Here is a 72,089-nt window from a genome sequence, read left to right as displayed (position 1 = left end):
CCACAGATGAAAAAATTATGTCACCATTCTCCTTGGGAATCTTCCCTGGATTCCCAGGGTATTCAGAATCAGTTCTCCACTCTGTGGTGTGCCCATCAAAGTTCTCTATGACAGGGCCCCACTTTCCTGTGATAGACAAATCCTCTTCCCAGGCCCTCCAGGTGTCAAACACTCAGGACATCCTGGATAGTCACTCTCTTGTCAATGCAGCATGGGCTTCCACATTCCAGGCCTTTGCTCAGGCTTGTCCTTCTCTTTTGCTTAGTCCTGCTCACCCTTCAAGACTCAGCTTTGGCATCACCATCTGGGAAGTTCCCTCTACTTCCTTTCCAACCAAGTGACCTGCTTCTCTTCTGAATGCACTTGTGGAAATAGTTATAATAGTGAGTGGTGTTCCCGCAGAGACTGCGGGAGGCGGAGGGGGGAGCTTCGAAGCTGCGGAGGACTGCACAGCAACGGGTGCGGAGGGCAAAGCGGGGAGATTCCCGCACAGAGGATCGGTGCCGACCGGCACTCACCAGCCCGAGAGGCTTGTCTGCTCACCCGCTGGGGCGGGTGGGGCTGCGAGCTGAGGCCGGAGCGCAGGGAGAGGACTGGGGTTGGCGGCTTGAACATAGCCTGAAGGGGTTAGTGCACCACAGCTAGCCGGGAGGGAGTCCGGGGAAAAGCCTGCACCTGCCGAAGAGGCAGGAGACTTTTCCTTCCCTCTTTGTTTCCTGGGGCGTGAGGAGAGGGGTTTAAGAACGCTGCTTAAAGGAACTCCAGAGACGGGCGCGAGCCGCGGCTAAAAGCGCGAACCCCAGAGACGGGCGCGAGCCGCAGCTGAAAGCGCGGACCCCAGAGACGGGCGCGAGCCGCGGCTGAAAGCGCGGAATCCAGAGACGGGCGCGAGCCGCGGCTGAAAGCGCGGAATCCAGAGACGGGCGCGAGCCGCGGCTGAAAGCGCGGAATCCAGAGACGGGCGCGAGCCGCGGCTGAAAGCGCGGAATCCAGAGACGGGCGCGAGCCGCGGCTGAAAGCGCGGAATCCAGAGACGGGCGCAAGCCGCGGCTAAAAGCGCGGACCCCAGAGGCGGGCGGGAGACGTTAAGGCTGCTGCTGCCGCCACCGAGGGGCCTGTGTGCGAGCACAGGTCACTCTCCACACCCCTCTTCCGCGGAGCCTGTGCAGCCCGCCACTGCCAGGTTCCCGGGATCCAGGGACAACTTCCCCGGGACAGCGCACAGCGCGCCTCAGGCTGGTGCAAAGTCACGCCGGCCTTTGCCACCGCAGGCCCGCCCCGCACTCTGTGCCCCTCCGTCCCCGCCGGCCTGAGTGCGCCAGAGCCCCCAATCAGCGGCTCTTTTAACCCCATCCTGTCTGAGCAAAAAACAGACGCCCTCCAGCGATCTACACGCAGTGGCAGGGCCAAATCCAAAGCTTAGCCCTGGGAGCTGTGAGAACAAAGAAGAGAGGGAAATCTCTCCCAGCAGCCTCAGAAGCAGCAGATTAAAGCTCCACAATCAACTTGATATACCCTGCATCTATGGAATACCTGAATAGACAACCAATCATCCCAAATTAAGGAAGTGGACTTTAGGAGGAAGATCTATGATTTTTTCCCCTTTCCTCTTTTTGTGAATGTGTATGTGTATGCTTCTGTGTGAGATCTTGTCTGTATAGTCTTGCTTCCACCATTTGTCCTAGGGTTCTATCCGTCCATGTTTTTTTTTTAATTTTTTTTTCTTAATAATTAATTTTAATAACAATATTATACTTTACCTTCGTTCTTTCTTTCTTTCTTTCTTTCCGTCCTTTCTTCCCTCCTTTAGACAACGAATCATCCCAAATTGAGGAGGTGGTCTCTGACAGCAAGATTTAGGATTTTTCCCCATTTACCTCTTTTAGTGAGGGTGTATGTGTATGCTTCTGTGTAAGATTTTGTCTGTATAGCTTTGCTGCCAACATTTGTCCTAAGGTTCTTTCCGTCCCTTTTTTTTTCTAAATAATAATTTTTTAATTCAATAACTTTATTATACTTTATTTTATTTTTACTGTATCTTCTTTCTGTCTTTTTTCCTTCTTTCCCTCCTTCCTTCCTTCCTCCCTCCCTCCCTCCCTCCTTTCTTTCCTTCTTGCCTTCTTTCCTTCTTTGCTTCTTTCTTTCTTTCTTCCTTCCTTCCTACCCTCCTTTCCTTCTTTCTTTCCTCATACTTCTACTAATTCCCTCTACTTTTTCTCCCTTTTATCCTGAGCCGTGTGGATGAAAAGCTTTTGGTGCTCCAGCCAGGAGGCAGGGCTCTGCCTCTGAGGTAGGAGAGCCAACTTCAGGACACTGATCAACAAGAGACCTCCCAGCTCCACATAATATCAAACGGCGAAAATCTCCCAGAGACCTCCATCTTAACACCAGCACCCAGCTTCACTCAACGACCAGCAAGCCACAGTGCTGGAAAACCTATGCCAAACAACTAGCAAAACAGGAACACAACCTCACCCATTAGCAGAGAGGCTGCCTAAAATCATAATAAGGCCACAGACACCCCCAAACACACCACCAGACGTGAACCTGCCCACTAGAGAGACAAGATCCAGCCTCATCCACCACAACACAGGCACTAGTCCCCTCCACCAGGAAGCCTACACAACCCACTGAACCAACCTTAGCCACTGGAGACAGACATCAAAAACAGGAGGAACTACGAACCTGCAGCCTGCAAAAAGGAGACCCCAAACACAGTAAGATAAGCAAAATGAGAAGACAGAAAAACACACAGCAGATAAAGGAGCAAGATAAAAATGCACCAGACCTAACAAATGAAGAGGAAATAGGCAGTCTACCTGAAAGAGAATTCAGAATAATGATAGTAAGGTTGATCCGAAATCTTGGAGATAGAATGGACAATAGATTGGACAAAATGCAAGAATCAGTTAACAAGGACCTAGAAGAACTAAAGATGAAACAAGCAACGATGAACAACACAATAAATGAAATTAAAAGTACTCTAGATGGGATCAATAGCAGAATAACTGAGGCAGAAGAACGGATAAGTGACCTGGAAGATAAAATAGTGGAAATAACTACTGCAGAGCAGAATAAAGAAAAAAGAATGAAAAGAACTGAGGACAGTCTCAGAGACCTCTGGGACAACATTAAACGCACCAACATTCGAATTATAGGGGTTCCAGAAGAAGAAGAGAAAAAGAAAGGGACTGAGAAAATATTTGAAGAGATTATAGTTGAAAACTTCCCTAACATGGGAAAGGAAATAGTTAATCAAGTCCAGGAAGCACAGAGAGTCCCATACAGGATAAATACAAGGAGAAATACGCCAAGACACATATTAATCAAACTGTCAAAAATTAAATACAAAGAAAGCATATTAAAAGCAGCAAGGGAAAAACAACAAATAACACATAAGGGAATCCCCATAAGGTTAACAGCTGATCTCTCAGCAGAAACCCTACAAGCCAGAAGGGAGTGGCAGGACATACTGAAAGTGATGAAGGAGAAAAACATGCAGCCAAGACTACTCTACCCAGCAAGGATCTCATTCAGATTTGATGGAGAAATTAAATCCTTTACAGACAAGCAAAAGCTGAGAGAGTTCAGCACCACCAAACCAGCTTTACAACAAATGCTAAAGGATCTTTTTTAGGCAAGAAACACAAGAGAAGGAAAAGACCTATAATAACGAACCCAAAACAATTTAGAAAATGGGAATAGGAACATACATATCGATAATTACCTTAAATGTAAATGGACTAAATGCTCCCACCAAAAGACACAGATTAGCTGAATGGATACAAAAACAAGACCCTTATATATGCTGTCTACAAGAGACCCACTTCAGACCTAGAGACACATACAGACTGAAAGTAAGGGGATGGAAAAAGATATTCCATGCAAATGGAAACCAAAAGAAAGCTGGAGTAGCAATTCTCATATCAGACAAAATAGACTTTAAAATAAGGACTATTAAAAGAGACAAAGAAGGACACTACATAATGATCAAGGGATCGATCCAAGAAGAAGATATAACAATTGTAAATATTTATGCACCCAACATAAGAGCACCTCAATACATAAGGCAAATACTAACAGCCATAAAAGGGGAAATCGACAGTAACACATTCATAGTAGGGGACTTAAACACCCCACTTTCACCCATGGACAGATCATCCAAAATGAAAATAAATAAGGAAACACAAGCTTTAAATGATACATTAAACAAGATGGACTTAATTGATATTTATAGGACACTCCATCCAAAAACAACAGAATACACATTTTTCTCAAGTGCTCATGGAACATTCTCCAGGATAGATCATATCTTAGGTCACAAATCAAGCCTTGGTAAATTTAAGAAAATTGAAATTGTATCAAGTATCTTTTCTGACCACAACGCTATGAGACTAGATATCAATTACAGGAAAAGATCTGTAAAAAATACAAACACATGGAGGCTAAACAATACACTACTTAATAATGAAGATATCACTGAAGAAATCAAAGAGGAAATCAAAAAATACCTAGAAACAAATGACAATGGAGACACAACGACCCAAAACCTGTGGGATGCAGCAAAAGCAGTTCTAAGGGGGAATTTTATAGCAATACAAGCCCACCTTAAGAAGCAGGAAACATCTCGAATAAACAACCTAACCTTGCACCTCAAGCAATTAGAGAAAGAAGAACAAAAAAACCCCAAAGCTAGCAGAAGGAAAGAAATCATAAAAATCAGATCAGAAATAAATGAAAAAGAAATGAAGGAAACAATAGCAAAGATCAATAAAACTAAAAGCTGGTTCTTTGAGAAGATAAACAAAATAGATAAACCACTAGCCAGACTCATCAAGAAAAAAAGGGAGAAGACTCAAATCAATAGAATTAGAAATGAAAAAGGAGAGGTAACAACTGACACAGAGATAAAAGAGATCATGAGAGATTACTACAAGCAACTCTATGCCAATAAAATGGACAATCTGGAAGAAATGGACAAATTCTTAGAAATGCACAACCTGCCAAGACTGAATCAGGAAGAAATAGAAAATATGAACAGACCAATCACAAGCACTGAAATTGAAACTGTGATTAAAAACCTTCCAACAAAGAAAAGCCCAGGACCAGATGGCTTTACAGGCGAATTCTATCAAACATTTAGAGAAGAGCTAACACCTATCCTTCTCAAACTCTTCCAAAATATAGCAGAGGGAGGACCACTCCCAAATTCCTTCTACGAGGCCACCATCACCTTGATAACAAAACCAGACAAGGATGTCACAAAGAAAGAAAACTACAGGCCAATATCACTGATGAACATAGATGCAAAAATCCTCAACAAAATACTAGCAAACAGAATCCAACAGCACATTAAAAAGATCATACACCATGATCAAGTGGGGTTTATTCCAGGAATGCAAGGATTCTTCAATATACGCAAATCTATCAATGTGATAAACCATATTAACAAATTGAAGGAGAAAAACCATATGATCATCTCAATAGATGCAGAGAAAGCTTTTGACAAAATTCAACACCCATTTATGATAAAAACCCTGCAGAAAGTAGGCATAGAGGGAACTTTCCTCAACATAATAAAGGCCATATATGACAAGCCCACAGCAAACATCATCCTCAATGGTGAAAAACTGAAAGCATTTCCACTAAGATCAGGAACAAGACAAGGTTGCCCACTCTCACCACTATTATTCAACATTGTTTTGGAAGTTTTAGTCACAGCAATCAGAGAAGAAAAGGAAATAAAAGAAATCCAAATCAGAAAAGAAGAAGTAAAGCTGTCACTGTTTGCAGATGACATGATCCTATACATAGAGAACCCTAAAGATGCTACCAGAAAACTACTAGAGCTAATCAATGAAGTTGGTAAAGTGGCAGGATACAAAATTAATGCACAGAAATCTCTGGCATTCCTATATACTAATGATGAAAAATCTGAAAGTGAAATCAAGAAAACACTCCCATTTACCATTGCAACAAAAAGAATAAAATATCTAGGAATAAACCTACCTAAGGAGACAAAAGACCTGTATGCAGAAAATTATAAGACACTGATGAAAGAAATTAAAGATGATACAAATAGATGGAGAGATATACCATGTTCTTGGATTGGAAGAATCAACATTGTGAAAATGACTCTACTACCGAAAGCAATCTATAGATTCAATGCAATCCCTATCAAACTACCACTGGCATTTTTCACAGAACTAGAACAAAAAATTTCACAATTTGTATGGAAACACAAAAGACCCCGAATAGCCAAAGCAATCTTGAGAACGAAAGAAGGAACTGGAGGAATCAGGCTCCCTGACTTCAGACTATACTACAAAGCTACAGTTATCAAGACGGTATGCTACTGGCACAAAAACAGAAAGATAGATCAATGGAACAGGATAGAAAGCCCAGAGATAAACCCATGCACATATGGACACCTTATCTTTAATAAAGGTGGCAGTAATGTACAATGGAGAAAGGACAGCCTCTTCAATAAGTGGTGCTGGGAAAACTGGACAGGTACATGTAAAAGTATGAGATTAGATCACTCCCTAACACCATACACAAAAATAAGCTCAAAATGGATTAAAGACCTAAATGTAAGGCCAGAAACTATTAAACTCTTAGAGGAAAACATAGGCAGAACACTCTATGACATAAATCACAGCAAGATCCTTTCTGACCCACCTCCTAGAGTAATGGAAATAAAAACAAAAATAAACAAATGGGACCTAATGAAACTTCAAAGCTTTTGCACAGCAAAGGAAACCATAAACAGGACCAAAAGACAACCCTCAGAATGGGAGAAAATATTTGCAAATGAAGCAACTGACAAAGGATTAATCTCCAAAATTTACAAGCAGCTCATGCAGCTCAATAACAAGAAAACAAACAACCCAATCCAAAAATGGGCAGAAGACCTAAATAGACATTTCTCCAAAGAAGATATACAGACTGCCAACAAACACATGAAAGAATGCTCAACATCATTAATCATTAGAGAAATGCAAATCAAAACTACAATGAGATATCATCTCACACCAGTCAGAATGGCCATCATCAAAAGATCTAGAAACAATAAATGCTGGAGAGGGTGTGGAGAAAAGGGAACACTCTTGCACTGCTGGTGGGAATGTGAATTGGTTCAGCCACTATGGAGAACAGTATGGAGGTTCCTTAAAAAACTACAAATAGAACTACCATATGACCCAGCAATCCCACTACTGGGCATATACCCTGAGAAAACCAAAATTCAAAAAGAGTCATGTACCAAAATGTTCATTGCAGCTCTATTTACAATAGCCCGGAGATGGAAACAACCTAAGTGCCCGTCATCGGATGAATGGATAAAGAAGATGTGGCACATATATACAATGGAATATTACTCAGCCATAAAAAGAAACGAAATTGAGCTATTTGTAATGAGGTGGATAGACCTAGAGTCTGTCATACAGAGTGAAGTAAGTCAGAAAGAAAAAGACAAATACCGTATGCTAACACATATATATGGAATTTAAGAAAAAAAATGTCATGAAGAACCTAGGGGTAAAGCAGGAATAAAGACGCAGACCTCCTAGAGAACGGACTTGAGGTTATGGGGAGGGGGAAGGGTGAGCTTTGACAGGGCGAGAGAGAGTCATGGGCATATACACACTAACAAACATAGTAAGGTAGATAGCTAGTGGGAAGCAGCCGCATGGCACAGGGATATTGGCTCGGTGCTTTGTGACAGCCTGGAGGGGTGGGATAGGGAGGGTGGGAGGGAGGGAGACGCAACAGGGAAGACATATGGGAACATATGTTTATGTATGACTGATTCACTTTGTTATAAAGCAGAAACTAACACACCATTGTAAAGCAATTATACCCCAATAAAGATGTTAAAAAAAAAAAAAAACAAAAAAAACAAAAAAAAAACAAAACATAGAATTACCATATGGCCCAGCAATCCCACTACTGAGCATATACCCAGAGAAAACCATAATTCAAAAAGACACATGCACCCAAATGTTCATTGCAGCACTATTTACAATAGCCAGGGCATGGAAGCAACCTAAATGCCCATCGACAATCAAATGGGTAAAGAAGATGTGGCACATATATACAATGGAATATTACTCAGCCATAAAAAGGAACAAAATTGGGTAATTTGTAGAGACGTGGATGGATCTAGAGACTGTCATACAGAGTGAAGTAAGGCAGAAAGAGAAAAACAAATATCGTATATTAATGTATATATGTGGAATCTAGAAAAATGGTACTGGTGAACCGGTTTGCAAGGCAGAAATAGAGACACAGATGTAGAGAACAAACGTATAGACACCAAGGGAGGAAAGTGGGGTGCGGGCGGTGGTGGGATGAATTGGGAGATTGGGATTGACATATATAAACTAATATGTATAAAATAGATAACTAATAAGAACCTCCTGTATAAAAAATAAGAATAATATAAAATATTAAAAAAATAAAAGCAATGGGATGAAATTAGAGATCAATAACAGAAAGAAAACGGGAAATTTCAGAAATCTGTGGAAGCTAAACAACACACTTTTAAGCATCCAATGGATCAATAAAGAAATCACAAGGGAAATTAGGAAATACTTAGCGACAAATGAAAAAGAAAACATAACATACAAAAGCTTATGGAGGACTTCCCTAGTGGTGCAGTGGTTAAGAATCTGCCTGCCAATGCAGGGGACATGGGTTCAATCCCTGGTCCAGGACCATCCCGCATGCCATGGACCAACTAATCCCATGCACCACAACTACTGAGTCTGCGCTCTAGAGCCCATGAGCCACAAATACTGAGCCCACGCACCACAACTACTGAAGCCCATGCACCCTAGAGCCCGCATACCACAACTACTGAGCCCGCGTGCTACAACTACTGAAGCCTGGTGCCTGGAGCCCCTGCCCTGCAACAAGAGAAGCCACCACAATGAGAAGCCTGTGCACTGCAACAAAGAGTAGCCCTTGCTTGCCACAACTAGAGAAAGCCTGTGCACAGCAACGAAGACCCAACACAGCCCAAAAATAAGTAAAATTAAGAAAAAGAAAAGCTTATGTGACACTGTGAAAGCAATGCTAAGGGATAATTATAGCTATAAACACATTAAAAAACAAGAAAGATCTCAAGTCAACATCTAACTTTACAACTTAAGGAACCTGTAAAAGAGGAAAAAATTAAATCCAAAGCTAGCAGAAGGAAAGAAATAATAAAGATTAGAGATAAAATGAAATAGAGAATAGAAAAGTGATAGAAAAGCAACAAAACCCAAAGCTGATTCTTGAAAAGATCAACAAAATGGATAAACATTTAGCTAGATGGACTAAGAAAGAAACAGAGAATTCAAATTATTAAAATCAAAAATGAAAGTGTACATTACTACTGATTCTACAGAAATAAAAAGAATTAAAAGAGAGTACTCTGAGCAATTGTATGCCAACAAATTGGATAACCTAAATGAAATGGACAAATTCCTAGAAAAACAAAGCCTACCAAGACTAAACCATGAAGAAATAGAAAATCTGAAGAGACCAATAATTAGTAAAAAGATTGAATCGGTAATCAAAAATCTCCCAAGAAAGGAAATCTCTGGGCCTAATAGCTTTCCCAATGAATTCTACCAAACATTTAAAGAAAAACTAACATCATTCCTTCTCAAGCTTTTCAAAAAAAAATTGAAGAGTAGGGAATGTTCCCTAATTCATTCTATGAGGCCAGCCTTATGCTGATCCCAAAGCCAGACAGACACTACAAGAAAAAAAAATCCATCACAGACCAAAATCCCTTATGAACATTGATGCAAAAATAGTCAACAAACCAAATTAACAGCATATTAGGATTATACAACATGATCAAGTGGGATTTATTTCTGGAATGCATGGTTGGCTCAACATGAAAACTGAACAATGTAATACACCAACTTAACAAAATGAAAGGTCGAAAAGCCAAATGGTCATTTCAATTGATGGAGAAAAAGCATTTGACAAAATTCAACACTCTTTCATGATTAAAAAAAAATCAACAACTAGGAATTGAAAGAAACTACCTCAACATAGTAAGATTGATGTATGAAAAACCCACAGAAAATACCATACTCAGTGGTAAAAGACTGAAAACTTCCTCTAAGATCAGACACAAGGCAAGGATGCCCACCTTTGCTACTTCTATTCAACATAATCGTGGAAGTCCTGACCAGAGCAATTAGGCAAGAAAAAGAAATAAAAGGCATATAAATTGGAAAAGAAGAAGTAAAATGATCTCTGTTCACAGATAATATGCTCTTATATGTAGAAAACCCTACATTCCATAGAGACGCCCCCCCAAAAAAACCCTGTTAGAACTAATATACAAATTCAGCAAAGTAGCAAGACATAAGGTCAGCACACAAAAATCAGTTGCATTTGTATGCACTAACAATGGACAACCCAAAAGGGAAATTTAAAAACCAATTGCATTTATATCAAAAGGAATAAAAATATTTAGGAATTAACTTAACCAAGGAAGTTAAAAGACTTGTACAATGAAAACTACAAAACATTTCTGAAAGAAAATAAAGACAGAAATAAATGGAAAAATAACCCATGTTCATAGATTAGAAAACATAGTTAAGATGTCAAAACTGATCTAGATTCAATGCAATCCTTATCAAAATCCCAATTTTTTTTCACACAAAAAAATCCTAAAATTCATATAGAATCTCAAGGGACCTTGAATAGCCAAAACAATCTTGAAAAAGAAGAACAAAACTGGACGACTCACATTTCCTGATTTCAGTCTTACTACAAAGGTACAGTAATCAAAACAATATGGTACTGGCATAAAAACAAACATATAAGCCAATGGAATAGAACAGAATCCAGAAATAAACCCTTGTATATATGATCAAATGATTTTTGAGAAGGCTATCAAGACCATTCAGTGGGGGAAAAACAGCCATTTCAACAAATGGTGCTGGGAAAACTGAATATCCACATGGGAAAGAATGAAGTTGGATCCTTACCTAACACCATATTAAAAAAAAAACTCAAAATGGATCCATGACCTAAATGTAAGATCTAAAACTCTAAGAACATAGGGCAAACACTTCACAACATTAGATTCAGCAATGGTTTCTTGGGTATGACACCAAAAGCATAGGCAACAACAACAACCAAAAAAATTTGACAAATTGAACTTCATGAAAATTTAAAATTTTTGTGCATCAGAAGACACTATCAGGGCTTCCTTGGTGGTGCAGTGGTTAAGCATCCACCTCCCAAAGCAGGGGACATGGGTTCAAGCCCTGGTCCAGGAAGATCCCACATGCCATGGAGCAACTAAGCCCGTGTGCCACAACTACTGAGCCTGCGCTCTAGAGCCTGCAAGCCACAACTACTGAGCCCACGTGCCACAATTACTGAAGCCCGCACCTAGAGCCCAGGCTCTGCAACAAGAGAAGCCACCACAATGAGAAGCCTGTGCACCGCAACAAAGAGTAGCCCCGGCTTGCCACAACTAGAGAAAGCCCACGCACAGCAACGAAGACCCAATACAGCCAAAAATAAATTAATTAATTTTTAAAAAGACACTATCAATAGAGTAAAAAAGGCAACACACAAAGGGGTGAAAATAATTGCAAATTTTATATCTGATAAGGGATTAATATCCAGAATATATAGAGAACTCCTAAAACTCAACAACAAAACAACCCAATTAAAAAGTGGGCATGGGACTTCCCTGGCAGTCCAGTGGTTAAGACTTTGTGCTTCCAATGCAGGGGTCACAGGTTCAATCCCTGGTCAGGGAACTAAGATCCCGTAAGCTGCACAGTGCGGCCAAAAAAAAAAAAAGTGGACAGAGGACCTGAATAGACATTTTCCAAGGAAGACACACAGATGGACAACAGGCACATGAAAATACACTCAACATCACTAATTGTTAGAGAAATACAAATCCAAACTACATGTAATACCGCTTCACACTCATTAGCAGAGCTACTATCAAAAAACAGAAAATAACTAGTGTTGGCAAGGATGTGGAAAAATTGGAACCCTTGTGCACTGTTAGTGGGAATGTAAAATGTACAGTCACTATGGAAAAAAGTGTTAACAGTTTCTCAAAAAATTAACAGTAGAACTACCATATGATCCAGCAATTCCACTTCTGGATATATATTCAAAAGAATTGAAAGCAGGGTCTTAAAGAGATATTTGTCCTCCCATGTTTATAGCAGCTCTTAGAAAGAGCAATAACTCCGTTCTGCTCCTACCGGTACCAGGAAAGTGGTCTTTTCAAGTCTGCCACTGAACTGGGGAGTTGGGGGTGGGAGTAGGGAAAGTTAAAATGCCACAGAACTTGCTGTTCGTACTGAGATTCAGTATATGTTCTTGACTAAATGCTTCCCAGGTAACTGAAAAACTTTGGTTAATTTCCAGAGTTGTGAAAAAGTTGATTTTGACAATATTGTGCCAGTTTTTTCATTGCTTTTATGGAAGGGTGAAATTCCAGGGGTCCTTACTCCTCCATCTTTGCTAATAGTGCTCCCTTTTATCCTTTTTTACATCTTTAGGACCTGCAGTGATTTCACCTCTGTCATTCTTAATCTTAGTGACTAGTGTCTTCTCTCTTTTTTTCCTGATCATTCTGGTTAGAGGTTTCACAATTTTATTGATCTTCTCAAAGAACTAGCTTCTGGTTTCATTGATTTCCTCTATTGATTTTCTGGTATCTATTTCATTGATTTCTGCTCTGATCTTTATTATTTCCCTTCTTCTAATTACTTTAGATTTAATTTGCTCGTACAGCTTTTGTTTCTTAAGAAGGAAGCTGAGAATACTGCTTTAAGAGCATTCTTAATTTCTAATATAAATGCTTAGTGCTATAAATGTACCTCTAAATATTTCTTTAGCTGAATCCCCCAATTTTTATATGCTGTGTTTTCATTTTCATTTAGGTCAAAATATCTTATAATTTCAAGTTTTATTTCTTCTTTCATCTACAGATTATTTAGAAGTATGTAATTTAGTTTCAAAACATTTGGGGATGTTCCAGGGATCTTTCTGGTTTTGATGTCTGATTTAATTCAGTTCTGGTCCCAGGCCATACTTTGTATGATATGAATACTTTTAAATGTATTTGATTGGTTCCATGACCCTGAATATGGTCTATCTTGGTAAATGGGTTACATGTGCTCTTGTAAAGGAAGTGTAGTCTGCCGATGTGCTCTATAAATGTCAATGAGGGCAAGTTGGTTGATAGTGTTATCCAAGTCTTCTATATCCTTACTTCTTCTCTTCTGTTTACTTATTCTAGTGATTATTGAGAGAAGGGTGTTGAAATATTGGACTGTAATTGTGGATTGATTTATTTCTCCTTGCAGTTCTATCAGGTTTTTCTTGACATTTTTTGAAGCTCTGTTATTAGGTCCCTAAACATTCAGGATTGTTATGTCCTTTTGACGAATTAACCCCTTTATTACTACAGAATGAACCTGTCGAGAGAAAAACTGTGACTCTGAGAGTACTTAAAGATTTTACTCAACGGATGTGCATCAGTTAGAAACTTAAGAACGATAAACTTCCCAAGCTGAGGCAGGATTAATTTATATAGGGCAAGAAGGGCATATGACTGTGGTCTGTCCCAGGCTGCAATTTTTCTTATCTGTAACTGCTGAAAATTTGTGGTTCGAACTGTTGAGAGAGTGTTCCAGTTTTCCATGCCTTCTTCTCAGGATCAGAGGTGCAATCTCATGCCTGCAGCTTTCAGAACAGTTTTTTTGAAACCTGTTTCTGTCATTCTTAAAGTTTTTCAAAGTTCAGGAGAAGAGGAGATTGAAAAAAGGAGGAGGGAAGAGAGAAGGGGAGATCAAGATGGCAGAGGAAGAGGATGCAGAGCTCACCTATACCCACAAACACATGAAAAATACATCAACGTGTGGAACAATTCTCACTGAAAACAAACTGGAGACTGGCAAAATGGCTGTAAAAATGATCCACACAGAATCAGCTAGGAAGGGAAGAGAAGCAATCAGGTCAAGACCTGCACCCCTGAGAGGGGGCACAGAAGATGAAGGGGACTGCACAGGCTCAGAGGTCCTCCCTGGGGAGTGAGAAGTTCAAGCCACATATTGAGCACCCAGCCTTGGGGTCTGACACGGGGAAGACAAGAAACTGGAGCTGGTTTGAAAACCAGTGAGACTAATAGGAGGGCTGTAAGAAACCTACACACCACTCATGAAGAGCATGCACATGCTTGCTTACGCCCCAGAACAAGGGTGGGGAAGCATATTGAAACTACCCAGGACTCTGGCTGGTTTCCCATGACCAACCCAGCATGTGACCCAGCCTGAGCTAAGCATCTGCTCTGGCTCCACTTGCTCCATGGTGCAGCTCTGCATTAGGGTGAGGGCTACCATGGCAGAGGGGAGTGCGCAGTTGTGAGGGACCGAGCTGGCTCAGACCCAGCATGGCATCTAAACAAGGTGAAGGCAGCCATTGCTGGCACTTGCAGGAATGGTCCAGAACAGTGACTGGTGCTGGTACTGCTAAAGCCTGTGCCCTGACCCACACCAAGCACCTGCTCCAGCTCCTCTTCCTCCAGTACTGCTCCCCTTTGGGACAAGGGTGCCCGTGCTGGGAGACGGGAGAGCACACACTTAGAGGGAATGGAGCCAGCTCAGACCAGACTCTTAGGACTTATGCTCCAGCAACTTAGGACCCACCCCCACCCGTACCCCCACCCCCACCCCCAACAGGGTGGTGTTGGCCACTGAGCAGAGGAGAAGCCCTAGACCACATCTGGCCCTGGCTCTAGCCCCTCCATTTCCAGCCCCACCTTCTACCAATGTGATAGCTACCAGCACACTCTGGGGGAAGATGTGATTCATGCTCACTTCAGATCCAGCTCTCCCATCAAAGCCACTGGGCACCTGAAGAGAGTATTGTGATGCTCCCACACAAGGACCTTCCTTCAAGATTGGTATAGGTAACTATTTCACCTAATTTCATAGAGACAGAGGAAGTTAAGCAAAATGAGAAGGCAGAGGGATTTTTTCAGATGAAAGAACAAGAGAAAACCCCTGAAAAAACAACTAATGAAACAGAAATTATTTATTATTATTAAAGAGTTCAAAGCATTAGCAATAAAATGCTAACTGAATTAAGGAAACAGATATATGAACACAGTGAGAATTTTAACAAGGAACAAGAAAATATTAAAAAGAAACAGGCAGAACTGAAGAATAAAATAACTGAAATGACAAATACACTAGGAGGAATTAACAGCAGACTAGGTGATACAGAAGAACACATAACTGATCTGGAAGATAGAAAAATGGAAACCACCCAATTAGAACAGCAGACAGAAAGACAAATGAAAAAGAAAACGAAAGCAACATACGAGATCTACGGCATAATATAAAACATGCCAACATCCGCATTATAGGGCTTCCAGAAGGAGAAAAGAGAGGAAAGGGAATTGAAATGTATTTGAAGAAATTATGGTTGAAAACTTCTGAAACCTAAAGAAAGAAACAGATATCCAGGTACAGGAAGCACAGAGGGTCCCAAGCAAGATGAACCCATACAGACTCACACCAAGATGTATCATAATTAAAATGGAAAAAGTTAAAGATAAAGAGAGGACTCTAAAGGCGGCAAAGAAACATGGAGTCAGTTACAAGGGAACCCCCATAAGGCTCTCAGCTGATTTCTCTTCAGAAACTTTGCAGGCCAGAGGGAGTGGCATGATATATTCAAAGTCCTGAAAGGGAAAAACCTGCAACTTAGGATACCCTACCCAGCAAGATTACCATTTAGAATAGAAAGAAAGATAAAGAATTTCTCAGACAAGCAAAAGCTAAAGGAATTCAGCAATATTAACCTCCCTAAAAGAAATATTGAAGGGTTTTCTCTAAAAAGAAAAGAAGCAAGAATCTATTGGAAAGGCAGATATATAAAAGGATTGATGATCACTTAAATAAGCCAGTACATAGATTAAAAAACAATCAAAAAAAATTTTGTAAAAGCAATTGTAACTACAATTAACAGCAAAAGGATAAGCATGAACATGTAAAATAGAACATCAAAATCACAAAATGTGGGGGAGGGAAGTAAAAAATGTACATCTTTTAGAATGTGTGTGAACTTAAATGATTATCAGTTTATAGCAAGTAGATACAATTATGGGTCAACATATATGAATCCCACGGTAACCACAAATCAAAAATCAACAATAGATACACAAAAAAACAAAAAGAAAGGAACTCAGGCATACTACAAAAGAAAATCATCAAACCACAAAAAGAAAAAGAAATGAACAAAAAACTACAAAAAAATGAGAAAACAAGGAATTAAATGGTAATAAATACATACCTATCAATAATTACTTTAAATCTCAATGGACTAAATACTCCAAACAAAACAGGGTGGCTGACTGGATAAAAAAACAAGACCCTTCAACATGCTGCCTACAAGAGACTTCAGGGTGAGAAAACACACACAGAATGAAAGTGAGGGGATGGAAAAAGTTATTTTGTGCAAATGGAAATGACAAGAAAGCAGGGCTAGCAATACTCGTATCAAAATACACTTTAAAACAAAGGCTATAATGAAAGACAAAGAAGGGCATTATATAATGATAAAGGGATCAATAGAAGAAGAGGATACTACACTCGTTAACATATATGTGCCCAATACAGGAGCACCTAAATATGTAAAGCAAATACTGACAGACATAAAGGAAGAAATTGACAATAGTACAATAAGAGTAGGAGACTTTAACGCCCCACTGACATCAACGGGCAGATCACTGAGACAGAAAATCAATAAAGCAATAGAGGTCCTAAATGACACAATAGACCAGTTGGACTTAATTGATATCTACAGGGCACTACGTGCAAAGAAAGCAGAATACACATTCTTTTCAGGTGCAAATGGAACGCTCTCCAGGATAGATCACATACTAAGTCACAAAACAAGCCTCAACAAATTTACGAGGATAGAAATTATTTCAAGTATCTTTTCTGACCACAAAGGCACAAAGCTAGAAAATAACTACAGAAAGAAAAAGGGGGAAAGAACAAACACGTGGAGACTAAACAACATGCTATTAAAAAAAAAGTCAACAATGAAATCAAAGAGGAAATCAGAAAATACCTCAAGACAAATGAAAATGAAAACACAATTTTCCAAAATCTGTGGGATGCAGCAAAATCAGTTCATAGCAGTACAGACCATTCTCGAGAAATAAGAAAAATCTCAACTAAACAACCTAGCTTACCACATGAAAGAATTAGAAAAAGAAGAACAAACAAAGCCCAAAGTCAGAAGTAGGAAGGAAATAATAAAGATCAGAGAGGAAGTAAAAAAAATAGAGATAAAAAAACCAAAAAGGTAAATGAAACCAAAAGCTGGGTTTTCAAAAGGATAATGAAACTGATAAACTTTTAGCCAGGCTCACAAAGAAGAAAAGAGAGAGGACCCAAATAAACAAAATAAGAAATGAAAGAAGAGAGATAATAATGATATCACAGAGATTAAAAAAATCATAAGAGAGGGCTTCCCTGGTGGCGCAGCGGTTGAGAGTCCGCCTGCCGATGCAGGGGACACAGGTTCATGCCCCGGTCCGGGAAGATCCCACATGCCATGGAGCAGCTGGGCCCGTGAGCCATGGCCGCTGAGCCTGCGCGTCCGGAGCCTGTGCTCCACAACGGGAGAGGCGACAACAGTGAGAGGCCCACGTACTGCAAAAAAAAAAAAAAAAAAAAAAATCATAAGAGAATACTGTGAACAGTTATATGCCAACAAATTGGACAACCTAGAAGAAATGGACAAATTTCTAGAAACATACAGCCTGCCAAGACAGAGTCAAGCAGAAACACAGTTTGAACAGACTGATCACTAGAAGTGAAATTGAATCTGTAATTAAAAAATATAAAACTTCCAGGAGGACCTTCAAGATGGCAGGGGAGTAGGACATGGAGATCACCTTCCTCCCCACAAATACATCTAAAATACATCTACACATGGAACAACTCCTACAGAACACCTACTGAACGCTGGCAGAAGACCTCAGACTTACAAAAAGGCAAGAAAATCACCACGTGGCTGGGTAGGGCAAAAGAAAAAAAGAAAAAAACAGAGACAAAAGAGTAGGGACAGGACTTGCCCCTCTGGGAGGGAGCCGTGAAGGAGGAAAAGTTTCCACACACTAGGAAGCCCATTCACTGGCGGAGATGCGGGGTGGCGGTGCGGAAGCTTCGGAGCCATGGAAGACAGCGCAGCAACAGGGTTGCGGAGGGCAAAGCAGAGAGAATCCCGCACAGAGGATTGGTGCCAACCACCACTCCCCAGCCTGAGATGCTTGTCTGTTCAGGGCAGGTGGGGGCTGGGCACTGAGGCTCAGGCTTCGGAGGTCAGACCCCAGGGAGAGGACTGGGGTTGGCTGCGTGAACACAGCCTGAAGGGGGCTAGTGCACCACAACTGAGGGAGTCTGGGAAAAAGCCTAGGCCTTCCTGAGAGGCAAGAGACCATTGTTGCAGGGTGCTCAAGGAGAGGGGCAATCCCACCATAGGAGCTTCTACCTACATGCACTCACAGACGGCAGGGCATCACCCATGCGAGCCGCAGCTGCTACCTAGGATCCCAGAGGCGGGCGCGACGGCTGCCGCTGCTGCTGCCGAGGGTCCCGGGAGCAAGTGCAGGTCACTGCCCACACCTTCCTGGGAGCCTGTGCTGCCCACCACTGCCAAGGGTCCCATTATCTGGGGCCAACTTCCCTGGGAGAATGCATGGCATGCCTCAGGCTGTAGCAACTTCCTGCTGGCCTCTGCCACTGCAGGCACTCCCCCCACACCCCAACTGTGACAGCTGTATCCCTCCCTCTCCCCGGCCTGAGTGAGCAAGTGAGCCCTAATCAGCCTCTGCTTTCACCCCTCTTGGCTGGGCAGGAACAGATGCCTGAGGGTGGCTGACAGGCAGAGGAAGGGCCAAAACCAAAGGTGAACTCCAGGGGCTGTGCGACCAAGGAAGAGAAAGGGAAATCTCTCCGTGCAGCCACAGGAGCAGCGGATTAAACCCCTGCAATTGGCTTGGTAAAACCTGAATCTGTGAAATATCTGAAGAGAAAACGAGTGTTCCCACAATCGAGGCTGTGGACTTTGGGGGCAACTGTGGACTTTGGAGACAAGTACATGCAGGAGTAAGGCCAGATCAGAGTCTGAGCTGGCCCCACAGTGCCACAGCAGGTCCAGAGACCTACCTAGAAGTGTTGGAGGACCATTGTTTGGGGGTGCGCAAGGAGAGGGGATTCAGAGCACCGCCTAAACGAGCTCCAGAGACGAGCGTGAGCCGCAGCTATCAGTGCGGACATGAGAGATGGGCATGAGACGCTAAGGCTGCTGCTGCAGCCACCAAGAAGCCTGTGTGCAAGCACAGGTCACTATCCACACCTCCTCTCCGGGAGCTTGTGCAGCCCGCCACTGCCAGGGTCCCGGGACCCAGGGACAACTCCCCCGGGAAAACGCACAGCGCACCTCAGGCTGTTGCAATGTCACGCCGGCCTCTGCCACCACAGGTTTGCCCCGCTTTCTGTACCCCTCCCTCCCCCTGGCCCGAGTGAGCCAGAGCCCCCTAATCAGCTGCTACTTTAACCCCATCCTGTCTGAGCGAAGAACAGACACCCTCAGGCGACCTACACGCAGACGTGGGGCCAAATCCAAAGCCGAACCCCAGGAGCCGTGCAAAAAATAAGAGAAAGGGAAATTTCTCCCAGCAGCCTCAGGAGCAGTGGATTAAATCTTCACAATCAACTTGCATCTCTGGAATACCTGAATAGACAACGAATCATGCCAAAATTGAGGCAGTGGACTTTGGGAACAACTGTAGACTTGGAGTTTGCTTTCTGCATCTAATTTGTTTCTGGTTTTATGTTTATCTTAGTTTAGTATTTAGAGTTTATTATCATTGGTAGATATCTTTATTGATTTCGTTACTCTTCCTTTATATATATATTTTTTCCTTTTTCTCCTTTTGTGAGTGTGTATGTGTATCCTTTGTGTGATTTTGTTTGTATAGCTTTCCTTTTACCATTTGTCCTAGGGTCCTGTCTGTCCGGTTTTTTTTGCTTTTGGTTTTTTTTTTTAGTATAGTTTTAGGGCTTGATATCACTGGTGGAGTTGTTCTTTTGGTTCGGCTGCTCTCTTCTTTCTTTTTTTAAAAATTTTTAATATTTTTTTTATTTTAATAACTTTATTTTTTCTTTCTTTTCTCCTTCCTTCCTTCCTTTCTCTCTTTCTTTCTTTCTTTCCTTCTTTCTCTCTCTCTCTCTCTCTCTCTCTCTCTCTTCCTCCCTCCCACCCTCCTTCCCTGCCTCCCTCCCTCTCTCTCTCTCTCTCTCTCTTTCTTTCTTTCTTTCTTTCTTTCTCCCTTTAATTCTGAGCCGTGTGGCTGACAGGGTCTTGGTGCTCCAGCCAAGTGTCAGGCCTGTGCCTCTGAGGTGGGAAAGCCGACATCAGGACATTGGACCACCAGAGACCTCCCAGCTCCACGTAATATCAAACAGTGAAAGCTCTCCCAGAGATCTCCATCTCAAAGCTAAGAGCCAGCTCCATTCAACAACCAGCCAGCTACAGTGCTGGACACCCTACAACTAGCAAGGCAGGAACACAACTCCACCCATTAGCAGAGAGGCTGCCTAAAATCATAATAAGGCCCCAGACACCGCAAAACACCACCGGACACGGTTCTGCCCACCAGAAAGACAAGATCCAGCCTCATCCACAAGAACACAGGCACCAGTCCCCCCCACCAGGAAGCTCGCACAACCCACTGAACCAACCTTAGCCACTGGGGGCAGACATCAAAAACAACAAGAACTACGAACCTGCAGCCTGCAAAAAGGAGACACCAAACACAGTAAGTTAAGCAAAATGAGAAGACAGAGAAACACACAGCAGATGAAGGAGCAAGGTAAAAACCCACCAGACCAAACAAATGATGAGGAAATAGGCAGTCTTCCTGAAAAAGAATTCAGAGTAATGATAGTAAAGATGATCCAAAATCTTGGAAATAGAATGGAGAAAATACAAGAAACGTTTAACAAGGACCTAGAAGAATTAAAGCGCAAAGAAACAATGATGAACAACACAATAAATGAAATACAAAATTCTCTAGAAGGAATCAATAGCAGAATAACTGAGGCAGAAGAACGGATAAGTGACCTGGAAGATAAAATAGTGGAAATAACTACCACAGAGCAGAATAAAGAAACAAGAATGAAAAGAATTGAGCTCCCAGCCCCGCCCACCCCGGCGGGTGAGCAGACAAGCCTCTCGGGCTGATGTTGAACTATCCTTGTGTCTCTGGAATAAACCCCACTTGATCATGACTTTTTTTTTTAACATCTTTATTGGGGTATGATTTCTTTACAATGGTGTGGATCATGACTTCTTTAGAACTACAAGCTCCTGAACTGCTTTCGTCCACTGATCTTCTTTCTAAGTTACAAGAGAAGACAGCTTTACCAAATCTTTTATTTCAAAACATTGAACTTCTGTTTTCCACCTTCCAAGGGTTTCCAGAAAGGAAGCAAAACCACAGACTTGTCAACTGTCAGAGAGTTTAGATACTTCAAGTTCTGAAAGTGAAGCAGAGAGTGAACCAGAACAAGTTTCTGGTTACAACAGACTACTTGCCACATTAAAGGATGTTTCCAAGGAAGATGAGGAGGAGGAAGAGGAAGAAGAAGACAGTGTTATAGATGAGACAGAAATGAATCTTGAAGATGGCAATAGTGACATCAGTGTGGAGGAAGAGACGGCAGTAGCGTCTACTGACATGCAGAAGAATGCGGCCTTACCTGCTGACCCTAAGGGAAAAGATGGGCACGGGCCACCTGGCACATCAGAGGAATCCCCAGAGGAGTTTACAGATGCAAAACATGAGTCACTCTTCAGCCTAGAAACCAACTTTCTCGAAGAGGAAAGAGAAGGCAACTGTTCTCTGAAAGCATTACAAGATCCATTTGCACAACATGTAAACAAAGAACTGAAAGAAAAAGAAATCCAGGCTGTTGCCACAAATCCCAAAACTACCCACCAGCTAAAATGGCCCAGCCTGGGCCAGCTTGTCTTTTCATCCAGGTTTCAACAGTTGGAAACCGGAAACCTTTAAACCCCCAAAGGACATTGACTTAAAGTCACTTCATCTCCAGAAGCCTCTGGATTCACCTGGATCAAGACCAACAGCCAGTTCCTCTCTGGTCCCCCAAATTCAAGTAGCCCCTTCACACCCCTCCAGAAAGAGCTCTTCTTAATTATGAATTCTTACCGGGAACTGTTCTAACCATAAAGGACTGCCCTGAAGAATGGGGAAGAGATCCGCCACGTGTACTGCCTGCATGTGATAAATCACGTCCTCAAAGCCAATGCCCAGGTGCTTACCAACAACAGCAGGTGCCGAAGCCAGAAACTTGGGGTGGGTGATGATGATGACTTCAGGGACCAAGGGCTAACGAGGCCCAAGGTGCTGATAGTGGTGCCATTCCGGGAAGCTGCTTTGCGGGTGGTACAGCTCTTCATCAGTCTTCTTGAGGGCGACAGCAAGAAGAAAATAATTGTAGGCAACAAAAAGAGGTTTAATGGAGAGTATGGCTCAGATCCCGAGGAGAGACCACCCAACCTGAAGAGGCCTGAGGATTATGAAGCTGTATTTGTCGGCAACATCGATGACCACTTCAGGACTGGAGTGGCAATACTGCAGAGAAGCATCCGACTTTATGCCCCCTTCTATTCGTCAGACATCCTCATTGCCTCCCCTCTGGGCTTGAGGACCATCATTGGTGGAGAAGGAGAGAAGAAGAGAGATTTTGACTTTCTGTCTTCTATTGAGCTTCTCATCATTGATCAAGCTGACATTTACCTGATGCAGAACTGGGAGCATGTCTTGCATTTGATGAACCACATGGACCTACTGCCCTTGGACTCACATGGGGTGGACTTTTCTCGAGTGCGCATGTGGAGCCTCAATAATTGGTCCAAGTACTATCGTCAGACGCTGCTGTCTGGGGCCCTGCAGGATGCCCAGATCAACTCTGTGTTCATCAAATACTGCGTCCATGGGCAAGGCCAGGTGGCTGTGAGGAACGTCCCAATGACAGGCTGCATCAGTCATGTCCTGGTGCAGCTCCCACGTGTCTTCCAGAGGATGGAAGCTGAAAACCTAGCTTCAGTGATTGATGCCAGGTTTAACTTTTTCGTCAACAAGATTTTGCCTCAGTATCGTGATGCAGTCATGTCTCACACGCTTATCTATGTCCCCTCCTACTTGGACTTTGTGCGTCTCCGAAATTACTTCAAGAAGGAGGAACTGAACTTCACTCATATCTGCGAGTGTGCCCAGAAGTCTGGTGTCTCCAGGGCCAGACACTTCTTCCTTCAAGGAGAGAAGCAGTTCCTGCTCCTCACAGAGCGCTTCCATTTCTACAAAAGATACACAATAAAAGGCATCAGGAACCTGATTTTCTATGAACTGCCAACATATCCCCACTTCTACAGTGAAGTCTGTAACATGCTGCAAGCCACCACCAGAGGAGAGGAAGCTGCCTGGACCTGCACTGTCCTCTACTCCAAGTACGATGCCCAGAGGTTGGCTGCTGTGGTCGGGGTCGAGCGGGCTGCACAGATGCTGCAGTCCAAGAAGAACGTCCACCTCTTCATTACTGGAGAGAGATGAGAATTGGTTGGACAGGAAATGGTGTTTGGTGTGATATGTCATGCTTGGTTCTGTGTCACTTGGACCTGATTCTGATCACTTACACAAAGAAGGGCTGCAACAAGGAAGGAGCACCAGGCAGGTTCTTATCAGATACTTCTTTCTTTTCAGATCATATATACCTGAAAAGTTCAGTGTAAACCAGATTTTGGTAAAACCCATCTTTCAGAGGTCAGGGGAGAGCTCATGGGACTCTGAGAAGTTGATAGAAGGAATCTTCTACTTGTGAATTTTTTTGGACGCCATAAATTCTTTTGTTGTGACTTCACCTCTAATTTATTACACTTGGTAAATTCTTAAAGAAAAAAAAGAACGAAAAGAATTGACTCAATCTACACTACCAACTCTGCAGGGGTAGTGTGAAAGCAGCATAGACAATATGTAAACAAATGAGTGTGGCTGTGTTTCAATAAAACTTTATTTATAAAAACTGGTGGTGGGCCAGATTTGGCCTATGGGTTCTAGTTTGCTGATCCCTGATATAAAGAACTCTTAAAAATTGAGAAACATGGGCCTAAAAACCTCATTTTAAAAATGTGGGAGCAACCTAAATGTCCATTGACAGATGAATGGATAAAGAAGATGTGGTACATATATACAATGGAATACTACTCAGCCATCAAAAAGAATGAGATAATGCCATTTTCAGCAACAGGGATGCAACTAGAGATTATCATACTAAGTGCAGTAAGTCAGAAAGAGAAAGACAAACACCATATGATATCACTTATATATGAAATCTAAAACATGACACAAATGCATCTACGAAAGAGAAACAGACTCACAGATGTAGAAAACAGACTAGTGGTTTCCAAGGGGGATGGAGGGTGGGGGAGGGATGGAGTGGGACGCTGGGGTTAGCATATGCAAGCTATTATATATGGAATGGATAAACAAGGGAAAAAATATTTTAAAAGAATATGTATAACTGAATCACTGCTGTACAGCAGAAATTAACACAACGTTGTGAATCAACTATACTTTAATAAAAAACAAATTTAAAAAATGGGAAGACATGAACAGGTAATTCACAAAAAGAAAAAGAGACGTACGATGGCCACCAAATATATTTTTAAAGCTCAAACTTACTTACAATTAGCAAAATGCACATTAAAATAACACCAAGATGCCATGTCTCATCTATCAGACTGGTAAAAATTAAAAGTGTGACAATATGTTATGTTGGTGAGGCTGTGGGGAAAAAAGCACTCTAGTATATTTCTGTTGGGAACACAAACTGCTTCAATCCTTCTGGTGAGGAATTGGGTAATATCTAACTAGACTACATTTGTTCTTACCTCTTGAGTCAGCAATCCTACATCTAGAAATCCACCTTAAAGATCTCCAACAAAAGGAAGACTATGAATGGATATGGAATGATTTCATACTGTTAAGTGAAGAAAGTGAAGCTTTAAAGAGTGTCTAGAAAGAAGGGGATATAAGAAGACATACATGTCCTTGCAAAAGAAATACAGGAGGATACACTTGAAACTAAAGAGCTCACTTACCTACAGGGGATAGGTGGGAAAGGGACAGGATAGCAGGGACAAGGAGATAAGTGACGCTTCTCTGAATATACCTTTTTGTGTAGCTTTGATTCATGAAACCATACTGTTTCACATCCTCCAAAAAATTAAAATTAACTACAATGTGGGGTGAACCCTAAATGACATATAAGCTAACAAATGAACATACCTATATTAAAAATGAATAGTATAATGGCACTGAAGAGGATGGGAAAGGAAAGAAATTAGCCTAAGTATTTCAGTTATCAGTAGAGGGCATAGAAAGACACTGGAGGAGGAAGTGACTTCTCTTCCTAGCTCTGGTGTGCTGCTCTCACCAAGTTCCTGCAGCACCCATGGCTTCTGCAGTGCATCCCTAGGTGGACAGTAGCACCCAGCGGCCATAAGCATGTGGCACATCCCATAAACGTCTTCCCCCGTCATCCCAGAGGGCAGACTTCCATCAAGCCCTGCCAACCAGCTCAGCAAACTTCTCTGCCATCCAATGGGTCTTGGTCGTGCCCTTTCCAATTAGATCAAATTCTAAGCCGGGGTGGAGAGATGGGGAGTGGCCTCTTTCTCAGGTGCTTTATCTCAGCACTAGGGATAAAGGCTACTCCCTATATTTGCTATTCTTTGCAGTGCTCTTTACCTCTTAGTAGCCAATCTCCCATTCCTCCAATTCCCTGTTATAGTTAATTACTTATATTAAACATGCTCTCTTCAAACTCCTGTGTGATTTCTGTCTCTTGATTGGGCTCTAAGAATATACTAGGTAACACTGGAGTGTTCTGCCTAGTCAGTGAGCACATTTAGTGCCCAGATCCTGTTTCTCAATACCATTCTCCAATAAAAGGAGTTAGGGCTTCTTGGAGAAGTGCTTGAGTCCAGGGCTGGAGCAGGGAAACTACAAGATGAACCTGAAACATCTTGTGGTGCCAAAAAGTAAGCACGTACTCAAAAAAGGCAGGGCATGTCAAAAAGATACAGAAGCCAACCCAGAGGAGCTCCTAATGGCCAAAGCTAGAGATCTGAGCAACAAAACATAAACAATAGTATTGGATTATAACCCATGAAATAAAAATGAATATCCATAAGTCCATACTGATATAAATACATGATTGAATAAATTAATAAATGGGAGAGATGAGACAGATAACTTGGAGAATTTCAAATAATGTGTGTAGATATTTCCCCATCCAGGAGGTAGTGGTTAACATCCTCTCCCCATCCCTGGGTGTGCTTAGTGACTTGCTTCCTAAGAGTGGAGTATAGAAAGGGGGTGGGGAGTAACTTTATAGTGGAGAAAGCTGGCAAACCTCTGCCAAGGGAGTGATCAAGGTTAACATTATTGGGGATAAGTCAGGTTGATAGCATGTACCCCTGATATGAAGTGATGAGAATGGTACTTCACTTCTGTGGTATTCTTCCCAAAATCTCAAACCCTAGTCTGGTAATGAGAAAAATGTCAGATAAGACCAACTGAAGAATGTTCTATCAATCACTTGACCAGTACTCCTAGAAACTGTCAAGGTCATCACAACAAGGAAAGTTTGAGAAACTCACAGTCTAGGGGAAGCCAAAGAGACATGATGAATAAATGTAATGTGGTGTCCTGGATGAGATCCTGCAACAGAAAAAAAAAGCATTAGTTTAAAACCAAAGAAATGCAAATAAAGTGTGTAGTTTAGTTAACAGTAATGTACCAATGTTGGTTCCTTAGTTGTGACAAACATACCATAGCAATGTAGGATGTTAACGATAGAGAAAACTATCTTTGAGACTTTTCTATAAATCGAAAGCTATTGTAGATTTTTTAAAGTTTATTTAAACAATAAAAAAAAGGACACAGGAGCCAACGTGAAGGAGCTCCCAATGGCCACAGCTGGGACAATGTGAGCAACACAATAAATAATGCTAGTTCAGTAGCTCCCCCCTTATCCATGGGGGATATGTTCCAAGATCCCCAATGGATGCCTGAAACCACATATTGTACCAAACCTCATACATACTATTTTTCCCTATACACATACATACCTATGATAAAGTTTAATTTATAAGTTAGGCACAGTAGAGAATAGCCAAACTGCCAGCATCACTACTCCTGCACTTTGGGGCCATTATTAAGTAAAATAGTGGTTACTTGAACACAATCACTGCTATATTGCAACAAACGGGTGGGATACACTGGATGAAGGGATGATTCACAGCCCCAGGCAGGATGAAGCGGGATGGCGGGAGATTTAATCACACCACTCAGAATGGCACACAATTTTAAAACTTATAAATTGTTGGTTTCTGGAATTTTCCATTTAATATTTTTGGACCACATTTGACCATGGGTAACTGAAACTGTGGAAAACTAAACTGCAGATAAGGAGGGGCTACTGTATTGGAGGATAACCCAGAGAATAAAATAAATATCCATGAGTCCATACTGATATAAATTAAAAAGTGAATAAAAAGACAATAAATAAGTGAGAGGGGAGGGACAGCTCTTTCTTAGAGAATAATCCCAATTAATAAATGTAGAAGGAATGAAGGAAATACAAAACCACTATTGGGCAAACACCACGGTAATAATTGTTGTAGGCAAGATCCACTGATAAATGCTAAAATTAGTGGGCAAAAGATTGAATAGAAACAGAATATTCGCATAGTCTCAAAGTATCTTCCCCAAGGTATTTATTAAGTACAATGCGAAAAATAGAAACTTTACAATGGAGAAACCAGCAGATATTACCTTAACCAAATGATCAAGTTTAACATCGACATCACGTACCTCCTCAAGAAGTGCACTGAGGACATTTCTGTGGCATTCTTGCTAAAATGCAAAACCACAATCTAATCATGAGAAAATAACAGACACACCTAAGTTGAGAGACATTCTACAAAATACCTGAACTGTACTTTTCAAAAGTGTCAAGGTCATTAAAGACAAGGATAGACGGAGGAACAGTCAAAGGTTGGAGAAGATCTTGAAACAAAAAGAACACTAGTGGGAAAAATGGTGAAATTTGAATTAGGTCTATAGCTTATTTAACAGTATTGTGCTGGGGGAAAGCAGCTCTGGTGGGGATCAACTGAGCATGTGCACAGAGCCAGTGAGGACTGAAGGGCCTGTGCGGGACATCAGGGGGTAGCGTCTCCCTAACTGGGGCCGGTGGTCACCCCGACCCAGACCTCGCTCGCAGACACCCTGCAGGGAGCTGCCTCCCCCTCCTCTAGGCTGTGGGGCTGACCCTCCCATCTCACCTTTCTTCCATCGGCTGCACCACATTTTCCACTGAAACAGGAAGGGCTCTGGATGTGGGACACCAGCCACGTGGTGCTCATGCAGCAGGAAGATGGTGACCTGTTTCAGGGACGCCAAGTCTGGAACTTGCCTCTGCCCTGAGGCCCTGGTGATCAATATCAGGTACCTCATTTAATTTTCACTGCAACCTTGTCAGCTACCTGACAATGATCATCATTTGGACCATTTGACAGTAGAAGCAGCGGAAGCACAGTGAGGTGAAGTCGGTTGCCCAAGGTCACACTGCTAGCAAGTAGAAGGACCAGGAAATACTTAAGCCAAGTTCAGCTGACTCCAAAGTGCCCATACTCAGTCACTCTGAGATTCTTTTTTTTTTTTTTTTTTGGCCGTGCCTCACGGCATGTGGGATCTTCCCCAACCAGGGATCAACCCCATGCCCCCTACATTGGGAGCACGGAGTCTTAACCACTGGACCACCAGGGAAGTCCCTGTCACTCTGCGATTCTGAACCCCATGCAGGGTTGGCTCCCAATAAACAATATTCCTATTTTCCATTGTCTTCAAAGTGCTCAGGCTGAGGGGAGACAACATCTTGTGTGCATAAACTGAGCTTCTGCATGTTTCAGTGCACATCCAGGGCAACCTACCTGGTCCTCCCTCTTCTGACAGAGATGAAAACTCAAACTCACCCTCCCCACCCACTTCTTAGACACTGAAAACCAGGTGTGCACCAGGTCCTCCAGTGATTGACGAACTCAGGAAAGTTGATCTCTGGCCACGTGAGGTCCCAAATCCCTGGGACCATGCCCCTGATTCCTCTGGCTGCCCATCATTTACTGACCAGCAGAAGCCACCTATGGTTGGACTACAGGGACTGCCAGAGGATACTTCAAAGTCCCCCGGTCACTGGCATGGCCCATGCTCCTCATATCATTAATCCATGATGACCACAGGAACCTTGAATAATAATGCCCAACACGGGCACACCAGTGCCACACCCCCAGCAGGCTTCCAATCATCCGTCTTCCCAGACTGCCAGTTACTGACCCGCATAGTTTCCAAAACTGACTTATGGAGCAGCTAAACACTGACCATTCCTGAAAGATGTTATGGCTTTCATTCCAGAAGTCCCTCACAAAGCCACTGACCCTCCAGTCCCTAATTGCCTGGCTCTACATCCCCATAAACTTAGTGGCCTAACAAAACACACATTTATTATCTCATAGTTTATATGAGTCTGGAATCTGGGCACAGCTTAGCTTGGTCCTCTGTTTTAGGGTCTCTCATGAGGCTGCATTCAAGGTCTCAGCTAGGCTTGGGGCCTCATCTGATGGCTCAACTGGGGAAGGATCCACTTCCAAGTTCACTTATATGGTTGTTTACAGGATTCAGTTCATGTGGGCTGTTGGACTGAGAGCCTCAGTTTCATACCGACTGTTGGTGAAAGGCCACCCTCAGTTCCCTGCTATACGGGCCTCCCCAACATGGCAAGTTGGTTCACTAAATCCAACAAGGGGGACAGCCTGTTAGCAAGACAGAAGCTACAATCTCTTGTAATCTAATCACGAAGGTGGCATCTCCTCAGTGTTAAAGGTATGCTATTGATTAGAAGCAAGTTACTCAAATGGAGGGAATTACACAAGGCCGTGAATACCAGGAGGCAAGGATCATTGGGAGCCATTTTAGAAGCTGCTTCCCATAGACCATGGAGAAATAAACAGCTTCAGACATTAAATAATATGAACCCTATTCTACCAATTTACTCTATTTGAGGAAAACACTACAGGAAGTATTCTAAATAAATGAATACTAAATCAGAAGATAGATCTCAAAATAACAGAGCAAGACAATGGTTAGCAATGACTGTTGTGGTAAAATACACACCCTCAAGCACACATTCATATAGCTATAGTTAAATTATGACAAATAAAGTGACTGGGGACTTTGAATAAAAATGTTAAGTAAGCTTTCTTGAAGCAGAATTGACTTAACCTAAGAAAAATACAGTCTTCATAAAAGCAGTTTAAATGTTTCTAGAAAAATCCGGAAATAATACTGTTCACCTTGCTGAGGCAAATATGGAGGATAGAGTATCTTTCTCTACCAAGAAAGGTTAATTATATTCTGATCAAATAATAGAAAAAACATAAATCATGCCTGTTAGAGAGGACCAAATATATAACTGGACAATTAGTAAACATAAAAATTACCAAACTAATGAGGTATGGGGGGGGACAAAACTGAACAGAAATGTCATAAAGGTGTTAGGAAGAAGAAGAGAATGAAAGTTATATTTAGGAAGTAGTAAAACTGATAATAAGGATAATATAATACAAAAAAATAAGGTTATCATCATTATACAAATTTAAATGGACTGAATCTCAAGACACAAATGTGGGATTAGAGCAAAAAATACTCTCATATGCAGTTAAAAGAAGTATATCTTAAACAAAGAGACAAATGCAAAATAAAGGTTTAGCCAAAGACACACCAGATTAGTGGCAGCAAAATAAAAGCAGCAGTGATGATGTACTTACCAAAGTAAATTCAAGGTCAAAAGGACTCAACAAGCAAAACAAAGAAAACACATAGTGGCATTGTGAAAAATGGCCAAAGATACATACTTTAGGATCCCCCCACCCACCTGCCAAAAACAGAACTATAAGGAGAAATTTGTTTTAAAATATAACATTTATTCTATCTTTTGATAATATAACAGATGGAGTAGACAAAAAGACAAAAAATCAGAGTAAAGAAATGTTAATCCTCAAACTAGATTGAAAAGTCCTAATGAGTAATCTGTACCTAACCGAGAATATAGTTTCTTCTCTTATATCCATGAAAGTTTTACAAAATTCAATTGAGTAATCTGGCCCACAGAGAAAATCTTGAGTAATGTTTACAAGTTCAGATTCAACAGGCTACATTCTCTGATCACAGTAAAACCATAATTACAAAGAAAGAAAGAAAAGATAACCAAACTACTTTAACCAGTTAGAAACTAAGAAACGTTCCTCAATAGCTAGGATCAAAGTGAGAAATCACTTCTGAAGTTGCACCTTTCACACCAGAGTTTATGAGACACAGCTACATTTAGAAAAAAGTGTAGAGTCTCAAATCCTTTACTATTAAAAAAAAGACTGGGAAACCAAAAAATAACCGTTAGGAATTTGACTCAAGAAGGTAGAAAAAGAACAAAATGAAGCAAACACATAGAAAAATGAAACACAAAACAAAAAAATCAAGGTGGCAGTTAATAAAAGCTTAAGTACATAAAGCTTAAGTATATAGTAAAAGCTTAAGTACATAAATATAAATTTAGGGAGTATAAATAAAACAAAAAGGTAAGCCTTTCTAATAATTGACTATATGGCTCAGCTCCTGGAAAATCTGATGAAGTTTAAAAGAAAAAAATACAATACTAGTAATAAAAAAGGAGATATTGCACCAGATACGTAGTGCATTAGAGAACTAATATACTAGTTATCGTGGAATATGAGATATAAGTCTAGAGCAACATACTTAAACATTTAGGTGAAATATGTGAGTCCCCGGGTAAAAATGTAACAGTGAAAATTAATGAAAATATCCCTAAGGGGCCCGTGAATATAAAAAGAATAGGAAGAGTAGTTCAAGTCCATCATTTGAGACATACCAGTACCCACAGGCAGCACTGCTTGACACACCTCTACTGGCACAGGAGGCCTGGCTGGGGCTGGCAAAGGCAGATGTGGCAGAGGTCCCAGCCCTCTTCCGGCAACCCTATAGGCTTGAAATGGGCAGAGCCAGCTGGAAAGGGCAGACCCAAGGCAGGGTAGTGGGAGGAGGAGGACAGGACAGGATGGGCAGGTTTGTGGGGGAGACAGATAGACCAGGACTGGACTGGCAGGGGCCAAGGCTGACAGAAAAGGCCGGGACCTCGTGGTATGGTAAAGGGTGGAACAAGGTGAGTGGGGGCAGGGACATAATTGCTATGACACCCTGAACTCTCCTCAGTGTCCCAAAGTGGAATCACCAAGGAGGACTATCCCACACTCACCTATTCCCTCCATTGCAACGTTTCCCCAGCACCTCTGGCCTGGGGAATATTAACAATTATACAGAAGTTGGTCAAGGGACACTGATCAGGTGCCAACTACATATTTGATGGACTGGGATGGGGGACTTAGGAGAACAAGAGTCACTGGCATTCCCTTCATAAGATCACATCTCCGTTGACAGAAGAGGATGCACCGAGCACAGTGGGCATCACAGGCACCCCCAAATGTGCACTGTAGCCCACCCCCCAAGTAAAGCTGCACTGTCACCCACCACCACTGGAGGTTCGGAATTGGGTTTGTGGCCAGAGAGAACGGCTTAGGGGCCACCAGAGGATATTAAAATCTCTTGTTCTAAAGTTTTTAAACAAAACTCTGGATGGTGGGAGATGAGGGCAGGGCAGATCTCCTGGCCCAGATTCAGGAAAGAAAGAGATGGAGGATACAGGAACGGACAGAAAGAGGGGGATTTTGAGGACCACCCCACCTCAAGGAGGCGTAGACCGAGACAGGAGACTAAATGGGGAACAGAGAAGCGCAGAGAAACTCTGAGATGCCCTGAGAAAGATGTTAGAGGAACAGGTGTGTGAGGAATTCGTAGAGTGTCTCCCTTGCACAGGGTGTTGAGTACAGGACCTCAGCTGAGCAGAGCTCAGCTGTCTACTCTGGAGCGTAGGTCAGTGGTGAGCGGGTCATGCTGGGTTGTCTGATGAAGCATCAGGGCCAGCAGCCCTGCCCGATTCTTCATGGCTGTGCGCACCTTGTGCTCCTGCTCAACCAGCTCTTCCAGCTTGAGCAACTGTGGGGGGCAAGCATGAGAAGGGCCTTCTAGGATTCCATCCCGCTTCTCAGCCCCTAAGGGGCGTACCATGTAACGTACCATGTAATGTACCACATAACGTACCATGCGCACGCGCTCTAGGTCCACCTCGGCACGTCTCAGCTTCTCCCAGCAGTAGTGGTGATTGCACAAGCGTTTGGGGAGGCAACAGAAATTACCGGTGGGCTCAAAGACGTTTTTCACCAGTGGGCAACCGCACACTTCTTCATCCGGTACCTGTGGGGAAGAATGAAAGATGATGAGGTACGTGAAGGGTGGCAAATGGAGGGTGATCAGGCAGGCAGGATGCAAGGAAGAGGGGAATAGAGGGCAGGCAGGCAGGAAGGAGAGCAATGGGGAGTGGTGACCTAGCGGGGGGAAGAGAGGAATTCAGTGATTAGGTAAAGAAGAGGGGGCCAAAGGGGGATGATCAATCATGGAGAATGGAGGAAGAAGTTAAGCAGGGATGTAGGAATGGAGGTGATCAGGCAGGAAGGACGGAAGAACAGAAAGAGATCAAACAGGAAGGAGAGGAAGGATGGAGGGGGGGTCTGACAGGGAGAAGTAGATGAATGAGGGTTGGTAAAGCATGGGGGAGGTGAGGAATAAGGCTGGGAGGGTGAAAGGGATGGGGGCTGATCAAACAGGGAAGAAGAAGGGATTTAGGACATGACAAGCAGTGAGAAGGCGATTGGGGAAGTGAGGCAGGGAGAGTAAGAATGGAAGGAAGTCAGCAAGTGAGAAGAGAGGAATTGAGGGTAACCATGCAGGGAGGGAGGGGGGATTGTGGGGTGGTCAGGCAGGGGCTAGGAAAAGAAGGGAGATGAGCAAGCAAGGAGAAGGGAAGAATGGGGAATGGTTATGCAGTGAGGAGCAGAGGAACGGAGGCTGGTCAGGCAGAGGGAGAGAGAAATGTTGGGGTGCGGGGTCAGGCAAGGAGATTATGAATAAATAAACAGGCAGGGAGAAAAGTAAAACTAGAAAGTGATTGGGCAGTGAGGGGGGGTGTAGGGGAGGTCAGGAAAGGAGGAGGGGATACATAGGGATTGGTCAGGAGGCATGAAGGCAGTCGGGCAGAAGGAAGAAGGAATAGGAGGCAATCAAGCACTGGAGGACGAGAGCAAGGTGGTCAGGTAGGGAGAAGGGGAGGAATGGAGGGCGATGAGGTAGAGAAAGAAAAGTCTCACCTTGGGGTCCTTCGAGTGCTCAGGGCATAACACCTGGAGTCGCTTACAGTACCTCTTACTCCGTGGGTCGTAAACATCACAGAAGAGCCTTGTGGCTCTGGGGAGAGGTGAAAGTGAGGTGCTAAGGGTCAGGAGGAGGCTGGTCCCACCCTGAACCCTGCCCACACTTTGTCCCCAACCCCACCTATACCCTGCCGCTAATCTGCCCACCTCTGTCTCTGAGCCTACCCACATCCTGCCCTTGATCTTGCCCACCCTGCTCCTGACCTTGTCCACATCATGCCTTTGACCCTGAGCAGCACTCACACTCACCCCTCAATGCGAGTGGGGTACATGGACGTGAAGGGCGATTTGCGCTCATACTGGGGAAAAAAGAGTACAAATGGGAGGAACTATAGACACACACTGCGTAACCTCCCATGAAAAAGCCCCAAACAACACATTTGCTCCCTGTGGACCCTACGCTCCTGTCTGCTCAGCCGATGTCCCCCCCTCACCAGTGGCTGATGCCCAAATCTTGGCCCCTTTACTTAGGATGGAAGAAAAGCACAAATGGGTAGAGCCATGGATGTGTGTTGTATTCTCTTCTACAACAAATACCCGGCACCAAACCTGCCCCCCTCCTCATGGACCCCACCCAGCCCAAAACACCCTTGCCCCATCTTCCCCCAGCCAATGCTCCAACCTTGGCGAAGCAGCGCTCCATGTGGCGCAGGGCAGCCTGCGTATTGATGGGTTGCCCGCAGGAGACACAGAAGATCTGCAGGTTGACGCTGTTCCTGCCATGCTTGTCACTCTGCATAGGACAGTAGAAGGGCCAGTAAAGCAGTGCAGGGTGGGGACGGCAGGGCAAGATATCAGGCACCTTTCTGCTCCACCCCACCCATTCCCACTCACCTCTTCATCTTTGCACACAGCCTGCTGCTTGCCACGCTGAATGATGGCCTCAAGTTCATGGAAATGGCACTCTAAGTCCTTCAGGCGGGTGTGGGTGTCCTGCTGCTCACGGTGGATGCGCTCGAGCATTTTCTTGCCATGCTCCTCAGCAATGCAAGGGCTCTTCTGCCACTGCTGGATGCGCTTGGGCAGGATCGCATAGATGCGGCTGGAAGGGGAGACAGCAAGAATGGAATGCGTATGTGGGGGCATCAAAATAAGAAGAAATGGATGAGTGGCCGAATGGTGGATGTTTAGGATAATGAATGGTAGATGAGTGAATGTTGGTGAATGCGTGCTTGGATGGTGGATGGTTGGGTGCATGGCTAGACAGCTGGGTGGGTAAGTGACTGTTGAGGGTGAATGAGTGGGTTGGTGGATGGAATGTGGATGGGTGGTTCAGCGGGTCGGTGGATGTAAGGGTGGATGGATAGGTGGGTGAGTGGACGAATGGTGGAGGATGCATAGGTAGCGGGGTAGATGGACTTACAGCTGGCATAGATCATGCCCTACTTTATTCCCTGTTGCTTAACCTCCAGGTGCACTCACGCAGCTGCCAGCTTCATGCCACAGTCGTCCGAGCAGTACTTGGAGCCTGGCCGGGTGGGGTGCACACAGTCAGGCCCCAGGCACTGTCGCAGTGAGGCTGGGTGCTCGGCACCTGACTGCTCTGGGTCTTCTGACTTTTCCATGAGCTTCTGCTGCTTCTCCTTCTGTGAGACAAGAGTGGTCAAAGCAGGGGCAGGGGAATCAGTGTCAGCCCCCTAACCCTGTACTACTACCTTGCATTCTGCCCCCAACCTCTGCCTCCATGCCCCCCATTCCACCATTTCTGTCACCTTCCACTCCACTGTTTTCTTCAAATTCTTCCTTTTCTTCGTATCCATTGCCTGCTTCTGCAGTGCAGAATCTAGGAATGGGAAGTCCTCAGTGTCATTCATCCAGGGCTGTAGGCGAGAAAAATGCTGACAGGTCTCCCCAATTTGTTTCTTAAATGATCTCTGGACACTCCGTGCCGCCTCTCTCTTCATTGCTGAGCCTCCCTGCCTTCAATGTCCTTACCCTTCCACGCAGGGGCCCTGCCATACACTCATCAGGCTTTGGTTGTCAAGAATCTCGTATATAAAAGTCCTGGTATAAGCTTCAGTACTGAGGCAGGTCCTTTTCAGACAACAGCTGGTGTATGGCCTCCTTTCCTGCCGATGGCATTGCCCCCACCTGGTACTTCTGGGACAGCTCAGACTTCTGTAGTTGAGGCAGGTGTGATCGAGTGAGCAGTTGTCAGGGGGACTATGGCAAAGTCTCTGAGAGTATCACAGTTAAGAACTGACGGGCAGACCCTCGCACCAGCTCCATTCCCCCAACCACCCTGTGTCCTAGATTCACCAGAGACCAGGGATTATAAGTAGCGCTCCTGTGCTGATGGAAGGAGGGCTCTGGGTCAGCACTAAGTGGGTGGGGATGGGCTCACCCTGCCCCAACACTCCTGGCCTCACCCTCTGGCCACTGTGGCTGGGGCCCACAGCACCTGCCTGGATGCACTAGGTCTTGCCTGCCTGGGAATGACTGGCACCACCTGGCCCTGCTTGCCCACCTTATCCAGACACACTTGGCTAGTCCATCTGGCTGCATCTTGCCCAGTCGAATTCATAAGGCCCTGCATATCCACCCAGAAAAGCTAGACTCCACCTCCTTACACTTAGAGGGCTCAGCCTGCCTTGTCCACCCTCCAGGACACACCTGCTACCCTGCTTGCCCTACACCATGGTCCCAGACAAGCCTCCTCTGCCCAGCCGGCCCAGCCCCTCAGACATGCTCCGCCCACCTTTCTGTCCCGCCCAGTCTGCCTAGTCTCTCCAGGCTCCACATGCCTGACTCTGCCTTCTTGGACACACTCTGTCTTGCCTTAAGGCTCCCAGCCCTGTGGGTCCCATGCGCTGCCAGGCCCTGCCCGCCTCCCAGACTCTCAGCCTCATATACCCCTCCCCACTTCCTGTACATACTCTGCTCTGCCTTACCTCTCACATGCTGAGCCATGCCAAGCCCTGCCCCTCCCCCACTTGCACGTGCCACGCTGTGCGCTGTCAGCCCTGACTCACTCACCTAGAAGAATTTGACAATCTTTATTCTGAAAACTACTCCTACCGGAACCCAGTAACGCCTACTAAAATATATAAATATACAAATGGTTTTAAACGTTTGCGTGCATTTGCACACACACGCAAATCATTACTCTCAAAGATTAAAAGAGCAAGCACACACACAAAGAATACACACGTTTTGGTTAAGACAGTTATCAACCAGAGAACACATACTAGTTTCGAGCTACAGATGCAATATTAATAAAAACTCACCCTGGCCTTAGTCTTAAAGGAAGTCTGAACACTTTCCAATGAATAAGCATCACACGGGGCACAGAGAAGTCGCGTTAGAAACAAAAGCCTTAACTTTTGAAAATTGAAAAGGCATTTCTAAACTCTTGGTAAAAAAAATAATAATAACGGAAATTAGAAAATACTTAGAGCTTAACGAAAACAATACATACCCAACTGTGGTCTCAGCTGACAATATAAGAAGACAGAAAATAATGATCTGAGCGCTCAACTCAAATTCGAACAAGTCCCCATACTGCCTCCAAAGCCACCCATTATCAACCCCCAAATCCCCTTCGATGACACCCTCACCCACCCCTCCGTCTTCAAAGCCCTCACAAGATACCTCAGCGCCCGGAAGGCGCTACACGGAGGAGAGCTTCAAGGCAGCTGAGGTAAAAACGGCAGCAAAGCGACTTCCGGTCCGGTATCGACCTTAGCGCCACCCCTTCCCGAGAGTACTGTGTTTGCACTTGCTCCAGACCCTTAATATCCGAGCTGCTGTACAGCCCAAAGTTTGAAACAAATGGTTACAGTGAAACAATAGTAACGTACACGCTGTTCTGTGCGCCATGAAGGATACACTTGTTTCTTTTGACACCAGTGCCTCCCTGTTTCACACATCAGGGTGATCTTCACCGCATTATTGTATGTGGCAGGAAAATTGATCCCTTTACCATTTCCGATTACTTTGAATAATTTCATATTCGTACCATTTTACTATCTGCTATTTCAGTCATGAGGTAGGCAATGAGAAAAACAAAGAAAAACAAGTAAATCAGCTTTTAGAAGTCGAGAAAGTAGAAAAAGATTTATGGAAAGGCAGGAAAATAGAAAGAAAAGTGTAAGAAGGTAGTAATAAGTTCATATTTGAAATTTATTCTTTATTACATAATCAGTAATAAAAAATTGTCAATGGGGTAAACTCTCCAGTTAAAGTCAGAGATTGTCATTTTGGATGAAAATTAACAAGTCTAGCCATATGCTGTTTATGCCAAACCTGGCAAATCATAAGGCTACAGAAACGTTTGAAATAAAAGGATGGAAGGAAATTTGCCAGGTACGTGCTAATCAAAATAAAGCAAGGTCAATTATATTAATATCAGACTAAAAATACTAAGACAAAAAGTATTAATTGGGGTTCAAAGGGTCATTCTATAATGATTTGATTCACCATGAACATTTAAAAATTCCAATCTTATATAATACATGATTAAAATGATGTAAAATGAAAATAAAGAAAAATATATTAGTAAAAGTAAAACAAAAGTAAAATAGAAAAAAACATTATCATTGTGAAAGATTACAATCACACTGCTCACTTTTCAGGACTCAGCTTTGGCATCACCGTCTGGGAAGCTCTCTCTGCTTCCTTTCCATCTGGATGACCAGCCTCTCTTCTGAATGAATTTGTGGACATAATTATATAGCAAGAATGTTTCTTTTATTTTAATCTTGAAATTAAGAAGTAAATGGAGGCATTGTCTGAACCCCTCACACCTGTTTTGTCACACCCATCTTCCTCAACTAGAAATGAAGGCAGGGACAATGTTGGTCTTGCTCACTACTGGTTGTGCAGTGCCCACCTTACACATGACACACAAGAGTGTCCAGTAGCTACTGATGATCAGGTGCCTTGCCTGGTGTTGTTGCAAAGTGGCAAATTACTGCAATTTATCTGGCTGCATATTATTCCTTGAAGATAAGAGCAAATAAATGCTGTAATTTACACTAGAGTTGCATCTAACTAATCATCATGTAGAAAAGCAAAGTTCAAAAATGTTAAGAAGTTGCTGTTAAGAAGCTATTGTCCTGGTTCGAGCCTAGCCTCTAAAGACAGTATCCTGTAATGGAATAACTGAGGACATGGAAAGGAGACGTGACCCATGAGCCCCCCCCCCCCAGCAAACTGGGGGCTGGCGAATAAGCCAGAACTGCAAACAGTCCTGATTGCTTTGAGCCCCCCCTCCCCGGCAAACTGGGGGCATGCGAATAAGCCAGAGCTGTGAACAGTCCTGAATGCTTTGAGCCCCCCGCCCCCCCCGGCAAACCGGGAGCCTGCGAAGAAGCATTGAGTGCTTTGGGCACTGATCCACGAGATGTCCTCAGTATAATCAGAGTGGTGGGAACGCAAGGAAATGTCCTTGTGCTACTTCAGTATAATCAAAATAATGGTGGGAACTTTGTGCTGCTTTTGCGCTCAAGGACGAAGCACGGCATGTTTTCAAGAAAGCCAATTATTGCTTGTATAATTAATAAAAACATAGGTTGCTGCTTTGGCATTTCTGAAATGTTAAGAAAACAAGTCTTAAAATGTAAACGTAGATAATGCTTTAATAAAAGCTACCACAGCAGGACAGACGGGGCTGTATTGCCTGAGCGAGCGGCAGCCCTCTACTGCTGTGCTTCGGCACAATTCATCTCGTGTGATGAGCTTACTTTCGGCCCTGTCATAAGATAAACTACAACAGTATCCCCTGCTAAATCTTCACAGTTTTTATCAAATCCAGTTTAGGGATTGGGGCAAGAGGTGAGAAATTCGAGCTGAACTAAGAAGTAGTCTGCGAGCTCTAAAGAAAGCATTACTACCTCTCTATGGCTGTGAATGTTTATAAGCACCACTTGTTTTGTCCCAGCTAAACTTTTAACTTCCCTTTGAGTTATTTTTCATCACCGTGGCTCATTCAAAGAATCTCGGACAGCGTTTTGCTCTTCACCTCTGACTTCAGACCTACCTCTCCAATATCTCCTGTCTCTTTACTGCTGATTTCTTTCATTCCCAGTTCCAAAGCCCTAGTTCAGGTTTCCTGTATTTTACATTATAATGAACTCCCACCTCTGACATGTGGCTGGCTAATCCATTTTGCCTCCAGGGTTGTCTTCCCAAAGGGCCACAGATGAAAAAATTATGTCACCATTCTCCTTGGGAATCTTCCCTGGATTCCCAGGGTATTCAGAATCAGTTCTCCACTCTGTGGTGTGCCCATCAAAGTTCTCTATGACAGGGCCCCACTTTCCTGTGATAGACAAATCCTCTTCCCAGGCCCTCCAGGTGTCAAACACTCAGGACATCCTGGATAGTCACTCTCTTGTCAATGCAGCATGGGCTTCCACATTCCAGGCCTTTGCTCAGGCTTGTCCTTCTCTTTTGCTTAGTCCTGCTCACCCTTCAAGACTCAGCTTTGGCATCACCATCTGGGAAGTTCCCTCTACTTCCTTTCCAACCAAGTGACCTGCTTCTCTTCTGAATGCACTTGTGGAAATAGTTATAATAGTGAGTGGTGTTCCTCTTATGTTAACCTTGGAATTATAAAGGATGGGGGAGAGTTGCCTGTACTTGTCTGTTTTGTATTGGTCTGCTTTTGCCTGTCAACTTTCTGCTTATCTTTCAACGTTAAGCTCAGGTGCCTGCCCCACTGGGAAGCCTTCCCCAAACCCCTTGCTCCTCCTTTTTCAGTTTTCTCACAACACCTCTGTCATTCTGCTTTGTGTCACTGTGTGGGTTGCAGGTTTCTCTCCTCTACTAGACAGTTAAGGCAATGCTGGAGTGTGAAGGACTCCCAGCACAGTGTTCCTACAACAGTTGTTGGTGATTCATATATTGGATGTTATAAAAACCAAAGTTTTAAGGTTTATTTTAAGAAATAGTCTTCACAAAGTGAGAGAGTGGCATGGACATATATATACTACCAAACGTAAAATAGATAGCTAGTGGGAAGCAGCCGCATAGCACAGGGAGATCAGCTCGGTGCTTTGTGACCATCTAAAGGGGTGGGATACGGAGGGTGGGAGGGAGGGAGACGCAAGAGGGAAGAGATATGGGAACATATGTATATGTATAACTGATTCACTTTCTTATAAAGCAGAAACTAACACACCATTGTAAAGCATTTATACTCCAATAAAGATGTTAAAAAAAAAAAAGAAATGATAAAGGGAGTCCTGAAGGTTGAAATGAAAGGACAATAGAGAGTGACTTGAAGCCATATGAAAAATAAAGATCTCAGTAAAGGTAAATACATGGGCAATTATAAAAGGCAGAATTATTGTAACAATGCTGCATAACCACATTGTTTGTTTTCTACATGATTTAAGAGACTACTACATTAAAAAAAGCAATTATTAATCTAGAAGCTACTATAATTATAACTTTGGTTTGTAACTCCACATTTTGTTATCTTCATAATTTGACAGGCTAATGCATTCTTTAAAAATTATTAGCTTAAGTTTTTGAACACACAATGTATAAAGAAGTAATTTTGTGAACTCAACAACTGAAAGAGGTGGGGATGGGGCTATTAAAGGAGAAATTTGTATATGTTACTGAAATTAAGCTGGTGTAAATTCAAATTAGAGTGTAATAACTTTAGGATGTTAAATGAAACCCCCATGGTAACCACAAAGAAAATTGCTATAAAATATACACCAAAGGAAATAAGAAAGGAATTTTAAAATTTCATTATCAAAAAAAAAAAAAACCCAACAACTAAACGCAAAGGAAGACAGTGTTGCAGGGAAGGAGGGACAGAAAGCTAAAAGACATACAGAAAACAAATGCCAAAATGGAAGTAAGTCCCTCCTTATCAGTAATTACTTTAATGTAAATGGATTAAACTCTCCAATCAAAAGATAGAGATTGGCAGAAAGGATTTTTTTCAAAAAAGTGATCCAACTGTATGGGGTCTACAAGAAATTCATTTTAGATCCCCGAACACTAATAGGCTGAAAGTTAAAGTATGTAAAAGGTTATTCCATGCATAATAAACAAAAGAGAGCAGGGATGGCTATACGAATATCAGACTAATAAATTTTTAGTCAAAAACTCTTGACAAGAGACAAGGAAGGACATTATATATTAATAAAAAGTTCGTAACAGTGAGAATATATAACAATTATAAACATTTACATGCCTAATAACAGAACATCAAAATATATGAAGAAAAAATTGACAGAATTGAATGGAGAAATAGATAGTTCTACAATAATAGTTGGAGACTTCAATACTCTACTCACAATAATGAATACAACAACCAGACAAGAGATAACTAAGGAAACAGAGGACATGAACAACACAGTAAACAAACTCGATCTAACAGACATATACAGAACACTCTACCCACTACAGCAGAATACACATCCTTCACAAGTGTACATGGGACATATTCCAGGATAGACCACATGTTAGGCCACAGATTAAATCTCAATATTTTCTAAAAGTTAGATATCATACAGAGTATCTTTTCTAAAAACAATGAGAATGGGCATCATCAGAAAATCTATAAGCAACAAATGCTGGAGAGGATGTGGAGAAAACGGAACCCTCTTGCACTGTTGGTGGGAATGTAAATTGATACAGCCACTGTGGAGAACAGTATGGAGGTTCCTTAAAAAACAAAACATAGAATTACCATATGGCCCAGCAATCCCACTACAGAGCATATACCCAGAGAAAACCATAATTCAAAAAGACACATGCACCCAAATGTTCATTGCAGCACTATTTACAATAGCCAGGGCATGGAAGCAACCTAATGCCCATCGACAATCAAATGGGTAAAGAAGATGTGGCACATATATACAATGGAATATTACTCAGCCATAAAAAGGAACAAAATTGGGTAATTTGTAGAGACGTGGATGGATCTAGAGACTGTCATACAGAGTGAAGTAAGGCAGAAAGAGAAAAACAAATATCGTATATTAATGTATATATGTGGAATCTAGAAAAATGGTACTGGTGAACTGGTTTGCAAGGCAGAAATAGAGACACAGATGTAGAGAACAAACGTATGGACACCAAGGGAGGAAAGTGGGGTGCGGGCGGTGGTGGGATGAATTGGGAGATTGGGATTGACATATATAAACTAATATGTATAAAATAGATAACTAATAAGAACCTGCTGTATAAAATATAAGAAGAAAATAAAATATTAAAAAAATAAAAGCAATGGGATGAAATTAGAGATCAATAACAGAAAGAAAACGGGAAATTTCAGAAATCTGTGGAAGCTAAACAACACACTTTTAAGCATCCAATGGATCAATAAAGAAATCACAAGGGAAATTAGGAAATACTTAGCGACAAATGAAAAAGAAAACATAACATACAAAAGCTTATGGAGGACTTCCCTAGTGGTGCAGTGGTTAAGAATCTGCCTGCCAATGCAGGGGACATGGGTTCAATCCCTGGTCCAGGACCATCCCGCATGCCATGGACCAACTAATCCCATGCACCACAACTACTGAGTCTGCGCTCTAGAGCCCATGAGCCACAAATACTGAGCCCACGCACCACAACTACTGAAGCCCATGCACCCTAGAGCCCGCATACCACAACTATTGAGCCCGCGTGCTACAACTACTGAAGCCTGGTGCCTGGAGCCCCTGCCCTGCAACAAGAGAAGCCACCACAATGAGAAGCCTGTGCACTGCAACAAAGAGTAGCCCTTGCTTGCCACAACTAGAGAAAGCCTGTGCACAGCAACGAAGACCCAACACAGCCCAAAAATAAGTAAAATTAAGAAAAAGAAAAGCTTATGTGACACTGTGAAAGCAATGCTAAGGGATAATTTATAGCTATAAACACATTAAAAAACAAGAAAGATCTCAAGTCAACATCTAACTTTGCAACTTAAGGAACCTGTAAAAGAGGAAAAAATTAAATCCAAAGCTAGCAGAAGGAAAGAAATAATAAAGATTAGAGATAAAATGAAATAGAGAATAGAAAAGTGATAGAAAAGCAACAAAACCCAAAGCTGATTCTTGAAAAGATCAACAAAATGGATAAACATTTAGCTAGATGGACTAAGAAAGAAACAGAGGATTCAAATTATTAAAATCAAAAATGAAAGTGAGTACATTACTACTGATTCTACAGAAATAAAAAGAATTAAAAGAGAGTACTCTGAGCAATTGTATGCCAACAAATTGGATAACCTAAATGAAACGGACAAATTCCTAGAAAAACAAAGCCTACCAAGACTAAACCATGAAGAAATAGAAAATCTGAAGAGACCAATAATTAGTAAAAAGATTGAATCGGTAATCAAAAATCTCCCAAGAAAGGAAATCTCTGGGCCTAATAGCTTTCCCAATGAATTCTACCAAACATTTAAAGAAAAACTAACATCATTCCTTCTCAAGCTTTTCAAAAAAAAATTGAAGAGTAGGGAATGTTCCCTAATTCATTCATAATTCATTCATAATCAGCCAGCCTTATGCTGATCCCAAAGCCAGACAGACACTACAGGAAAAAAAAAATCCATCACAGACAAAAATCCCTTATGAACATTGATGCAAAAATAGTCAACAAACCAAATTAACAGCATATTAGGATTATACAACATGATCAAGTGGGATTTATTTCTGGAATGCATGGTTGGCTCAACATGAAAACTGAACAATGTAATACACCAACTTAACAAAATGAAAGGTCGAAAAGCCAAATGGTCATTTCAATTGATGGAGAAAAAGCATTTGACAAAATTCAACACTCTTTCATGATAAAAAAAAATCAACAAACTAGGAATTGAAAGAAACTACCTCAACATAGTAAGATTGATGTATGAAAAACCCACAGAAAATACCATACTCAGTGGTAAAAGACTGAAAACTTCCTCTAAGGTCAGACACAAAGCAAGGATGCCCACCTTTGCTACTGCTATTCAAAGTAGTGGAAGTCCTGACCAGAGCAATTAGGCAAGATAAAGAAATAAAAGGCATATAAATTGGAAAAGAAGAAGTAAAATGATCTCTGTTCACAGATAATATGCTCTTATATGTAGAAAACCCTACATTCCATAGAGACACCAAAAAAAAACCCTGTTAGAACTAATATACAAATTCAGCAAAGTAGCAAGACATAAGGTCAGCACACAAAAATCAGTTGCATTTGTATGCACTAACAATGAACAATCCAAAAAGGAAATTTAAAAACCAATTGCATTTATAATATCAAAAGGAATAAAAATATTTAGGAATTAACTTAACCAAGGAAGTTAAAAGACTTGTACAATGAAAACTACAAAACATTTCTGAAAGAAAATAAAGACAGAAATAAATGGAAAAATAACCCATGTTCATAGATTAGAAAACATAGGTAAGATGTCAATACTGATCTAGATTCAATGCAATCTTTATCAAAATCCCAATTTTTTTTCACACAAAAAAAATCCTAAAATTCATATAGAATCTCAAGGGACCTTGAATAGCCAAAACAATCTTGAAAAAGAAGAACAAAACTGGACGACTCACAATTCCTGATTTCAGTCTTACTACAAAGGTACAGTAATCAAAACAATATGGTACTGGCATAAAGACAAACATATAAGCCAATGGAATAGAACAGAGAATCCAGAAATAAACCCTTGTATATATGATCAAATGATTTTTGAGAAGGCTATCAAGACTATCAAGGCGATCAGTACTATCAAGGCTATCAGTGGGGGAAAAACAGCCATTTCAACAAATGGTGCTGGGAAAACTGAATATCCACATGGGAAAGAATGAAGTTGGATCCGTACCTAACACCATATTAAAAAAATAACTCAAAATGGATCCATGACCTAAATGTAAGATCTAAAACTCTAAGAACATAGGGCAAACACTTCACAACCTTAGATTCAGCAATGGTTTCTTGGGTATGACACCAAAAGCATAGGCAACAACAACAACCAAAAAAATTTGACAAATTGAACTTCATGAAAATTAAAAATTTTTGTGCATCAGAAGACACTATCAGGGCTTCCTTGGTGGTGCAGTGGTTAAGCATCCACCTCCCAATGCAGGGGACATGGGTTCAAGCCCTGGTCCAGGAAGATCCCACATGCCGTGGAGCAACAAAGCCCGTGTGCCACAACTACTGAGCCTGCGCTCTAGAGCCTGCAATCCACAGCTACCGAGCCCACGTGCCACAATTACTGAAGCCCGCGCCTAGAGCCCAGGCTCCGCAACAAGAGAAGCCACCACAATGAGAAGCCTGTGCACCGCAACAAAGAGTAGCCCCGGCGTGCCACAACTAGAGAAAGCCCACGCACAGCAGCGAAGACCCAATGCAGCCAAAAACAAATTAATTAATTTTTAAAAAGACACTATCAATAGAGTGAAAAAGGCAGCACACAAAATGGGTGAAAATGATTGCAAACTGTATATCTGATAAGGGATTAATATCCAGAATATATAGAGAACTCCTAAAACTCAACAACAAAACAACCCAATTAAAAAGTGGGCATGGGACTTCCCTGGCAGTCCAGTGGTTAAGACTTTGTGCTTCCAATGAAGGGGTCACGGGTTCAATCCCTGGTCAGGAAACTAAGATCCCGTAAGCTGCACAGTGCGGCCAAAAAAAAAAAAGTGGGCAGAGGACCTGAATAGACATTTTCCAAGGAAGACACACAGATGGACAACAGGCACATGAAAATACACTCAACATCACTAATTGTTAGAGAAATACAAATCCAAACTACATGTAATACCGCTTCACACTCATTAGCAGAGCTACTATCAAAAAACAGAAAATAACTAGTGTTGGCAAGGATGTGGAATAATTGGAACCCTTGTGCACTGTTAGTGGGAATGTAAAATGTACAGTCACTATGGAAAAAAGTGTTAACAGTTTCTCAAAAAATTAACAATAGAACTACCATATGATCCAGCAATTCCACTTCTGGATATATATTCAAAAGAATTGAAAGCAGGGTCTTAAAGAGATATTTGTCCTCCCATGTTTATAGCAGCTCTTAGAAAGAGCAATAACTCCGTTCTGCTCCTATCGGTACCAGGAAAGTGGTCTTTTCAAGTCTGCCACTGAACTGGGGAGTTGGGGGTGGGAGTAGGGAAAGTTAAAATGCCACAGAACTTGCTGTTCGTACTGAGATTCAGTATATGTTCTTGATTAAATGCTTCCCAGGTAACTGAAAAACTTTGGTTGATTTCCAGAGTTGTGAAAAAGTTGATTTTGACAATATTTTGCCAGTTTTTTCATTGCTTTTATGGAAGGGTGAAATTCCAGGGGTCCTAACTCCTCCATCTTTGCTAATAGTGCTCCCTTTTATCCTTTTTTACATCTTTAGGACCTGCAGTGATTTCACCTCTGTCATTCTTAATCTTAGTGACTAGTGTCTTCTCTCTTTTTTTCCTGATCATTCTGGTTAGAGGTTTCACAATTTTATTGATCTTCTCAAAGAACTAGCTTCTGGTTTCATTGATTTCCTCTATAGATTTTCTGGTTTCTATTTCATTGATTTCTGCTCTGATCTTTATTATTTCCCTTCTTCTAATTACTTTAGATTTAATTTGCTCGTACAGCTTTTGTTTCTTAAGAAGGAAGCTGAGATTACTGCTTTAAGAGCATTCTTAATTTCTAATATAAATGCTTAGTGCTATAAATGTACCTCTAAATATTTCTTTAGCTGAATCCCCCAATTTTTATATGCTGTGCTTTCATTTTCATTTAGGTCAAAATATCTTATAATTTCAAGTTTTATTTCTTCTTTCATCTACAGATTATTTAGAAGTATGTAATTTAGTTTCAAAACATTTGGGGATTTTCCAGGGATCTTTCTGGTTTTGATGTCTAATTTAATTCAGTTCTGGTCCCAGGCCATACTTTGTATGATATGAATACTTTTAAATGTATTTGATTGGTTCCATGACCCTGAATATGGTCTATCTTGGTAAATGGGTTACATGTGCTCTTGTAAAGGAAGTGTAGTCTGCCGATGTGCTCTATAAATGTCAATGAGGGCAAGTTGGTTGATAGTGTTATCCAAGTCTTCTATATCCTTACTTCTTCTCTTCTGTTTACTTATTCTAGTGATTATTGAGAGAAGGGTGTTGAAATATTGGACTGTAATTGTGGATTGATTTATTTCTCCTTGCAGTTCTATCAGGTTTTTCTTGACATTTTTTGAAGCTCTGTTATTAGGTCCCTAAACATTCAGGATTGTTATGTCCTTTTGATGAATTAACCCCTTTATTATTACAGAATGAACCTGTCGAGAGAAAAACTGTGACTCTGAGAGTACTTAAAGATTTTACTCAACGGATGTGCATCAGTTAGAAACTTAAGAACGATAAACTTCCCAAGCTGAGGCAGGATTAATTTATATAGGGCAAGAAGGGCATATGACTGTGGTCTGTCCCAGGCTGCAATTTTTCTTATCTGTAACTGCTGAAAATTTGTGGTTCGAACTGTTGAGGGACTGTTCCAGTTTTCCATGCCTTCTTCTCAGGATCAGAGGTGCAATCTCATGCCTGCAGCTTTCAGAACAGTTTTTTTGAAACCTGTTTCTGTCATTCTTAAAGTTTTTCAAAGTTCAGGAGAAGAGGAGATTGAAAAAAGGAGGAGGGAAGAGAGAAGGGGAGATCAAGATGGCAGAGGAAGAGGATGCAGAGCTCACCTATACCCACAAACACATGAAAAATACATCAACGTGTGGAACAATTCTCACTGAAAACAAACTGGAGACTGGCAAAATGGCTGTAAAAATGATCCACACAGAATCAGCTAGGAAGGGAAGAGAAGCAATCAGGTCAAGACCTGCACCCCTGAGAGGGGGCACAGAAGATGAAGGGGACTGCACAGGCTCAGAGGTCCTCCCTGGGGAGTGAGAAGTTCAAGCCACATATTGAGCACCCAGCCTTGGGGTCTGACACGGGGAAGACAAGAAACTGGAGCTGGTTTGAAAACCAGTGAGACTAATAGGAGGGCTGTAAGAAACCTACACACCACTCATGAAGAGCATGCACATGCTTGCTTACTCCCCGGAACAAGGGTGGGGAAGCATATTGAAACTACCCAGGACTCTGGCTGGTTTCCCATGACCAACGCAGCATGTGACCCAGCCTGAGCTAAGCCTCTGCTCTGGCCCCACTTGCTCCACGGTGCAGCTCTGCATTAGGGTGAGGGCTACCATGGCAGAGGGGAGTGCACAGTTGTGAGGGACCGAGCTGGCTCAGACCCAGCATGGCATCTAAACAAGGTGAAGGCAGCCATTGCTGGCACTTGCAGGAATGGTCCAGAACAGTGACTGGTGCTGGTACTGCTAAAGCCTGTGCCCTGACCCACACCAAGCACCTGCTCCAGCTCCTCTTCCTCCAGTACTGCTCCCCTTTGGGACAAGGGTGCCCGTGCTGGGAGACGGGAGAGCACACACTTAGAGGGAATGGAGCCAGCTCAGACCAGACTCTTAGGACTTATGCTCCAGCAACTTAGGACCCACCCCCACCCGTACCCCCACCCCCACCCCCAACAGGGTGGTGTTGGCCACTGAGCAGAGGAGAAGCCCTAGACCACATCTGGCCCTGGCTCTAGCCCCTCCATTTCCAGCCCCACCTTCTACCAATGTGATAGCTACCAGCACACTCTGGGGGAAGATGTGATTCATGCTCACTTCAGATCCAGCTCTCCCATCAAAGCCACTGGGCACATGAAGACAGTATTGTGATGCTCCCACACAAGGACCCTCCTTCAAGATTGGTATAGGTAACTATTTCACCTAATTTCATAGAGACAGAGGAAGTTAAGCAAAATGAGAAGGCAGAGGGATTTTTTCAGATGAAAGAACAAGAGAAAACCCCTGAAAAAACAACTAATGAAACAGAAATTATTTATTATTATTAAAGAGTTCAAAGCATTAGCAATAAAATGCTAACTGAATTAAGGAAACAGATATATGAACACAGTGAGAATTTTAACAAGGAACAAGAAAATATTAAAAAGAAACAGGCAGAACTGAAGAATAAAATAACTGAAATGACAAATACACTAGGAGGAATTAACAGCAGACTAGGTGATACAGAAGAACACGTAACTGATCTGGAAGATAGAAAAATGGAAACCACCCAATTAGAACAGCAGACAGAAAGACAAATGAAAAAGAAAACGAAAGCAACATACGAGATCTACGGCATAATATAAAACATGCCAACATCCGCATTATAGGGCTTCCAGAAGGAGAAAAGAGAGGAAAGGGAATTGAAATGTATTTGAAGAAATTATGGTTGAAAACTTCTGAAACCTAAAGAAAGAAACAGATATCCAGGTACAGGAAGCACAGAGGGTCCCAAGCAAGATGAACCCATACAGACTCACACCAAGATGTATCATAATTAAAATGGAAAAAGTTAAAGATAAAGAGAGGACTCTAAAGGCGGCAAAGAAACATGGAGTCAGTTACAAGGGAACCCCCATAAGGCTCTCAGCTGATTTCTCTTCAGAAACTTTGCAGGCCAGAGGGAGTGGCATGATATATTCAAAGTCCTGAAAGGGAAAAACCTGCAACTTAGGATACCCTACCCAGCAAGATTACCATTTAGAATAGAAAGAAAGATAAAGAATTTCTCAGACAAGCAAAAGCTAAAGGAATTCAGCAATATTAACCTCCCTAAAAGAAATATTGAAGGGTTTTCTCTAAAAAGAAAAGAAGCAAGAATCTATTGGAAAGGCAGATATATAAAAGGATTGATGATCACTTAAATAAGCCAGTACATAGATTAAAAAACAATCAAAAAAAATTTTGTAAAAGCAATTGTAACTACAATTAACAGCAAAAGGATAAGCATGAACATGTAAAATAGAACATCAAAATCACAAAATGTGGGGGAGGGAAGTAAAAAATGTACATCTTTTAGAATGTGTGTGAACTTAAATGATTATCAGTTTATAGCAAGTAGATACAATTATGGGTCAACATATATGAATCCCACGGTAACCACAAATCAAAAATCAACAATAGATACACAAAAAACAAAAAGAAAGGAACTCAGGCATACTACAAAAGAAAATCATCAAACCACAAAAAGAAAAAGAAATGAACAAAAAACTACAAAAAAATGAGAAAACAAGGAATTAAATGGTAATAAATACATACCTATCAATAATTACTTTAAATCTCAATGGACTAAATACTCCAAACAAAACAGGGTGGCTGACTGGATAAAAAAACAAGACCCTTCAACATGCTGCCTACAAGAGACTTCAGGGTGAGAAAACACACACAGAATGAAAGTGAGGGGATGGAAAAAGTTATTTTGTGCAAATGGAAATGACAAGAAAGCAGGGCTAGCAATACTCGTATCAAAATACACTTTAAAACAAAGGCTATAATGAAAGACAAAGAAGGGCATTATATAATGATAAAGGGATCAATAGAAGAAGAGGATACTACACTCGTTAACATATATGTGCCCAATACAGGAGCACCTAAATATGTAAAGCAAATACTGACAGACATAAAGGAAGAAATTGACAATAGTAATAAGAGTAGGAGACTTTAACGCCCCACTGACATCAACGGGCAGATCACTGAGACAGAAAATCAATAAAGCAATAGAGGTCCTAAATGACACAATAGACCAGTTGGACTTAATTGATATCTACAGGGCACTACGTGCAAAGAAAGCAGAATACACATTCTTTTCAGGTGCAAATGGAACGCTCTCCAGGATAGATCACATACTAAGTCACAAAACAAGCCTCAACAAATTTACGAGGATAGAAATTATTTCAAGTATCTTTTCTGACCACAAAGGCACAAAGCTAGAAAATAACTACAGAAAGAAAAAGGGGGAAAGAACAAACACGTGGAGACTAAACAACATGCTATTAAAAAAAAAGTCAACAATGAAATCAAAGAGGAAATCAGAAAATACCTCAAGACAAATGAAAATGAAAACACAATTTTCCAAAATCTGTGGGATGCAGCAAAATCAGTTCATAGCAGTACAGACCATTCTCGAGAAATAAGAAAAATCTCAACTAAACAACCTAGCTTACCACATGAAAGAATTAGAAAAAGAAGAACAAACAAAGCCCAAAGTCAGAAGTAGGAAGGAAATAATAAAGATCAGAGAGGAAGTAAAAAAAATAGAGATAAAAAAACCAAAAAGGTAAATGAAACCAAGAGCTGGGTTTTCAAAAGGATAATGAAACTGATAAACTTTTAGCCAGGCTCACAAAGAAGAAAAGAGAGAGGACCCAAATAAACAAAATAAGAAATGAAAGAAGAGAGATAATAATGATATCACAGAGATTAAAAAAATCATAAGAGAGGGCTTCCCTGGTGGCGCAGCGGTTGAGAGTCCGCCTGCCGATGCAGGGGACACAGGTTCATGCCCCGGTCCGGGAAGATCCCACATGCCATGGAGCAGCTGGGCCCGTGAGCCATGGCCGCTGAGCCTGCGCGTCCGGAGCCTGTGCTCTGCAACGGGAGAGGCGACAACAGTGAGAGGCCCACGTACCGCAAAAAAAAAAAAAAATCATAAGAGAATACTGTGAACAGTTATATGCCAACAAATTGGACAACCTAGAAGAAATGGACAAATTTCTAGAAACATACAGCCTGCCAAGACAGAGTCAAGCAGAAACACAGTTTGAACAGACTGATCACTAGAAGTAAAATTGAATCTGTAATTAAAAAATATAAAACTTCCAGGAGGACCTTCAAGATGGCAGGGGAGTAGGACATGGAGATCACCTTCCTCCCCACAAATACATCTAAAATACATCTACACATGGAACAACTCCTACAGAACACCTACTGAACGCTGGCAGAAGACCTCAGACTTACAAAAAGGCAAGAAAATCTCCACGTGGCTGGGTAGGGCAAAAGAAAAAAGAAAAAAACAGAGACAAAAGAGTAGGGACAGGACTTGCCCCTCTGGGAGGGAGCCGTGAAGGAGGAAAAGTTTCCACACACTAGGAAGCCCATTCACTGGCGGAGATGCGGGGTGGCGGTGCGGAAGCTTCGGAGCCATGGAAGACAGCGCAGCAACAGGGTTGCAGAGGGCAAAGCAGAGAGAATCCCGCACAGAGGATTGGTGCCAACCACCACTCCCCAGCCTGAGATGCTTGTCTGTTCAGGGCAGGTGGGGGCTGGGCACTGAGGCTCAGGCTTCGGAGGTCAGACCCCAGGGAGAGGACTGGGGTTGGCTGCGTGAACACAGCCTGAAGGGGGCTAGTGCACCACAACTGAGGGAGTCTGGGAAAAAGCCTAGGCCTTCCTGAGAGGCAAGAGACCATTGTTGCAGGGTGCTCAAGGAGAGGGGCAATCCCACCATAGGAGCTTCTACCTACATGCACTCACAGACGGCAGGGCATCACCCATGCGAGCCGCAGCTGCTACCTAGGATCCCAGAGGCGGGCGCGACGGCTGCCGCTGCTGCTGCCGAGGGTCCCGGGAGCAAGTGCAGGTCACTGCCCACACCTTCCTGGGAGCCTGTGCTGCCCACCACTGCCAAGGGTCCCATTATCTGGGGCCAACTTCCCTGGGAGAATGCATGGCATGCCTCAGGCTGTAGCAACTTCCTGCTGGCCTCTGCCACTGCAGGCACTCCCCCCACACCCCAACTGTGACAGCTGTATCCCTCCCTCTCCCCGGCCTGAGTGAGCAAGTGAGCCCTAATCAGCCTCTGCTTTCACCCCTCTTGGCTGGGCAGGAACAGATGCCTGAGGGTGGCTGACAGGCAGAGGAAGGGCCAAAACCAAAGGTGAACTCCAGGGGCTGTGCGACCAAGGAAGAGAAAGGGAAATCTCTCCGTGCAGCCACAGGAGCAGCGGATTAAACCCCTGCAATTGGCTTGGTAAAACCTGAATCTGTGAAATATCTGAAGAGAAAACGAGTGTTCCCACAATCGAGGCTGTGGACTTTGGGGGCAACTGTGGACTTTGGAGACAAGTACATGCAGGAGTAAGGCCAGATCAGAGTGTGAGCTGGCCCCACAGTGCCACAGCAGGTCCAGAGACCTACCTAGAAGTGTTGGAGGACCATTGTTTGGGGGTGCGCAAGGAGAGGGGATTCAGAGCACCGCCTAAACGAGCTCCAGAGATGAGCGTGAGCCGCAGCTATCAGTGCGGACATGAGAGATGGGCATGAGACGCTAAGGCTGCTGCTGCAGCCACCAAGAAGCCTGTGTGTGAGCACAGGTCACTATCCACACCTCCTCTCCGGGAGCCTGTGCAGCCCGCCACTGCCAGGGTCCCATGATCCAGGGACAACTTCCCCGGGAGAACACACAGCGCACCTCAGGCTGTTGCAATGTCACGCCGGCCTCTGCCACCACAGGTTTGCCCCGCATTCTGTACCCCTCCCTCCCCCTGGCCCGAGTGAGCCAGAGCCCCCTAATCAGCTGCTACTTTAACCCCATCCTGTCTGAGCGAAGAACAGACACCCTCAGGCGACCTACATGCAGACGTGGGACCAAATCCAAAGCCGAACCCCAGGAGCCGTGCAAAAAATAAGAGAAAGGGAAATTTCTCCCAGCAGCCTCAGGAGCAGTGGATTAAATCTTCACAATCAACTTGCATCTCTGGAATACCTGAATAGACAACGAATCATGCCAAAATTGAGGCAGTGGACTTTGGGAACAACTGTAGACTTGGAGTTTCCTTTCTGCATCTAATTTGTTTCTGGTTTTATGTTTATCTTAGTTTAGTATTTAGAGTTTATTATCATTGGTAGATATCTTTATTGATTTCGTTACTCTTCCTTTATATATATATTTTTTCCTTTTTCTCCTTTTGTGAGTGTGTATGTGTATCCTTTGTGTGATTTTGTTTGTATAGCTTTCCTTTTACCATTTGTCCTAGGGTCCTGTCTGTCCGTTTTTTTTTTGCTTTTGGTTTTTTTTTAGTATAGTTTTAGGGCTTGATATCACTGGTGGAGTTGTTCTTTTGGTTCGGCTGCTCTCTTCTTTCTTTTTTCTTTTTTTAAAAATTTTTAATATTTTTTTATTTTAATAACTTTATTTTTTCTTTCTTTTCTCCTTCCTTCCTTCCTCTCTTTCTTTCTTTCTTTCCTTCTTTCTCTCTCTCTCTCTCTCTCTCTTCCTCCCTCCCACCCTCCTTCCCTGCCTCCCTCCCTCTCTCTCTCTCTCTCTCTCTCTTTCTTTCTTTCTTTCTCCCTTTAATTCTGAGCCGTGTGGCTGACAGGGTCTTGGTGCTCCAGCCAAGTGTCAGGCCTGTGCCTCTGAGGTGGGAAAGCCGACATCAGGACATTGGACCACCAGAGACCTCCCAGCTCCACGTAAAATCAAACAGTGAAAGCTCTCCCAGAGATCTCCAATTCAAAGCTAAGAGCCAGCTCCATTCAACAACCAGCCAGCTACAGTGCTGGACACCCTACAACTAGCAAGGCAGGAACACAACCCCACCCATTAGCAGAGAGGCTGCCTAAAATCATAATAAGGTCCCAGACACCGCAAAACACCACCGGACAAGGTTCTGCCCACCAGAAAGACAAGATCCAGCCTCATCCACAAGAACACAGGCACCAGTCCCCCCCACCAGGAAGCCCGCACAACCCACTGAACCAAGCTTAGCCACTGGGGGAAGACAGCAAAAACAACAAGAACTACGAACCTGCAGCCTGCAAAAAGGAGACACCAAACACAGTAAGTTAAGCAAAATGAGAAGACAGAGAAACACACAGCAGATGAAGGAGCAAGGTAAAAACCCACCAGACCTAACGAATGAAGAGGAAATAGGCAGTCTACCTGAAAAAGAATTCAGAGTAATGATAGTAAAGATGATCCAAAATCTTGGAAATAGAATGGAGAAAATACAAGAAACGTTTAACAAGGACCTAGAAGAATTAAAGCGCAAAGAAACAATGATGAACAACACAATAAATGAAATACAAAATTCTCTAGAAGGAATCAATAGCAGAATAACTGAGGCAGAAGAACGGATAAGTGACCTGGAAGATAAAATAGTGGAAATAACTACCACAGAGCAGAATAAAGAAACAAGAATGAAAAGAATTGAGCTCCCAGCCCCGCCCACCCTGGCGGGTGAGCAGACAAGCCTCTCGGGCTGATGTTGAACTATCCTTGTGTCTCTGGAATAAACCCCACTTGATCATGACTTTTTTTTTTAACATCTTTATTGGGGTATGATTTCTTTACAATGGTGTGGATCATGACTTCTTTAGAACTACAAGCTCCTGAACTGCTTTCGTCCACTGATCTTCTTTCTAAGTTACAAGAGAAGACAGCTTTACCAAATCTTTTATTTCAAAACATTGAACTTCTGTTTTCCACCTTCCAAGGGTTTCCAGAAAGGAAGCAAAACCACAGACTTGTCAACTGTCAGAGAGTTTAGATACTTCAAGTTCTGAAAGTGAAGCAGAGAGTGAACCAGAACAAGTTTCTGGTTACAACAGACTACTTGCCACATTAAAGGATGTTTCCAAGGAAGATGAGGAGGAGGAAGAGGAAGAAGAAGACAGTGTTATAGATGAGACAGAAATGAATCTTGAAGATGGCGATAGTGACATCAGTGTGGAGGAAGAGATGGCAGTAGCGTCTACTGACATGCAGAAGAATGCGGCCTTACCTGCTGACCCTAAGGGAAAAGATGGGCACGGGCCACCTGGCACATCAGAGGAATCCCCAGAGGAGTTTACAGATGCAAAACATGAGTCACTCTTCAGCCTAGAAACCAACTTTCTCGAAGAGGAAAGAGAAGGCAACTGTTCTCTGAAAGCATTACAAGATCCATTTGCACAACATGTAAACAAAGAACTGAAAGAAAAAGAAATCCAGGCTGTTGCCACAAATCCCAAAACTACCCACCAGCTAAAATGGCCCAGCCTGGGCCAGCTTGTCTTTTCATCCAGGTTTCAACAGTTGGAAACCGGAAACCTTTAAACCCCCAAAGGACATTGACTTAAAGTCACTTCATCTCCAGAAGCCTCTGGAATCCACCTGGATCAAGACCAACAGCCAGTTCCTCTCTGGTCCCCCAAATTCAAGTAGCCCCTTCACACCCCTCCAGAAAGAGCTCTTCTTAATTATGAATTCTTACCAGGACCTGTTCTACCCAGAAAGGACTGCCCTGAAGAATGGGGAAGAGATCCGCCACGTGTACTGCCTACATGTGATAAATCACGTCCTCAAAGCCAATGCCCAGGTGCTTACCAACAACAGCAGGTGCCGAAGCCAGAAACTTGGGGTGGGTGATGATGATGACTTCAGGGACCAAGGGCTAACGAGGCCCAAGGTGCTGATAGTGGTGCCATTCCGGGAAGCTGCTTTGCGGGTGGTACAGCTCTTCATCAGTCTTCTTGAGGGCGACAGCAAGAAGAAAATAATTGTAGGCAACAAAAAGAGGTTTAATGGAGAGTATGGCTCAGATCCCGAGGAGAGACCACCCAACCTGAAGAGGCCTGAGGATTATGAAGCTGTATTTGTCGGCAACATCGATGACCACTTCAGGACTGGAGTGGCAATACTGCAGAGAAGCATCCGACTTTATGCCCCCTTCTATTCGTCAGACATCCTCATTGCCTCCCCTCTGGGCTTGAGGACCATCATTGGTGGAGAAGGAGAGAAGAAGAGAGATTTTGACTTTCTGTCTTCTATTGAGCTTCTCATCATTGATCAAGCTGACATTTACCTGATGCAGAACTGGGAGCATGTCTTGCATTTGATGAACCACATGGACCTACTGCCCTTGGACTCACATGGGGTGGACTTTTCTCGAGTGCGCATGTGGAGCCTCAATAATTGGTCCAAGTACTATCGTCAGACGCTGCTGTCTGGGGCCCTGCAGGATGCCCAGATCAACTCTGTGTTCATCAAATACTGCGTCCATGGGCAAGGCCAGGTGGCTGTGAGGAACGTCCCAATGACAGGCTGCATCAGTCATGTCCTGGTGCAGCTCCCACGTGTCTTCCAGAGGATGGAAGCTGAAAACCTAGCTTCAGTGATTGATGCCAGGTTTAACTTTTTCGTCAACAAGATTTTGCCTCAGTATCGTGATGCAGTCATGTCTCACACGCTTATCTATGTCCCCTCCTACTTGGACTTTGTGCGTCTCCGAAATTACTTCAAGAAGGAGGAACTGAACTTCACTCATATCTGCGAGTGTGCCCAGAAGTCTGGTGTCTCCAGGGCCAGACATTTCTTCCTTCAAGGAGAGAAGCAGTTCCTGCTCCTCACAGAGCGCTTCCATTTCTACAAAAGATACACAATAAAAGGCATCAGGAACCTGATTTTCTATGAACTGCCAACATATCCCCACTTCTACAGTGAAGTCTGTAACATGCTGCAAGCCACCACCAGAGGAGAGGAAGCTGCCTGGACCTGCACTGTCCTCTACTCCAAGTACGATGCCCAGAGGTTGGCTGCTGTGGTCGGGGTCGAGCGGGCTGCACAGATGCTGCAGTCCAAGAAGAACGTCCACCTCTTCATTACTGGAGAGAGATGAGAATTGGTTGGACAGAAAATGGTGTTTGGTGTGATATGTCATGCTTGGTTCTGTGTCACTTGGACCTGATTCTGATCACTTACACAAAGAAGGGCTGCAACAAGGAAGGAGCACCAGGCAGGTTCTTATCAGATACTTCTTTCTTTTCAGATCATATATACCTGAAAAGTTCAGTGTAAACCAGATTTTGGTAAAACCCATCTTTCAGAGGTCAGGGGAGAACTCATGGGACTCTGAGAAGTTGATAGAAGGAATCTTCTACTTGTGAATTTTTTTGGACGCCATAAATTCTTTTGTTGTGACTTCACCTCTAATTTATTACACTTGGTAAATTCTTAAAGAAAAAAAAGAACGAAAAGAATTGACTCAATCTACACTACCAACTCTGCAGGGGTAGTGTGAAAGCAGCATAGACAATATGTAAACAAATGAGTGTGGCTGTGTTTCAATAAAACTTTATTTATAAAAACTGGTGGTGGGCCAGATTTGGCCTATGGGTTCTAGTTTGCTGATCCCTGATATAAAGAACTCTTAAAAATTGAGAAACATGGGCCTAAAAACCTCATTTTAAAAATGTGGGAGCAACCTAAATGTCCATTGACAGATGAATGGATAAAGAAGATGTGGTACATATATACAATGGAATACTACTCAGCCATCAAAAAGAATGAGATAATGCCATTTTCAGCAACAGGGATGCAACTAGAGATTATCATACTAAGTGCAGTAAGTCAGAAAGAGAAAGACAAACACCATATGATATCACTTATATATGAAATCTAAAACATGACACAAATGCATCTACGAAACAGAAACAGACTCACAGACGTAGAAAACAGACTAGTGGTTTCCAAGGGGGATGGAGGGTGGGGGAGGGATGGAGTGGGACGCTGGGGTTAGCATATGCAAGCTATTATATATGGAATGGATAAACAATGGAAAAAAATATTTTAAAAAGAATGTATGTATATGTATAACTGAATCACTGCTGTACAGCAGAAATTAACACAACATTGTGAATCAACTATACTTTAATAAAAAACAAATTTAAAAAATGGGAAGACATGAACAGGTAATTCACAAAAAGAAAAAGAGACGTACGATGGCCACCAAATATATTTTTAAAGCTCAAACTTACTTACAATTAGCAAAATGCACATTAAAATAACACCAAGATGCCATGTCTCATCTATCAGACTGGTAAAAATTAAAAGTGTGACAATATGTTATGTTGGTGAGGCTGTGGGGAAAAAAGCACTCTAGTATATTTCTGTTGGGAACACAAACTGCTTCAATCCTTCTGGCGAGGAATTGGGTAATATCTAACTAGACTACATTTGTTCTTACCTCTTGAGTCAGCAATCCTACATCTAGGAATCCACCTTAAAGATCTCCAACAAAAGGAAGACTATGAATGGATATGGAATGATTTCATACTGTTAAGTGAAGAAAGTGAAGCTTTAAAGAGTGTCTAGAAAGAAGGGGATATAAGAAGACATACATGTCCTTGCAAAAGAAATACAGGAGGATACACTTGAAACTAAAGAGCTCACTTACCTACAGGGGATAGGTGGGAAAGGGACAGGATAGTAGGGACAAGGAGATAAGTGACGCTTCTCTGAATATACCTTTTTGTGTAGCTTTGATTCATGAAACCATACTGTTTCACATCCTCCAAAAAAAATAAAATTAACTACAATGTGGGGTGAACCCTAAATGACATATAAGCTAACAAATGAACATACCTATATTAAAAATGAATAGTATAATGGCACTGAAGAGGATGGGAAAGGAAAGAAATTAGCCTAAGTATTTCAGTTATCAGTAGAGGGCATAGAAAGACACTGGAGGAGGAAGAGACTTCTCTTCCTAGCTCTGGTGTGCTGCTCTCACCAAGTTCCTGTAGCACCCATGGCTTCTGCAGTGCATCCGTAGGTGGACAGCAGCACCCAGCGGCCATAAGCATGTGGCACATCCCATAAACGTCTTCCCCCGTCATCCCAGAGGGCAGACTTCCATCAAGCCCTGCCAACCAGCTCAGCAAACTTCTCTGCCATCCAATGGGTCTTGGTCGTGCCCTTTCCAATTAGATCAAATTCTAAGCCGGGGTGGAGAGATGGGGAGTGGCCTCTTTCTCAGGTGCTTTATCTCAGCACTAGGGATAAAGGCTACTCCCTATATTTGCTATTCTTTGCAGTGCTCTTTACCTCTTAGTAGCCAATCTCCCATTCCTCCAATTCCCTGTTATAGTTAATTACTTATATTAAACATGCTCTCTTCAAACTCCTGTGTGATTTCTGTCTCTTGATTGGGCTCTAAGAATATACTAGGTAACACTGGAGTGTTCTGCCTAGTCAGTGAGCACATTTAGTGCCCAGATCCTGTTTCTCAATACCATTCTCCAATAAAAGGAGTTAGGGCTTCTTGGAGAAGTGCTTGAGTCCAGGGCTGGAGCAGGGAAACTACAAGATGAACCTGAAACATCTTGTGGTGCCAAAAAGTAAGCACGTACTCAAAAAAGGCAGGGCATGTCAAAAAGATACAGAAGCCAACCCAGAGGAGCTCCTAATGGCCAAAGCTAGAGATCTGAGCAACAAAACATAAACAATAGTATTGGATTATAACCCATGAAATAAAAATGAATATCCATAAGTCCATACTGATATAAATACATGATTGAATAAATTAATAAATGGGAGAGATGAGACAGATAACTTGGAGAATTTCAAATAATGTGTGTAGATATTTCCCCATCCAGGAGGTAGTGGTTAACATCCTCTCCCCATCCCTGGGTGTGCTTAGTGACTTGCTTCCTAAGAGTGGAGTATAGAAAGGGGGTGGGGAGTAACTTTATAGTGGAGAAAGCTGGCAAACCTCTGCCAAGGGAGTGATCAAGGTTAACATTATTGGGGATAAGTCAGGTTGATAGCATGTACCCCTGATATGAAGTGATGAGAATGGTACTTCACTTCTGTGGTATTCTTCCCAAAATCTCAAACCCTAGTCTGGTAATGAGAAAAATGTCAGATAAGACCAACTGAAGAATGTTGTATCAATCACTTGACCAGTACTCCTAGAAACTGTCAAGGTCATCACAAACAAGGAAAGTTTGAGAAACTCACAGTCTAGGGGAAGCCAAAGAGACATGATGAATAAATGTAATGTGGTGTCCTGGATGAGATCCTGCAACAGAAAAAAAAAGCATTAGTTTAAAACCAAAGAAATGCAAATAAAGTGTGTAGTTTAGTTAACAGTAATGTACCAATGTTGGTTCCTTAGTTGTGACAAACATACCATAGCAATGTAGGATGTTAACGATAGAGAAAACTATCTTTGAGACTTTTCTATAAATCGAAAGCTATTGTAGTTTTTTAAAGTTTATTTAAACAATAAAAAAAAGGACACAGGAGCCAACGTGAAGGAGCTCCCAATGGCCACAGCTGGGACAATGTGAGTAACACAATAAATAATGCTAGTTCAGTAGCTCCCCCCTTATCCATGGGGGATATGTTCCAAGATCCCCAATGGATGCCTGAAACCACATATTGTACCAAACCTCATACATACTATTTTTCCCTATACACATACATACCTATGATAAAGTTTAATTTATAAGTTAGGCACAGTAGAGAATAGCCAAACTGCCAGCATCACTACTCCTGCACTTTGAGGCCATTATTAAGTAAAATAGTGGTTACTTGAACACAATCACTGCTATATTGCAACAAACGGGTGGGATACACTGGATGAAGGGATGATTCACAGCCCCAGGCAGGATGAAGCAGGATGGCGGGAGATTTAATCACACCACTCAGAATGGCACACAATTTTAAAACTTATAAATTGTTGGTTTCTGGAATTTTCCATTTAATATTTTTGGACCACATTTGACCATGGGTAACTGAAACTGTGGAAAACTAAACTGCAGATAAGGAGGGGCTACTGTATTGGAGGATAACCCAGAGAATAAAATAAATATCCATGAGTCCATACTGATATAAATTAAAAAGTGAATAAAAAGACAATAAATAAGTGAGAGGGGAGGGACAGCTCTTTCTTAGAGAATAATCCCAATTAATAAATGTAGAAGGAATGAAGGAAATACAAAACCACTATTGGGCAAACACCACGGTAATAATTGTTGTAGGCAAGATCCACTGATAAATGCTAAAATTAGTGGGCAAAAGATTGAATAGAAACAGAATATTCGCATAGTCTCAAAGTATCTTCCCCAAGGTATTTATTAAGTACAATGCGAAAAATAGAAACTTTACAATGGAGAAACCAGCAGATATTACCTTAACCAAATGATCAAGTTTAACATCGACATCACGTACCTCCTCAAGAAGTGCACTGAGGACATTTCTGTGGCATTCTTGCTAAAATGCAAAACCACAATCTAATCATGAGAAAATAACAGACACACCTAAGTTGAGAGACATTCTACAAAATACCTGAACTGTACTTTTCAAAAGTGTCAAGGTCATTAAAGACAAGGATAGACGGAGGAACAGTCAAAGGTTGGAGAAGATCTTGAAACAAAAAGAACACTAGTGGGAAAAATGGTGAAATTTGAATTAGGTCTATAGCTTATTTAACAGTATTGTGCTGGGGGAAAGCAGCTCTGGTGGGGATCAACTGAGCATGTGCACAGAGCCAGTGAGGACTGAAGGGCCTGTGCGGGACATCAGGGGGTAGCGTCTCCCTGACTGGGGCCGGTGGTCACCCCGACCCAGACCTCGCTCGCAGACACCCTGCAGGGAGCTGCCTCCCCCTCCTCTAGGCTGTGGGGCTGACCCTCCCATCTCACCTTTCTTCCATCGGCTGCACCACATTTTCCACTGAAACAGGAAGGGCTCTGGATGTGGGACACCAGCCACGTGGTGCTCATGCAGCAGGAAGATGGTGACCTGTCTCAGGGACGCCAAGTCTGGAACTTGCCTCTGCCCTGAGGCCCTGGTGATCAATATCAGGTACCTCATTTAATTTTCACTGCAACCTTGTCAGCTACCTGACAATGATCATCATTTGGACCATTTGACAGTAGAAGCAGCGGAAGCACAGTGAGGTGAAGTCGGTTGCCTAAGGTCACACTGCTAGCAAGTAGAAGGACCAGGAAATACTTAAGCCAAGTTCAGCTGACTCCAAAGTGCCCATACTCAGTCACTCTGCGATTCTTTTTTTTTTTTTTTTTTTTTTTTGGCCGTGCCACGCGGCATGTGGGATCTTCCCCAACCAGGGATCAAACCCATGCCCCCTACATTGGGAGCGCGGAGTCTTAACCACTGGACCACCAGGGAAGTCCCTGTCACTCTGCGATTCTGAACCCCATGCAGGGTTGGCTCCCAATAAACAATATTCCTATTTTCCATTGTCTTCAAAGTGCTCAGGCTGAGGGGAGACAACATCTTGTGTGCATAAACTGAGCTTCTGCATGTTTCAGTGCACATCCAGGGCAACCTACCTGGTCCTCCCTCTTCTGACAGAGATGAAAACTCAAACTCACCCTCCCCACCCAGTTCTTAGACGCTGAAAACCAGGTGTGCACCAGGTCCTCCAGTGATTGACGAACTCAGGAAAGTTGATCTCTGGTCACGTGAGGTCCCAAATCCCTGGGACCATGCCCCTGATTCCTCTGGCTTCCAATCATTCACTGACCAGCAGAAGCCACCCATGGCTGAACTACAGGGACTGCCAGTGGACACTTTAAAGTCCCCCAATCACTGGCATGGCCAGGCTCTTCATATCACTTATCCACAGTGATGACCACAGGAACCCTGAATAATGCCCAACACAGGCACACCAGTTCCACACCCCCAGCAGGTTTCCAATCATCCATCTTCCCAGACTGCCAGTTACTGACCCGCATAGTTTCTAAAACCGAAACTATGGAGCAGCCAAACACTGAGCTTTCCTCAAGGATGTTATGACTTTCATTTCAGAAACCAACTCATTGCCCTTCATGCATGTGCATAGCAACATTATTCATAATAGCTCCAAACTATCCAACAACAGGTGACTAGGTTAACAACCCTGGTACATCCATACAATGAAATACTATTCAGCAATAAAAAGGAACAAAAAAACTGATACATGCAACAGCATGGAGGAATCTCAAAAGCAATATGCTGTGTAAAAGAAGCCACAAAGAAAAGAGTACAATCTGTATGATTCCATTTACTTGAAGTTTTAGAAAAGCAAAACTGATCTATTGTGATAGAAGTCAGAATAATGGTTACTAATGGGTGGGGAGGATTGACTGGGAAGAGATCATGATGAAACTTTCTGGAGTGATAGAAATATCTTGGTACGGGTTGAGGTTACATGGGTCTATATATTTGTGAAAACTCAACACCCTACATACCCTAAGATGGTAACATTTTATTGTATGTAAATTATACCCCAATAAAGAAAATAATCAGAAATACTGTGGGAATGTTTATTTTGGATCTGTTTGTACCAGCAAGATAGTTACTTGTATGCACGTCTATGTAAAATCTGCTGGATACTGACTCTTGGGAAAAGATCTGCTGGGAACCAACGGAAATGGAGATCATGGGAAGAGACTGACAAACAGCTCCCACTGTTCCACCTTACTGCAGCCCTCTCTCCTTGAGTGAGGATTTTTCTTGCACACAAACCAAGTAAGTTGTGGGGAACCATGCACCTTAAAAAGTTCACAAGATGAAATGTCCTCTCAGTTACTGTAGGAGGCTTTCCAGTGTCATTCATTCAGCACATATTTATGGCACTAACCCTGGTCCAGGCATTGTTGAGGTGTGAGGAAGACAGCATCAAACAAAATGGAGGGCTTTCCTAGTGGCGGCGCAGTGGTTGAGGGTCCGCCTGCCGATGCAGGGGACGCGGGTTCGTGCCCCGGTCCGCGGGGATCCCATGTGCGGCGAAGCGGCTGGGTCCGTGAGCCATGGCCGCTGAGCCTGCGCGTCCGGAGCCTGTGCTCCGCAACAAGAGAGGCCACAGCAGTGAGAGGCCCGCGTATCGCAAAAAAAAAAAAAAAAAAAAAAAAATTACAAAAAACAAAAAAACCAAAATGGATCCATCCCCTCTACTCAGGCAGCTATCACTCAGTCCCCAACGCCTTCAGGTGAGACTTCAAGCAGGGAGAGGACCACAGAGGAAGATCCCATGGGTGCAAACGTTAGAAAATTAGAATCTGTCAAAGCATCAATATGCTTGGGAAAAACAGACCTATGCCTCTTGGAAAAGGTGTGGGTTAGTATTATTCTGAGGTAAATCCTGTGTTCTAAGTTTTGTTGTTTTTTAAAAAACTTTTCTTTTATTGAGGGATAATATACACAGTAAGGTATATAATGTGCTCACATATTAAGTGTACAATTTGATGAGTTTTGACAACTCATTCAAATCAGAATATAGAATAGTCCCCAGAAGTCTCCCTCATGATACTTCTGGTCTATACACCGCCTCCAACCTGAGGTAACCACTGACCTTCTTTATGTCACCATGGACTAGATTTGCCTGTTCTAGAGTTTCAGGTAAACATACAGTACAGAGGCATGCATATGGAGTTATAGAGTGATATGGAGTTTAGATATATGGGGTCACACAGTATGGTCTTTTGCGTCTGGCTTCTTTCACTCAGCATAACACTTTTGAAACTCATTTGTATTGTATGTCAGCACTTTTGCTTCTTTTTATTGCTGAGTAATTAGCCACTGTATGGATGTATCACAATTTGTTTATCCATTCACCAGCTGATGGATATTTGGACTGTTTCCTGTTTTGCCCTATTACGAATGAATTCTAAGACTTACCAGATGCATTATAACTCCATCCTTGACTTATTTCTTGCATTATAGATGGTCGGGAGGAAAAACAGGAGGCCCAAAGTCACTGAAAGAGAAAGAAAATGCAACTTGGAAAGGAATGTGGTTGTGAAGCTGGCCATGGTCCTCATGGCTAATACAGGGGAGCTAGAAAGATAAACAAACTAATAAAAAAGTTTCGACAGGGTTTTAAAAAAATTTTTTACCAACTTCAGGAAAGGAGAGTGAGAGCTTTCCAGAACAAGTCCCCCCAACAAGGTGTCAAAGTGAAGGGATTTCTGCACACCACAAAGCAGGGCTTTTCTGTGATATATTATGGGTAGGTTGGACAGGGAGAGATCCTAGGTCCAGTTACATGTTCAGCTGATGAGAATAGAAAATGTTAGGAAAAGACAAAGAGGCAGAGGACCTAGGCACGAGCATTCCAGATCCCAATTAGGGCATAATTATGTTCAGTCTTTCCCAGAGCTTATGGGACATAACTCTTGGGGTGGCAATGAGGAAGAGAGAAAACACTTGGAGTACCTCATCCTACATAATTGGCCACAAGTGAACGTAGTGTCCACATTCTGCTATGATAAATATGTCATTCCTGTTGCACATATTATGAAAACTTCATGTGACAGCTCTGTTTTCCATGGCCCAGGGCACTCATAAGCCCCTCACAGAATAACAGTGACCTGCTGAGAGCCTAGAAAGGTAATGGGATTTGGGAAGGGAGATCCCGCTGAACCTTGGCATTTCATCTAGGCGGAACCAGCGATGGAAGTGATGGGCAGAAAAAACTTTCCAACACATGCACTATATAGTTTATTCCCAACTATATCCCCAAGGGATAAAGATTTTTATTGCCGTTTTACTAATGAGAAAACTATAGCTTATAACTGAACCACTTTTCTGTACACCTGAAACTAGCACAACATTGTTAATCAACTGTACTCCAATATAAAATTAAAAGTTTATAAAAATAGGACTACCATATGACCCAGCAATCCCACTACTGGGCATATACCCTAAGAAAACCATAATTCAAAAAGAGTCTTGTACCACAGTGTTCATTGCAGCACTGTTTACAATAGCCAGGACATGGAAGCAACCTAAGTGCCCATTGACAGATGAATGGATAAAGAAGATGTGGCACATATATACAATGGAATATTACTCAGCCATAAAAAGAAATGAAATTGAGTTATTTGTAGTGAGGTGGATGGACCTAGAGTCTGTCATACAGAGTGAAGTAAGTCAGAAAGAGGAAAACAAATATCATATGCTAACACATATATATGGAATCTAAAAAAAAATAAATGGTTATGAAGAACCTAGGGGCAGGACAGGAATAATGTAATGATGCAGATGCAGAGAATGGACTTGAGGACACAGGGAGGGGGAAGGGTAAGCTGGGACGAAGTGAGAGAGTGGCATGGAGTAATATATACTACCAAATGTAAAATAGATAGCGAGTGGGAAGCAGCTGCATAGCACAGGGAGATCAGCTCGGTGCTTTGTGACTACCTAAAGGGGTGAGATAGGGAGGGTGGGAGGGAGACGCAAAAGGGAGGAGATATGGGGATATATGTATATGTATAGCTGATTCACTTTGTTATAAAGCAGAAACTAACAAAACATTGTCAAGCAATTATACTGCAATAAAGATGTTTAAATAAATAATAAAAGATAAGGAAACTGAAATAAACAAATAAATAAATAAAATTAAAAGTTAAAAAAAGAAAAGAAAACTATAGCTTAGAGAGATTAGATTAACATGTCTGAATTCACATAAATTCTGTGGTAGAGTCAAATATCTCTCAGCACTGTAGTGATATCTGAAGGTGCTCAGTAGAGACATCTCGTCTGAGTTGTCCCCCGACATCCTAGCCAAGTACAAGTGATAGTTGAGAGCAGTAATGTATGATATACATTAGATTTCTTTTCTTTTTCCCTAGTAGTACTATCAACTTCTGTCTTGAGACTATTTTTTTCATTTTTAAAAAACTTTATTGAAGTACAGTTGATTTACAATGTGTTAATTTCTGCTGTACAGCAAAGTAACTTGGTTATACATATATATATTCTTTTTCATATTCTTTTCTATTATGATTTATCACAGGATATTGAATATAGTTCCCTGTGTTATGCAGTAGGACCTTGTTGTTTATTCATCCTATATATAATAGCTTGCATCTGCTAATCCCAAACTCCCAATACTTCCCTTCCCCACCACCTTCCCCTTGGCAACCACAAGAGACTATTACATATTAATGCGTATGATTTTAGAATTAAAACTTCTTAGTGAATTGAACTTTTTATCATTATGCAGTTATTCTCTTTATTTTTAGTATTTTTTGCCTTAAAGTCTGTATTGTCTGCTATTAATATAACCACACCATCCTTTGACTTTCCACCTTTTCTGTCCTTATGTTTTAGATGTCTCCTATAAACAGATGGTAACTTGCATTTTTTATCCCAGTGACAAAATTTAATCTTTTAGCTGGCGAATTTCTTCTATTATATTTATTGTGATTATTAACATATTTGCATTTATTTCTACCATCTTATTGCATGCTTTCTATTTGTCTTATTTTTTCTATAGTTTTTAAAATTTTATTTTTGGTTGCGTTCAGTCTTCATTGCTGCACGTGGGCTTTCTCTAGTTGTGGCAAGCGGGGGCTACTCTTCGTTGCAGTGCATGGGCTTCTCATTGTGGCGGCTTCTCTTGTTGCAGAGCATGGGCTCTAGGCATGTGGGTTCCAGTAGTTGCAGCACACAGGCTCAGTAGTTGCAGCATGTGGGCCCTTAGAGTGCGTGGGCTCAGCAGCTGCGGTGCTTGTGCTCTAGGGTGCGTGGGCTTCAGTAGCTGTGGCACGAGGGCTCAGTAGTTGTGGCTCGTGGGCTCTAGAGCACAGGCTCAGTAGTTGTGGCGCAAGGGCTTAGTTGCTCCATGGCATATGGGATCTTCCCGGACCAGGGATAAAACCAGTGACCCCTGCCTTGGCAGGTGGATTCTTAACCACTGCACCACCAGTGAAGTCCCTTTTCTATTTTTGTTTGTTTATTTTTCTTGCTTTCTAGCTCTTTTTTAAGACCAAAGTTGTTTTGTTCTCAATTTTCTATCACTCCATTTTTCCTGCTCTGACTTGTAAGTTGTTCATGTCTATTCTTCCAAAGGCTATTTGAACTATTAAGCATCCATAACTACATAAATGTCTGTGAGTATTTTTACCTATCTCAAAATAGTACAAAGGACTAGAAAATTTTAAATCCAGCCTGACTTTTCACCTGTTTACAAAAGGCACAATAAAAACCTAAATTTCCAGAAAGATTGAAAGTAAAAGAATGGAAAAAGTAAACATGGTTAAAATGGCACATTTTATGTTATATATATTTTACCACAATAAAAAAGAATGGAGATGTACCAAATAAACAATAACAAAAAAGCTGATATAGTATATTGATACTAGACAAAACAGACATTAAGGGCAAAAAGAAATGCTGTCTTTCCTGACTGTCTCCAATTCCTGTCCTTCCACTTTCTCTCTAATCCACTCCAATCAAGATTTTGCCCCTATCACTACTTAGACAAAGTCACCAATGACCTTCACAATTTTCAGTCCAAAACTAATTCCTCATCTTACCTGACCCTATCAGTATTTGATAAAGTTGATCCCTCTCTTCTTGAAACATGTTAATCACTAATTTCCTAGATATGATTTTCTTATTTCTCCACTCTCTCAGTCTCCTTTGCATGTTACTCCTCATCTCCCCAAGCTGTAAAAGTTGAAGTACCCCTGGGATCAGTCCCCAGATCTCGTCTCTTTCCTATCTATACTCACTCTCTAGGTGATAACATCTAGTCTCATGGCTTTGAGTACCACTTATAGGCCCAAGACATTCAAATTTATATCTATAGCTTTACCTCTACATCCAGACTCATGGAAAACTGCACACAGACATTCTCCACTTAGATGCCATCTAGGCATGTCTAATTTAACATGTTAAGAACCAAACTCCTTTCTCCTCACCGCTGCCACCCATGCCTATTGTTCTCACAGCCTTTCCCCCTGAGGAACTAGAAACTATGATATTCTGATTTGCTCATGTCAGAAATACTTAGCTGCTACTTTTATGTCATTTTTTACTTCTTTTTTTCTCTCACATACCACATCCAACCCATCAGAAAATATTGTCAGTTCTATCTTAAAAATATATCCAGAATCTGACAACTGCTGCCACCCTAGTCCAAACCACTATTATCTCTCACCTGGATTTCATAAAAGCCTTCTAACTGGTCTTCCTGCTTCTGCCTTCATCCCTCTACAGTTGATTCTAAACATAATAGCCATAATGATCCTTTAAAACCATATGTGATATCATTGATATCTCTGCTCAGAACCGTCTAATGGATCCCCACCTCATTGAGAGTTAAAAGGCAAAGTTCTTATGGCAACTTATAAGGCCTTATATGGTCAGGACCCGCTACATCTCTGATTTTACTTCCTTCCACCCTTGCCTTTATTTGCTCAAATTCAGGCTCACTGTCCTCCTTGCAATTGCTGGAACACCCCAGCCCAGCTTCAGAAACTTTGCTCTCTCAATTCACTTTGGTCTCTTTTCAAATCCCTTAACTGGGAGGTTTTCCTTGCCCATCCTCTACAGAATATTAACCTCAACCTCCCCACTCTCTATCTCCCTCTGCATGCTCTTTCACTGCGTTTACTGGTTTATCATCCATCTTCTCCCACCCCACCCCACCCCCGGCACTATAATGTAAGCACCATGAGGGCAAGATGAATGAATGAAAATTCACTGTTAGTGCAAAAAGATGATTGCTACATAAGAATAAAAGGAACAATTAACCAGAAAGAAATGAAATGTTCAAACTTCTTTGTACTTAGTAACACGGCCTCAGGAAAAAGAAAAGAGAAAAAGATATCAGGATTGCAAGGAGAATTTAACAATCCATAATCATAAAAGAAGATTGCAACACATGTCTAGCAGCAAGTGACAGGTAGAAATAAAAATTCAATAGTACAGGGCTTCCCTGGTGGTGCAGTAGTTGAGAGTCCGCCTGCCGATGCAGGGGACACGGGTTCATGCCCCTGTCCGGGAAGATCCCACATGCCGTGGAGTGGCTGGGCCCGTGAGCCATGGCCACTGAGCCTGCACGTCCGGAGCCTGTGCTCCGCAACGGGAGAGGCCACAACAGTGAGAGGCCCG

General features: G+C 42.4%; 2 pseudogenes across 2 annotated transcripts; both read left to right on the top strand.

Annotated features, from left to right (window-relative positions):
* Nucleotides 1-21,792: 21,792 nt before the first annotated feature.
* On the top strand, nt 21,793-23,926 carry LOC309977829 (U3 small nucleolar RNA-associated protein 25 homolog; annotated as a pseudogene). The gene has a single exon. The product of its transcript is annotated as a U3 small nucleolar RNA-associated protein 25 homolog (transcript).
* Nucleotides 23,927-38,161: 14,235 nt separating this feature from the next.
* Nucleotides 38,162-59,070, top strand: LOC309978554 (U3 small nucleolar RNA-associated protein 25 homolog; annotated as a pseudogene). Its single transcript has 2 exons — nt 38,162-38,289; nt 56,909-59,070. The product of its transcript is annotated as a U3 small nucleolar RNA-associated protein 25 homolog (transcript).
* The last annotated feature ends 13,019 nt before the right edge of the window (nt 59,071-72,089 follow it).

This window comes from Leucopleurus acutus, assembly GCF_964270905.1.
Source record: "Leucopleurus acutus genome assembly, chromosome: X".
NCBI lineage: Eukaryota > Metazoa > Chordata > Mammalia > Artiodactyla > Delphinidae > Leucopleurus > Leucopleurus acutus.
Note: the sequence above shows the minus strand (reverse complement) of the source record. Positions and strands in the feature narration are given on the sequence as shown.